At 42.6% G+C, this 72,089-nt stretch overlaps 2 protein-coding genes and 1 long non-coding RNA gene across 4 annotated transcripts; 1 reads left to right on the plus strand and 2 right to left on the minus strand.

Moving 5' to 3' along the window:
- Positions 1-27,780: 27,780 nt before the first annotated feature.
- Positions 27,781-33,578, minus strand: LOC134483208 (uncharacterized). The gene is made up of 4 exons (XM_063278479.1): positions 33,311-33,578; positions 32,117-32,276; positions 29,568-29,711; positions 27,781-28,934 (listed from the first exon to the last, which is right to left on the minus strand). Exons 1-4 carry the CDS (start codon positions 33,435-33,437, stop codon positions 28,742-28,744), a joined length of 624 nt encoding a protein of 207 aa, XP_063134549.1. The 5' UTR covers positions 33,438-33,578; the 3' UTR covers positions 27,781-28,741.
- A 25,291-nt stretch (positions 33,579-58,869) lies between these two features.
- On the minus strand, positions 58,870-63,245 carry LOC134483209 (disks large homolog 5-like). 2 transcript variants are annotated; one of them, XM_063278481.1, is made up of 5 exons: positions 63,147-63,245; positions 61,179-61,338; positions 60,566-60,709; positions 59,768-59,934; positions 58,870-59,055 (listed from the first exon to the last, which is right to left on the minus strand). In XM_063278481.1, the coding sequence occupies exons 2-5, from the start codon at positions 61,187-61,189 to the stop codon at positions 58,991-58,993; spliced, it is 387 nt and encodes a 128-aa protein (XP_063134551.1). In that variant the 5' UTR covers positions 61,190-61,338; positions 63,147-63,245; the 3' UTR covers positions 58,870-58,990. The 2 variants fall into 2 exon arrangements, with proteins under 2 accessions (XP_063134551.1, XP_063134550.1); XM_063278480.1 differs by lacking the exon at positions 63,147-63,245 and adding an exon at positions 62,369-62,498.
- LOC108353207 (uncharacterized) lies at positions 58,928-62,909 on the plus strand. Its single transcript, XR_010060080.1, has 3 exons — positions 58,928-59,515; positions 60,367-60,574; positions 62,275-62,909. It is a non-coding gene; the product is annotated as an uncharacterized LOC108353207 (long non-coding RNA).
- Positions 63,246-72,089: the final 8,844 nt, after the last annotated feature.

A 72,089-nucleotide genomic window follows, 5' to 3' on the forward strand; every position in this document is an offset into this window, starting at 1 on the left:
CTGTGATTTTAGTGAATGTGTCCATGAGCCATAGGAGTTTGCCAGTGGTTTCGTAGTGGTCTTTATATATGGATCATATCGCCTGCAAATGAGAATGCTCTGACTGCTTTCTTTCATATTGACATGCCTTTCCATCTCTCTCTTGTCATATTGTTTGGATAAGACTTCACATACTAGTTGAATTAGATGAAAAGAATGAACATCTGTGACTTATTCCTGATTTTAGTGGAAATCCATTATGATTTCCTCCAGTTAGGATGCTGTTGGCCTTGCATATTGCCTTTATAATGTTAAGGTATGTCTTCTCCATATCCCAGATTCTCCAGGACTTTTGCATTAATCACTGTGGGATTTTGCCAAAGAGATTGTCTGCCTCTACTGCAGTGATCATGTGTTTCCTGTTCTTGGTTTTCTGTGGTGAATTGTTTATTCATTTGTATTTGTTGAAACATTCTTGCACCTCTGCAGTCAAGCCAGCTTGATCACGGTACCTGACACTTTTGGTAAATGTCTGAATTTTATTTTCCAGGATATTACTGAGAAATTTTTCACTTAACTGTTCCTTCCAATCTTAGTTTCTTTTCTATGATGTGAAGAGACACCATGAGCAAGGGAACTTTTAGAAGAAAGAGTTTATTTCAGCTTACAGTTTCAAGGATCATGAGTCTATGAATATTATGCTGGGGTACACGGCAGCAGGTAGGACACCATGTTTCTAGAGAACTGGCTGAGAGCTTACATCTTATGTGCAAGTCAGAGACAGAGAAAGTGTTAACTATAGATGGTGTTGAATTTGGAAACCTCAAAGCCCAATCCCATACACTCCTCCAACAAATCCGTATCTTATAATTCTTCCCGAATATTTCCACTAACCAGCAAGAAACATTCATATATGTGAGTTTATGGGGGCCATTATCATTCAAATCACCATATTCCACTCCCAATTCCCCATAGGTTCTTAAACATATCATAATAAAAATACATTAGCTCAGCTTCCAAAACCCCTGTAGTCTTTCGGTCTCTACACAGTTTATCCACAGTGCTTTTCGACCCTCCAGGAAGTCCCTTAATTATTCCCCTATGAAATCAAAAGGCAAATTGTATACATCCAATGTGTAATGCCAAAAATATGTTATCATTGCAAAGGGAAGTTGGGAATGTGGTGAGCCAGTTCAAGGCATTAACCCAACAGGGCACACTCCAGATTCTCTACTTCTGATGCATGACAAAGGGATTAGATGGGTCCACTGCTCTGGCTTTGCTGACTGCAACATAATTCCTAAAACTATGTTGTATCGCATAGATCTGTGGTGGTTGTGTTTTCATTGTCACTCATTTCTAGGAATTTTAATTTTTCCTTATGTGTTCTCCCTTGGCCCTTTCAGTAGTGTGTTGTTTGTGTTGCTGACCTTCCACGAGAGTGTGTACTGACTGCACTTTCTATTGTGTGATACCAGTTTGATTCCTTTGTGCTCAGATAGAATGCGTGACACTACTTCTGCTTTCTTATCTTTCCTGAGGGCTCTTCTGTGTCCTAATCCGTGGTCAATTTTGGAGACAGATCCACAGGCTGATAGAAAATATATGTATAGTTCAGTGTAGTTTGTTAGGTCCATTTGACTGATGATGTCACTGAATTCTGCTCCTCCTCTTTTGTTTATTTGCATGTGATCTGCCAAGTGGTCAGAATAGACTATTAAAAACAATCACAACCACTATTATAGCTAATGGGTAATTTCAGATCTATCTGATAATTATATATTTAAATTTGTGACTGCTGTGTTTAATATGCATATATTTAGATTGTAGTATCTTTTGGTAATTGCAAAGTATGAAATGAATGTCCTTACATCTTCTGGACAGGATTGGTTTGAAATCTATTCTGTCAGCTGGATAGAGAAACTGCATAGAATTGCTATAGGGACCTGTGTCTTAGGTCTGTTTCCCTAGTATATCCTCTACATCTCTCATGATGGTGATCCTGTTTCTGGCTAAATAATGTCTGTTCACTGGGGAATTGAGTTTAGTGACATGCAAATATTATTTAAACCTATGTATTTAATTTTGTTAATTTTTGTGGGTTTTATTGGCTTCTTTTGATTGACTGTTCTAGTTTTGTTAAATTATTTCCTGTTTCCTCTGGTATTTTATCCTTCTCTTCAAACTAAAGTATTCCTTTTAGGATCCTCTATAGAGCTCCTTACTGGTTATACATATTTTGTAAATTTATTCATCATATGCCTTAATCAGCACAGTAGCTGGGCAGCTGCCTGCCCTCCATGGTATCAGATCTACTTTCCAAACAATAACGCTCAACTCTTACTGACTGTGTAGCATCTTGACTGCTCTTTGTTCCCCTTGGACAGCCCTCAGGACCAGGCTCTCCTCTCCCTTAACCATGGCTGCTGTCCTCTTCCTCTCTCCTCTCCATCACACATGTTCTTCCTTTATTCTCTGGCAGCTTCTTCCTCCTTCTTCCCTCCTCATGATCCTCTCTAGCAAAGCCCTCAAAGCTCACCTCCCCCATCTCTCTGCTGTGCAGCTGTTGGCTGGTGGCTTCTTTATAAACACAGTTAACTGGGGGCAGGGTCACGTTTTTTTTGGATTAACCAGTTTTGAGTTCTCCAAATTAGCAGTAAAATACAAGCAGAAGTAGGCCAATCCACCACAAGGATTTCTTTTGCTTTGTTTTGTTTTAATTTTTCTTTTACCTATTACTTTATTTTATTTTTGGCTATTTTTTAATCATTTGTTTTTTTATTTATGTATATTTCAAATGTTGTCCCACTTTCCACACTCCCCTCATCATATCTTACATCCCATTTCTGCTCAGCTTTGCCTATGTGACAGTGCTCCCCCACCCACACATATCCATTCCCACCTCACACCTCTAGGACCTCCTTTTGGTGGGCAACAGGCCTCAGGGTAGTCAATGGCCTCCCACCCCATGATGCCACTTAAGTCAGTCCTCTTCTACACAGTTACCTAGAACCATAGACCCATCCTTGCATATACTTTGGCTGGCAGTTTGGTCCCTAGGAGCTGTGGGACTGGTGACAGAGGATCTGGTTAGATATTAAAGACAAATGGTTGCTGCTTTCTCCTCTTTTTCTGGTTATAGGTGAAATCATGTTTGTTTGCTTCCCTTTTTTGAAATTATTGAGTTGATTAATTTCTTGGTTTTTCTTGTGTATAGTTTAGCTCATTTTCTTGGGGTTTTCCTCATATTATCCTCTGTTGTGCTCTCTTAAAGAAAAATATTGTTTAAATTTGGTTTTGTTGTGAAATATCTTGGTTTCTCTATTTATGGTGATTGAGAATTATGCTGGGTATAGGAGTCTGGGTCTGCATTACATCTGCCCAAATTTTTCTGGCTTTTGGAGTCTCTGTTGAGAAGTCTGGTGTAATTCAGATAGGTCTGAATTTATTTATTACTGGTTATTTATACCCTACCCCTTTTAAAGTTCTTTCTTTGATCTGTGTATTTAGTTTTTTAATTATTATGTGAATGGCAGAGTTTTTTCTGGTACAGTTCATTTAGCCTTCTGTAGGCCTCTTGTACAGTTATGGCATTTTCTTCCTTACCTTATGGAAGTTTTCTGCTATAATTTATTGAAGATGTTTACTGGACCTATGAACTGGAAATCTTAATTCTGTTCTATATCTATTATCCTTAGATTTGGACTTTTAATTGTGTCCTGAAATTCATGGATGTTTTGGATTCAATAAACCATACATGTTTATCTGAGATGGGTGTTTTGTGTTTTGTGGGGTGACCTCCTTGATGCCAACTCTTCCATTTAGTAGCAGGTTGGATAATGAGACATGGTTAGGAATGGTGACCTCTTGACATAAACTATATGAAAACAGGGAGGTTAATTTTATGTGTGTCAAGTATCAGTAGTCTCCTGGGTGGTTTTGGTTCCCAGTTGGCCATGTGCAACAGTTTCAAAAGCCCAGGATTGATGTTCCTTGGGTTTCCTATGATGATGCACTCAGATATGACAAATATCAACAGAATCCTCGTCAAAGAACTTAATTTATATAATAGACCGAAAATTACTAATTATGTTACAAAATATTTGATCACACTGTGATCTCCAAGAATGTATTATTTACTGATAAACTATTGTGTGGTATAGCATCGCCATGGCACAGACATATAACACGAGGGTTGGTTGTTTGATGTAAACATGGACTTTACTTTGGTAAGGCTAACCTACCACACACCTTTATTGCAAAGTTAAAACTGCACTTAGGTTCAGAGATGGTCAAGGAAGGACTTGAAAGGAAATGAAGATAACTAAACCAATGGAAAGTCTTTGAGTTGAAGGATTTTTAGAAAGTGTGCAGAGGGAAGAAGAATGCTCTTCTGGGAGGTCAGTGAATTAGGAAGGACAGTTGGGAGTTGACTTCTGTATCTGGCTCCTGAAACTTCATTGGTAAAAATTAATGTCTGGAATTTTGTGTTGTAAAACAACACATTGGCTCTGCAGCTTTTGGCAAGGGCCATGGACAGAGAGATCACACCAGCTGGGGACAATCTGAAAAGAAGTCAGGTTTTCTTAAGTCACCTGAGAAGTCCTCAAGGAGAGAGGAATGAATGGGTAGCACCATAATAGAAGGCTTTAGGATCTCGGATAGTGCTACTCTAGATGCCTTGAAAATAGAAGCAGAAAATGAAAAACTAAATGACTTCACAGGAATTAGCTCAATTCTGAGTATGATTATTTCATATTGGTAATTTATACTTGATTCTTTTTTTAAAAAATTAAAAAAAGAGCCTTCTGTTTTAATGCGAGGCTGTCTTAGAATCACAAAATGCTTACAACACCTACATCTAACAGTATCGGGCTAGAGATTCTACTCTTAAATGCATCACCATCGACAGCTTCCATTTAACCAGCAGGTGTCCATGCCAGGCAGACACTGAGCAGGTTGTATGTTCTGTTAATCTCCACAACAACCCAATTCAGCAGAAACACGTCCATTTTACAGGTGAAGAAACCACAGCTCAAAGCAAATGAGTATCAGGGTCCCCTCAGTCTCACTGTCTGTCACTCAGACCCACATCCTTCTCTGTAAAGGGAAGCCATGGGCCTGATGTGGGCTGTGCAAGCTGACTCTGCTGAGATGATCAATGCTATTCTTGACCCTGGAAGAATTTAAGACAAGGTGACCCACAGACTCCTGGGATAGATTCTGCCTCTGGGTTCTAGGGTGGGACACAGTATCACTTGCATGGGTCTCTACTCATCTGAGGAGTCTGCTCCCATGTGTCAGCTTCTATGGCAGTGGTTCTCAACAGTCCTACTGCTGCAACCCTTTAATACAGCTCTTCATACTGTGATGATCCCCTCCATAAAATCATTCCATTGCTACTTCATAACTAATATTGCTACTCTTATATGTCATAGCATGCTAAGTATCTGATATGCAAGGTATCTGACATACACTCTCCTAGAAGGGGTCACGACACACAGGTTGAGCAACATTACTCAATAAACTTTTTCTTTTTCTTTTATAAAGAGAGGCCTTCATCTCAGAAGGACCTGGACCAGATGCCCTGTAGTAGTGACAAGTTTTAGCAGGCCCAAGGCTGCTTGCCTTAATGACACAGACATTCCTGGCTAAAGGCACAATCTGAAATCACTGTCCCCAGGATATTTCTTACCTCACCCCCCCCCCATTACAATATCTGTCTTCTTGGACATATCTGTCCAGGAAGCCAGTCCCTGTAGTCTCTGATACAGACAGAATGCTAAAGGCAAGAATGCTTTCCCTCTGTTGGCCTACCGTCACTTCTACAGAAGTAAGTTCAAATCCCCGAGTGTAAATGTGTGTCTTTAACATAGTGTGTGAAACTTGTAATCTCATCTGTTTGCATTGGCAAAAACCTACTCTCACTTCAGATTAACAGCTGACCAACAATTATTTTCAGGAGACCACAGAGGCTGGCCAGGCCTGCAGAGTCAGATCCCCTCCCTTCCTGGGATGATCCCACCCAGGTTGGACTTCAGCTTCACTTATCAGCTGATATCAGAAAAATGTTATCTTAAGATTCTGCAGTCCACGGTCTGGACAAAAGTTGTTAAATGACTAATATGGGAGTTTTCTCCAGCTTAAAATCATTCTGGTCTCTTCTCTCCCCTGGACTGCCCTCTGTTCTCTCAGGTCTGTTGGTCCTGGAAAGACCTGGGTTCAACTCAAGGCCTGGGTTGTGGAGGAGGACTTTTTGTTGTGGAAATGAGCATGGATCAAGGATGTAGTCCTACTCTGACTGGGCAATTAAGCTGCAGAAAATCTTCTCCAATCACAGAACTAGGTCATGTGGGAGCCTACACTGTTTAAAAGGGAGAGCTGGTTGCTTTCTCCTGGAAGAAGCACTTGGGGGTTGACTGTCACTTCTGAACCTTCTGTTCTAAGTCACTTCTCAGAAGGGGCACTTTGCTCTGACTTCTCCATGGGACTCACACAGCACTGGGGCTGGAGGATCCTATGGTGTTGCAGCTCTGAGCTGGGTGGGGTAGCTCACACTATCTTGAAGAAGCCTGTTTTCACAGCTGATCTGGATCTGAGGAACAGGTGCTTTTAAAGAAGCATGTGAAAGTATCTCCTGCAGGGGAGCTCACAATGCAGGGAAAGTCACACAGAACAGGGAAAAGTGGCTTCCCAACTTCCACTGGGCAAGAACCAGGGAGGGTATTGGATGGATGATCAGAGAGTTTGAGAAAGGCCTGCATCTCCCTGAATGTCCTCCCTCAATCATAAGTCCCCCTACTGCCCCAGGGGCACACCTGAGGCTCAGCAAAGACTGCCACCTACTGGGGTCCCTCAAACTAAGCAGTGAGGGTAGAACTGTGCAAAACACATCTGGGGATGGGGAGACATAAGTGTCAGCTGGGCCTGTCCTCACTGCCTTTAGACTCTAATGGCAGGGCCGGTGCAGGGAATGGCTACTCCAGATCTCAAATGTCTTGGGCTGAAGAAGTAGGAGATGTCAGGGTCAGGGGCCGGGGCCGGGGCCAGGGCTGGGGACAGGTCAGGGTCAGGGTCAGGGTCAGGGTCAGGCAGAGTCAGGCAGAAAAAATTCAAGTCCCTGCCAGCAGACTGATAGGCTATGGGCATGAAGAAGTGCTGTGGTAGAGAGTGCCCTTGTTCTCTCTGGTTCGGCAAGTAACCAAGGTGGGATGGGAAAAGTTGGGGAACTCACAGACCCTTGTCCTCCAGCCTCAACTGCCAGTGCTTGGCTAGCAAGAAGCCAAAGAGACTCCAGGGATCCCCTGATTTCCGGATATCATTTTCCTCACGGTGTCCAGGTTGAAGGCTGTGCTCAGCAATGCCACAAGGCCACTGGACAAGTAGAGCAAGCACAACTGGACTAAGAGCACCCTGGGCTCACACTGGGACCCAGGTCAAATGGCCACAGAGGGGCACCAGGCAGCCTGGCTCCAGCCCCTAGCCCATGTGCTCCCAGACCACAGCAGTTCTGCTAGTCCCTCCTGCCATGAGCGACACCACCTGGCAGGCTTGCACTCTCTGTCAGGAGCTTTCCCACAAACACAGCTAGCAGCCACTTAATGACCCTCTTTATTCTTGTTAACCATAATGGCTAGTTATGAAGTCTCATTGGGAAAGTGTATTGATAAGATGAAAGCCTTAGGAGAAAACTAGAAAGACATAAAAATAAGTAAGATGCTGGAGGATGATCCTGACCCACACTGAGCAGTGGGAACACCAGAGCCCTGTAGGGATGCCTGACAACCTAACACATTGAGCACGCACAGCTCAGTAAGTTCCCTGTGAACACACATCTCCTGAGATCTCTCTATTTAATTGTATGTGATCCTGTCCACCTAACACAGCACCTCATGTAGAATAACAAAAGCCACCTGCAGGAGCTGTGGTGATGACTCACAGGGTAGAGCATCGGCTGTTCTCTCAGAGGAACCACGTGGTCCCTAACAATAATATACAACGGGGAATGGGATTCCTTCCTTTGGACTATGAGGGAAATTCACCCAGGACAGGCCACAGACAGACTGTAGAAAAAAAGACCCATTGACATAAATGATAAAACTAAGTCTAATCTACATCAATAAAAACACAGCATACTTCTGGTCAAGGACAAGAGCATCTGTCAAAACCTGTTTCCCAGCATGACATTGAAGGTCATAATCTCTGGGGTAAATATCGATGCTGTATTGCAAGAAAAGCTGAAGCACATGGTTCTCCATTAGGATGACTTCTGTATTCAATTGTGAATGTTGTCAATTTTCTGCAGCAATTTTTCTGTATATTACTCAATATGTGGTGCATAGGGTCAATAATTGCTGGGGACAACATAGATGACAGGGACTCCCAGCAGCAGGCCAGGATGGAGACATCTCAGTAGCCCACAGCAGCTCTTTGTAAAGACTGGTTGTTCCCATTTCTCCTACCCTTAGCCCTGGACAATGGCTGTATAGATTTCATTTCTGTGTGGCTGCCTTTCAGATGACCTTGGTGTGCACAATTATTCTATTATATCTGACTTTCCTACTTCCTTCTCCTTCTGCTCTGGTGAATTCTGTGAAACTAGATGTTGCTTGATGTTATGATTCTTAAACAATTGGAAATTGAGACATAGGAGCACAGCACAGCACAGCCCCGATGGCCCAGGTGCATGCTATGTGTTCTTGTTTTGGAAACAATGTAATAACTGCACAATAGATTCCAGATTAATGCTTGACTTGCAAAGAAACTTTAAAGTAATTATCAGAAAATGAATTAGAGCCAGCATTAGGACCCTAAGAAAGGAAAAAGTTATTGCATTAGGAATTAAGTTTTATATAACATTTGAGAGTGGTTCCTGGATAAGAAAGTATAGAATATATAAAATTATATACTAGTCAGAATACGGGGACTCATACAAGAGTCTTTGTGTGCAAGGAAGAGAAAGCTAGCGGAACCACTGAGTTAAGGGTTAACTTGATACTTTCTGGTCACTGCCTGGCATCTTTGCTTATGTCATTTATCATTAGAGCTTCCCAGGAAAATGCAAGTAGCTGACCTCAGAGCTTTGAGCTCTGAAGTATAATAAGTTAAAAGTTAAAGTTTAAATAATAATAAGTTTACAATTATTATTATTTTGGCCACAGGCCTGGGAATAGGGGAAGCTTGAAACTTTGGCCAACAATTGTAATTCTTATTTCTTTGTGGGATGTGGTTATTCTTTTGAATTTGATTTGGCAATGATTATACAATGTCTTTTTTCTACCTACTTTTGGATTATTAATAAAAGACTGAAGCAAGAGAAAGGCTGGAGAGGATGAGAAGAGAGAATGTGAGGAGTGTATGAAGATTGTGTGTGTGAGTGAAAGGAGAGTGCATGTGGTGTGTGTGAAATATGTGTGAGGTGTGTATGAAGAGTGTGTGTGAGAATGAAAGGGTAATAAAACAAAGGTGTACATGAGTGTGGGAGTTCGAGAAAAGAAAACCACAATAGAAAAAGCAGAGTGCACAAGAGAATGCAGTCTGTGAAGCCCCAAGCTGAGAGAGAGAGAGAAAGAGAGAGAGAGAGAGAGAGAGAGAGAGAGAGAGAGAGAGTTCAAGCCTTGAAATTGCCTGTCAGTTTGTACCCACAGAGTAGTCTGTATATTTATTAAGCACCTTCCAGATATCCCTGCCTTCAGTTGAGAACCCGGATCCTGTGTCAAGGCTAGACCCCGGCAGTAAGTTGCACCCAACTCGTGGGACTCAGAATTGGAAGAATTGTGTAAGCCCCAAACCCCTTTCCTGATGTTTTCGATCTGGAAAGGACCATATGTGAGAGCCACGGTCCCCTCGGCCAAAGAGGAGTGCTGAGAAAGAATAGGTATGAAGTGATAGTGTGATAGTTTTATAGTTTTATTATGGGCAAACTGAATCCAGTGAGGGATCTATGTATGAAAAGATTCTTCATAAGGTATTGCTTAAAAAGAGAATTCACTTTGAAAAACAGTAGCTCTCTGATTGTCTTCTCTTCATTTGTTCTGTGAGCTTTTGGTTACCTGATAAAGGGACCTTGGATGAGGCAGCATGGGAAAGCATAGGAAAGGATATAAAAACCTGGATTCTGGAACATAAGGATGAGGAAGACGAAGGACAGGTTCCAGAGAAAGCGCTTATGTTCTGGTTTGTGGTGAAACAGGCACTTTCCCAGGCTGAGATAACAGACCTGCCCAGCTCATCAGCAGGGTCTGTTTGTAGTACAAACAGTACTGTGAAGGAAGGAGTGCCTCTACTGTCCAAACAAACCGATAAGAAACAAACTGCTAAGTCATCAAAACCACCGCCTTCACAGTGTATTGTAGATATAGTAGAGACTTCCTCAGACCCTGAGGAGGACGAGGAGGGAGAGCATTTAGATCCTGGAGATGAATCTGAGAGAGGATGAGGCAGCTAAATATCGTAATCCTGACTGGGCCCTCTTACGCCTAAGAAAAGGAGTAAGAAAAGAAGCCCCCCTCAGTCCCGTATTCTGCAAGCAGTGTAGAAGGCCAGGGAACAAGGAGAACATTTGATGCTATTTCTAACAGTAAGCATGGAGATCCAGAAATGGGAACTCATCTCCTTTAAACTTGTTAAGGAATGAAAAGAAAATACTTCTAAATATGGCCCTACTTCACCTTATGTCCTCTCCCTTGTGGAAAATCTGGTAGGCATTTATTTGGCTCACTCCTGCAGACTGATTTATCCTGGCCAGGTCCTGTCTCACAGAGGGACAATTTCTCTTATTTAAAGCTAATTATGAGGATGAGGTTAGACTTCTTTTAGGTGGAAAAGTATCTCTGGGGTAATTGACTTAACTGGGGATAAGACAGTCTGGGCCACTGATCAAAGTGTCTAGGTGGATCTGTGGTCCCTTTGTCAAGAAAAGATCCAGGCAGCTACTCACCTTGTACAAGAACAACTGGATAACGGTCATATTTAACCCTCCACCAGGCCTTGGAATACACCTATCTTTGTGATTAAGAAAAAATCTGGCAAATGGAGATTGTTACAAGATGTAAGGAAGGGGAATGCAGCCATGGAGGCTAAGGGGCTCTGCAACCAGGACTGCCCTCTCCCACAGAGATTCCCGAAGGATGCTCTGCGTGTGTTATAGATTGCAAGATGTTTCTTTACTATCCCTTTGCATCCAGATGACAGGAAGCCTTTGCCTTTAGTTTACCCTCAACAAATTTACAAAGGCCTTACCAGAGGTTTCAATGGAAAGTGCTCCCACAGGGAATGAAAAATAGTCCCACTTTGTGTCAAACATTTGTGGATATGGCTTTGTCTCCCACTCGTCAACAGTTTCCTGAGTTGTTGATTTTTCATTCTATGGATGATATTTTGATTGCTCATTCTTCCCTGACTTTGCTGAATCAAGCTTTGGATAACCTTATACAAAGTGTGCGTAAGTATGGGTTAATAGTGGCTCCTGAAAATTTTCAAAAGGATCCCCCATACAATTATTTGGGGAGAATTCTTTATTCTGATCCTATTTCACATGCAGTCTTAAGATTTAGGATGGATAAGTTGAAAACCTTAAATGATTTCCAAAAACTGCTAGGAGAAATCAACTGGATTAGACCTTACGTAAAAATTTCCATTGGCCAATTAAAGCCACTTTTTGATATTTTAAAGAGAGATCATTGTCCCAAATCTCTCTGAGTGTTAACTCAAGAGGGACAAAAGGCTCTGCAGGTGTTTGAGGAGGCCATCCAGGCACAACTCACTGTCAGAATTGATTTATATGAGGCCTGTGAATGTGTTATCCTGCATACTTCCCTAACACCCACGGGGGTTATCTGGCAAGAACAAGGACCTTTAGAATGGATCCATTTGCCTGCTCCCTCCCCACGTTTTGATTCCTTATTATGATTTAGTAGCTCAGCTCATTATGGAGGGTAGAGAAGGATTAGGGGATATTGGGTAAAGATTTTGAATTGATTAGAATACCCTGCACCAACACTCAGGTTGAGTGGTTGCTAAATTTTTCTGGTTCCTTTGCATTAGCTTTTGTCTCCTTTAAGGGGCAAGTGTTATATCATCTTCCAAAAAATCCTCTGTTACATTTTCTGAATTGACAACAAGTTATATTTCCTTCTGCCTTCTCTATGGAGCCTTTAGATCAAGGAAAAATATTCTTTACCAATGGTTCTTCAAATGGAAAAGCCATTCGTTATTGTTTCTGAAACTGACACCAGGACCTCCTTTACCTCAGCTCAAAAGACAGAGTTATATGCAGTTATTGACGTTTTTTCTCATTATTCCTCGATTCATTTTAACCTCTATCCTGACTCTCAAAATGTGTATAGACTCTTCCCTGTTATTGAGATAGCTGTGATCAACACAGACAAAACAACAATTAATACCTTATTACAAAAATTATAACAATTGGTGCGTCAACGCTTGATTCCTTGTTTTGTGGGACATACTCGGGCTCACAATAGTCTTCCTGGACCTTTAGTCACAGGAAACTCATATGCAAATTTATTGACTCAGGGTTCGCTTTTAGATGATGTTAGTAGAGCAATCGCCTCCCATGGTATTCACCACCAAAATGCTCAGGCACTGAGATATCAATTTTCTTTGACTAGAGAGGCAGCTCGTCAGATTGTAAAACATTGTTCTGCTTGTCCTACAAAACTTCCAGCTTCTCTGCCTGGAGTTAACCCTCAAGGACTCAAGCCTGGAATCCTACGGCAGATGGATGTAATTCATGTTTCATGTTTTGGAAATTTTTCCTTTGTTCAAGTTACGGTTGATACCTTTCTGGAGTTATTTTGGCCACAGCCAGGACGGGAGAAGCATTCAAGGATGTACAGCAGCATTTGTTTGCTTCTTTTGCATTTCTTGCCATCCTGCTGCATCTGAAAACTGATAATGGTCCTGCTTATCAATCTAAAGCCTTTGCAAACTTTTGTATTAAATTTGTTATCAGACACACTACAGGCATTCCATATGATCCTCAAGGGCAGGCAATTATTGAGAGATCTAACCAAATATTAAAGACACAAATGGCTAAGGTACAGGGAGGAGAATTAAAATATGTCTCCCCCACTCACTTATTATCATGCTCTTTTTGTAAGTAATTATTTGAATAACCAGATGTACATCTCTCCTGAGAGACACAGCCAGAATACAGCAAATACACAGGCGAATACCAGCAGCAAACCACTGACCTGAGAATGGGACCCCGTTTGAAGGAATCAGAGAAAGGACTGAAAGAGCTTGAAGGGGCTTGAGACCCCATATGAACAACAGTGTCAACCAACCAGAGCTTCCAGGGACTAAGCCACTACCCAAAGACTATACATGGACTGACCCTGGGCTCCAACCGCATAGGTAGCAATGAATAGCCTAGTAAGAGCACCAGTGGGAGGGAAGCCCTTGGTCCTGTCAAGGTTGGAGCGCCAGTGAACTGGATTCCTCGGGGGAGGGCGGTAATGGGGGGAGGATGGGGAGGGGAACACCCATATAGAAGGGTAGGGGCAGGGGTTAGGGGAATGTTGGCCTGGAAATGAGAATGGGAATAACCTTTGAAATGTAAATGAGAAATACCCAATTTAATTTAGATGGAAGAAAAAGAAGAAAAGGGAAAAAAAGATTCTCAAGGTAGATCTGCAACAGCGCCATTGCGATCCTAGGGAACATCACCATCCGTTAGATTTGCAGAAAGCTGTTTCATCTATGTGGAAGGGACCAGATGTTCTTCTCTCCTCCGCAAGGGGGCATGCATGTGTCTTTCCACAGGATGCCGAGTCACCAGTCTGGATTCCGGGACCGCCTCATCAGATCATACAATCCCAGGGCAGAAAAGCAGAAAGTCTCCCCTCAACAACCGACAGCGAAAGATGAGAGCGGAGCGTGCCTCACTCCTGATGACGCCAGACAGCTCTGAGCAGCGCCTCACTTCTGCTTTCACCAGGCTTCAGCTGCATGGTCGCTCATCTACCACGCTGTTGCCAACTTGGGATCAGCTTCAAGAATTGGTCTCTGCTGCAAGAGATAGCGTGCTTCCTCTCCGCCTCCCAGTTACTCCCTCCAATCTTCTCCTGCTATGCTTTCACTTCTCTTCACCCAGGTAATTATTTTTCTCTATGCTGCTGCCCAAGACTCCTACTGGGCTTATTTACCTGATCCTCCCTTGTTTCATGTGGCCCCTTGGGAATTTGGCCTTGTCAAGGTGAGGAGAAAGTAGTTCTTATTTCAAAGAACGAACTTTGACTTGCTACAACTATTCTGGAATCGCTGACTCCCTTCCCACATGCTTTACTGTTAAAAATGACATTAAAGGGTGTTTCTCTTTAGAGGAGAGAGAGTTAATTTCAGAGTCTCCAACTCCTCGAAAATATGCTTGTAGTGACGATTCCACCAGTCAGCGAGACATTCAGTTTCTAAAATTATTTTTACCTTTTAAAGGAGGCTTTCATTATTCTCCTCCATCTTCTTCAGGTCCTTTGCCTTCCCTTTTGTTTGCTTGTTAGAATGGCGAGGAGCTGATCTCTGTTTGGGAGAATATTGCTATTAATGGCTACCCTAAATGGTGGTCTTGCGGTTTTCTCTCCAAAGCTGCGTACTTTACTCCCTTTAGCCCTACAGCTCAAACTTTTAAACTTTTAGATTGGTCTGTTAGTAGTCCAGAACATGATTATCTATGCAATTGAAACAGTATAGGTTTACCAAAGGAGATGCTTCCTTACCGACCTCCCCTGCTAATGCCTGGTTCGCCCCTGGATGGGCTTCCCCTACCTTTCCCCCAATTTTTAATTCCCACTTGCTTCCTGTTCAGCCTGATCTATAGCGTCTTTTGGCTGCTCCTCATAAAGTAACCCTTATTAGACCTCGTTCTGAGGTTAAGAGAGTTTCTGCTTCCGTTTTAGCCTGTGTGGCTGCTCCTTTCTCCTTTCTTTCCTCTGAAGAGCATGGCGGTTTTTCCCTTGTCAGGATGGTCATGGTGTTTATCATGTTACTTGCATAAATTGTCAATTATCTAATTGTCTTACTGTTACAAGGAAAAATGTTTTTGTCATAGTACGACAACCTCCTTATGTACTTTTGCCTGTCTATGTTAATGGGACATGGTTTTTTGATCCTGGCATAGAGGCCATTCATCATGCCTCCTCTGTACTTCGTAGAGGTAGGCGTTTTGTGGTTGCCTTAATTCTGGGTCTTACTGCTCTGATTGGTGCAATGTCTCCTTTTGCCTTATCTACTACTTCTTTGGTTAGAGAGGTCCACACTGCTCATCTAAGTTATCTAAGAATGTTAGTATTGCTTTATTGATTCAAGGAAAGATACATGGAGGGTTTGAAGACAGGGCGAATGCTCTAGAAGAGGCAGTTCTTTATATGGGACAAGAAATTCAAAATATTAAGGTTAGATTATTAGTACAGTCATTCTTTGTTTAGAAGGAGTGTGTTACTCCCCTGCCTTATAATGAGCCAGTCCCGCATGCCCATAGCTTATACAATGTCTGCTGGAGTGCGGAACACCCTGCCCTGCCCTGCCCCGCCCTGCCCTGCCCTGCCCAAAGAGCAAGGGTTAGCCCTGCTCCTGCCAGTCCCGCGAGCCCATAGCTTATACACTGTCTGCTGGAGTGCGGCTTTGCTCTGCCCTGCCCTGCCGTGGTTTGCATTGCCCTGTGGGCTCTCACTTCTTTGGCCAAAGACTTTTGAGATCTGGGCTCACCAAGCCCTGCACTAGGCAACACCTAGAAGCCAGAGCCAAATGAACAGATGCCAGGCTTGGCCCTGGGGACTGGTGTCTCCCCCTCCCCTGAAGTGTTTTCCCCAGTTCACCACTCCAGGTTTACTTTGCAGGGACCCCAGTAGGTGGCAGGCTTTGCTGATCCTCACCTGTGAGCCTGGGATAGTGGTGGGATGTAGAGTTGCTGGAAGACTTTCAGGGAGATGCAGGCCTTTCATAAACTCCTCAACCATCCTGTGCCCTCGCTGGTTCGCTCGCCCCGTGGAAGTTGGGAAGCCACTTTTCCCTGTCCTGTGTGACTTTCCCTGCATAGTGAGCTCTCCTGCAGGAGATACTTTCACATGCTTCTTTAAAAGCACCTGTTCCTCAGATCTAGATCAGCTGTGAAAACAGGCTTCTTCAAGTCAGGGTGAGAGCTACCCCTCCCAGCTCAGAGCTGCAACACCATAGGAGCCTCCAGCCCCAGTGCTGGATGGGTCCCATGGAGGAGTTAGAGCAAAGTGCCCCTTCTGCGAAGTGACTCAGAACAGAAGGTTCAGAAGTGACAGTCAACCCCCAAGTGCTTCTTCCAGGAGAAAGCAACCAGCTCTCCCTTTTAAACAGTTGTTGCCTCACATATGACCCAGCTGTATGACTGGAGAAGATTTCCTGGAGTTTAGTTGCCCAGAGTGTAAGCATTTCATGATTCTAAGACAGCCTCAAATTAAAACCGAAGACTCTTATTTTAAAACTTTTAAAAAATGAATCAAGTATAAAATACCAACATGAAATAATCATAATCAGAATTGAGCTAATTCCTGTGAAGTCATTTAGTTTTTCATTTTCTGCTTCTATTTTCAAGGCATCTAGAGTAGCACTATCTGAGATCCTAAGGCCTTCTATTATGGTGCTACCCATTCATTCCTCTCTCCTTGAGGACTTCTCAGGTGACTTAAGAAAACCTGATTTCTTTTCAGATTGTCCCCAGCTGGTGTGATCTCTCTGTCGATGGCCCTTGCCAAAAGCTGCAAAGGCAATGCATTGTTTTACAACACAAAATTCCAGACATTAATTTACCAATAAAGTCTCAGGAGTCAGATGCTGTATTTAAGTAAAGCTCCCAACTGTCCTTCCTAATTCACTGTTCCCCCAGAAGAAGAGCATTGTAGCTCTCTCTGCACACTTTCTTAAAAATCCTACAACTGAAAGACTTTCCATTGCCCTACTTATCTTCATTTCCTATCAAGTTGTGCCTTGAGTTGCTCTAGACCTAAGTGCCCTTTAGCTTTGCAGTAAAGGTGTGAGGTAGGTGAGCTGAACAGTAATAAAGTCCATGTTCACAGTAAACAAAGAGCTCTTGCATTAAATGTCTGTGCCCTGGCGATGCTATACCACACAATAGTTTTTCATTAAATAATACATTCATGAAGATCACAGTGTGATCAAAAATTTTGCTAGTTAGAAGAAATCAGAGAAGGTCTAAAAACATAAGGTTATTGCCTGGAGCACAATTCTCCCCCTTTTCCTACTGTCAGATATACACTGTATTTAAAGAAGCAATGATAGTGAAGTACATTGATGCCCTGTCTAAACTCAGAAAAGGTGGACCCTCCATGACTCCTGATGGGGTTTTTATATCAATGTAACATAACAAATGCACTGTAAAAGTAAAGACCAGAAGTTCACAGTATAATAGCATTTGCCTTACCATATCCTCCCAGTGGGGATGGAGAATCTAATGTTCTGAAATCTTGACTTTAAGGAATTGTGATATTCGTGGAAATTCAATTCCTTTTCAGATGCTCCAGTTGTTGTGGCCCATTGCTAGAATGGTCAGCGTAAGCCTCCAGCCCCCCTGACAGGAAGCTCAATATATACTGCTCAGAACTTACTCCACATTCCCCAGAAGTGCTGTCTTTGTCCATCATTACTTTCAGACGAAAGGCCAGACTCCTTCACTCTAGTCTCTCCACAATCGACGTTCCCCCTCCCAAAACGCTTGCTAAGACGGGAAAACATGTCTTAGGGTGTAACCACCAGACTCAGACTGAGAGAAACTAGGGCCCTGGTTGTCACTACAACACTGGTGACATCACAGAGGATGCCAGAACTCTCTAGGAGACAATAGAATGTCCAAGAAGGGACAGCTGATGTCATGGGGAGCAGACTTTGCCTCCTGCTAATGTTCTCCCTGTACTGAGCATAAGCAGAGGTGCCCTTTCCAGGAGTCTTTCCCAGGGCACAGCCACTGAGCATCTCCTGCTTCCAAAGCCAAATTTTCCTCAAGGCTTGATTATAAAAAACCTTAGTAATTCCTATGCACCTAAATGAATGTTTCCTTCCATATCTTACACAAAAATGTCTCATCATAACTCAAATTGTCCTCATTCACCAATGTTAGCCATTAAAACTTCCTGAGATTTCATACCAGCTTGAATATGCAGTCAAAAGTTCTCTTGTCTCATTATGTTCTGGTGCTTTAAATCACATCAAGAAATAGTCTGCATGGTAGGTTACAACATGGGTGTGTGTTAGGGGAACACTCATGAAGTCATGTGCTTAACAATCCACAATTGCCAGAATATTCCTTAGGAGAAAGAGTTGAAATCTTTATGGTGCTAGGAAAAGTGTGGAGACCAGTTGGCAGAGGAAAGTGCAATATTGGAGCCACCAGTGAAGGGAACCTCATGCTAATCAGAACTGACTGCCATATAACACTTCCTACAATCTTCATATGAGAAGCTTGAGATTTTTGACTGACTTTTTCTTTTTCTTTCTTATGTTTTGCTATATAAGTTGAGAGAAAGAGATAGGGCTCATGCTGCTTGTGGGGTTCTTGTCTCTGCACCAATGTCGCCAAAGGAGCACTGCTCACAGGCCTGAGTAAGATATACCATGAGCTTCTATCAGAAAAATAAAATAGTCAAGAGATATAGGGGGTGCACATAAACGTCTAAAATGAGGCTATAAACATGATTAAGTGGATAGAGCAAGGTCCCAGCACCTGTACACTGGGAAATGGCCACCCCACCAAACACAAAAGCATCTATCATAGTAAAAAATGAATACTTTATAGAATGCACACACTAACACTGATTGATCTCCTCCTTAGTTCAAATTTTGGGGGCAAATTCATGGCCCTAACTATCTTTCTCTCAACTTATATAGCAAAAAATAATTAAGAAAGAGAAAAGAAAAAGTCAAAACAAAAAGCTCAAGCTTCTCATATGAGGATTGCAGGAAGTGTTATATGGGAGTCAGTTTTGATTAGACCATTTTAGATAGAACAGTGCATAGTGACCCTTAATGTGCTGGGCCCTATATAAAGATTTTTGCAATACTGGAATTTTACCAAACCTCATCCAGAACATACAGAAGAGGCAAGGATGTGATCACCATGTCCTTGCTCTCTATCAGGGTATTTTTCTGCGTCCTTGATTGTCAAGCATATAACAGCAACAATCTGAAATAGCTGGTAGACACTGAGAATCGTGGCTGAAACTATAGTTGTGGGTTACACACCTCAACTGTCAAAGGCCAATGCTGTACTCACAGTCCTTGGAGGACACTCTTGTAAGCCTATGTATTGAAAAGTGGAAAGAGGTTTATCTGAGCTTAAAGTGCATCTGGCCAGCTAGGTAGAGGGCAACTTGTGATACTTGAGACCCGTCTAAAACCAGCACAGAAACCCACACTTCTTTCCAAGCATCATCTACGAATTCTCGATTATTTACCATTCTCTCCCTACCAGTTTTTCAGTTTTGAATGGTAGAAAAAAACTGGAACTGATCTTTCTATTCTAAGGACATTGATCTCTATTTCCTTAGGTCCACATTAAGAGTGCATACAAATGGATATCACCATCTGAACATCTTAGTATTATCTACTCTGTATACGTAGCATAATACTGTGCCTATGACAGTCTCAAGATTCCTTGAGTGTTGTTGCCCCATCAAGAAGTGTGAAGAACTGAGGCCAATCCTCAGGGATCCTTTCGAGGGATTAGAAGAAAGCCATCAGAGATACTCCACTTCTTTGTCCTTAGATTAAATCAAGTTGACACAATGTGAACCTGGTGGGCTATTTAACCATGCATCTTTCTCCCAATCCCTCTTTTCTGAGTTCAGTCCATGGCAGAATTCGTTCCCCACCATCCTAGATATTTCTTGGTATATTTCCACTAGAGCCAGGTTTCTTTCTTTTCTTTTTTAATTGGAATTAGTTGTAGTCAATCAACTGCTGCCGCATGTAAGAAATGATTAGTATCTATTGTAACTTACCACACTGTATTTGTGTATACAAGTACGTTATTGGCAATCCAGCATTATTGAGGAATTGGAAACCAGCGCTTTGGCCTTGCCTTTCTGTGCCTAGTCCTGGCTCACAGGCAGCAGGGGGCAGACCTTGAGTTCCTCTTCAGGGACAGAGTGATGTTGAAAGGGCTCTGAGCAGGCAGAGCAACACAGTTGAGGCAGCTCCTTTCAGTTATCAAACACATCATCTCCTTCCCATCTTAAGGGCTACTGCTGAGGTCTTGCCCCCATAGCTACCTTAACAGCAGCGAATTTGTTACACAGCAGCCACTCTTTCCTATTGTGCTGTAATATGCCTCCACATCATGGATGCCAAGAAACAAACTAACAAAAGAAAAACAAAAAAAACCTGACACTGAACTGTGTGGTGCTGGTCACATACCCTGTTTTGTTCTCTATGTTATGAGGTTTGTTATTATTAACAAATTCCCCAACTATAAGCTTCACATAGGACCCATGAGATTCAAGGAAAATAGGAACAATTATGAGGAAAATGGCCTGAGTCAGGGACATAGACAGCAGCATCCAGCACTTGGGCGTGAGCCCACGTGGGTCTTGCAATGAGCTGGCCCTCAATGTCCAGGACACAGTTGTGAGCTGTTGTTCTGGTTGAACTGTATTGGTGTGTGCATTCAATGAACTACACCTATTTAAATGAATTCAGTGTTGGTGTGGTTTGAATCCAGACCCCTTGACACCAAAGCTTCCCTTTGGCAGCATTTAGGAGAAGAAGCTAAGGTCAGGAGAGGTGACATCTTGCCATAAGTTATGTGACAAGAGGGATGGTGAAATGATCCCTTGTGATAAGAATCAAGGTTTCCTCTGTGGCACTTAGGTCTATACTGGCCCTGTGCAACAGCTTCAAGAACCCATTTCTGATTTCCCTTGGGATTCCCTTGATGATGCACTCAGTCAGGATTGGAAACAACCAAAATGGTAGTCAAAGTGCTTCATTTAAAAAATGTAGGGAACACTGCAAACTCATGTTTCAGGATATTTGATTACATTGTAAGCCCCAAGATTTGTTATTTACTTAAAAAAATGTACGTCTGGTGGTGTAGGTCAGCACTAACACAGACATTTACCTCTAGAGCTTGGTGGTTTTTATTGATAGAGAAATTGCATAGAATCGCCATAAGGACCTGTGTCTTAGGTCTGTTTCCCTAGTATATCCTCTATATCTATCATGATGGTGATCATGTTTCTGGCTAAATGTATGTGTGTTTACTGGGGAAATGAGTTTAGTGACGTGCAAATATTATTTAAACCTATGTATTAAATGTTGTCATTTTGTTAATTTTTGTGGTTTTTATTGGATTCTTTTGATTGACTGTCGTAGTTTTATTAAATCATTTCCTGTTTTCTCTAATAGTTTATGCTTCCCGTCAAGCTAAAGTATTCCTTTTAGGATCCTCTACAGAGCTGTCTTACTGGTTATACATATTGTGTTAAATTTATTTTTAGTGTGCATTAGTCAGCACAGTAGCTGGGCAGCTGCCTGCCCTCCATGGTATCAGATCTACTTTCCAAACACTAACGCTCAACTCTTACTGACTGTGTAGCATCTTGGCTGCTCTTTGTTCCCCTTGGACAGCCCTCAGGACCAGGCTCTCCTCTCCCTTAACCATGGCTTCTGTCCTCTTCCTCTCTCCTCTCCATCACACACGTTCTTCCTTTATTCTCTGGCAGCTTCTTCCTCCTTCTTCCCTCCTCAAGATTCTCTCTAGCAAAGCCCTCAAGGCTCACCTCCCCCATCTCTCTGCTCTGCGGCTGTTGGCTGTTGGCTTCTTTATAATCACAGTTAACTGGCAGCAGGGTCAGCGTTTGTGGGTTAACCAGTCTTGAGTTCTACAAATTAGCATTAAATAAAAGCAGAATTAGACTAATACACTACAGGGATTTCTTTAGTTTTGTTTTGGTGTAAGTTTTCTTTTATCTTTTCACTTTCTACTTTATTTTAGGCTATTTTTTTATTAATTGGTTATTTTATTTATTTATATTTCAAATGTTTTCCTGCTTTCCAGACTGCCCTCATCAAATCTTAAATCCCATTTCTGCTCAGCTTTGCCCATATCACAGTGCTCCCCCACCCACACATATCCATTCCCACCTCACAACTCCAGGATCTCCTTTTGGTGGGGCAACAGGCCTCTGTGTAGTCAATGGCCTCTCCCCACATGGATGCCTCTTAAGTCACTCCTCTTCTACACAGTTACCTAGAACCATAGACCCATCCTTGTATACACTTTTGCTGGCAGTTTTGTCCCTAGGAACTGGGGGATTGGTGACAGAGGGTCTGGTTAGATATTAAAGACCAATGGTTGCTGCTGTGTCTTCTTTTTCTGGTTGTAGGTGAAATTATGTTTGGGTGCTTCTCTTCTTATTTTTGAAATTATTGTGAGGTGATTAATTTCTTGTTTTTTCTTGGGTATAGTTTAGCTCATTGTCTTGGAGTTTTCCTCCTATTATCCTCGGTTATGCTTCTGAGTTTAAATTTGTATTTGTCATAAAATATCTTGGTTTCTCCATTCATGGTGATTGCGAATTATGCTGCGTATAAGAACCTGGGTCTGCATTACATCTGTCCAGGATTTTTTGGCTCTTTCAGTCTCCGTTGAGCAGTCTGGTGTAATTCAGATAGGTCTGAATTCATTTCTTACTAGATATTTATACCTTACCCTGTATAATATTCTTTCTTTTATCTGTGTATTTAGTGTTTTAATTATTATGTGAATGGTGAAATTTTTCTGGTTAAATTAATTTGCGTTCTGTAGGCTTCCTGTACCTTTATGGCCTTTAATTTCTTTACCTTATGGAAGTTTTCTGCTATGATATGTTGAAGATGTTTACTGGACCTATGAACTGGAAATCTCAATTCTCTTCTATATCTCTTATCCTTGTGTTTGGACTTTTAATTGTGTCCTGAAATCCACGGATGTTTGGATTCTATAAACCATACATGTTTATCTGAGATGAGCTTAATTTTGTGCTTTGTTGGTGACCTCCTTTACCCCAACTCTTCCATTTAGTAGCATGTTGGATAATGAGACATGGTCAGCAATGGTGACTTCTTGCCATAAATTATATGAAAATAGGGAGGTGACTTTATGTGCGTCAAGTATCAGTAGTCTTCTGGGTAGTTTTGGTCCCCGGTTGGCTGTATGCAACAGTTTCAAAAGCCCAGGATTGATGTTCTTTGGGATTCCCATGGTGATGCACACAGACATGACAGAAAAAGGCCAGAATACACAGGATAGTACTTGACTTATGTAATAGAGAGAACATTACTAAGTTATGTTACAAAATATTTGATCACACTCTGATCTTCATGAATGTATTATTTCATGAAAAACTATGTGTGGTATAGCATCGCCAGGGCACAGACATTTAATGCAAGAGCTCTTTGTTTACTGTGAACATGGACTTTATTACTGTTCAGCTCACCTACCTCACACCTTTACTGCAAAGCTAAAGGGCACTTAGGTCTAGAGCAGATCAAGGCACAACTTGATAGGAAATGAAGATGACTAGGGCAATGGAAAGTCTTTCAGTGGTAGGATTTTTAAGAAAGCGTGCAGAGGGAGCTACAATGCTCTTCTTCTGGGGGAACAGTGAATTAGGAAGGACGGTTGGGAGCTTTACTTGAATTCAGCATCTGACTCCTGAGACTTCATTGGTAAAATTGATGTCTGGAAATTTGTGTTGTAAAACAACACATTGGCTCTGCAGCTTTTGGCAAGGCCCATGAACTGAGAGATCACACCAGCTCGGAACAATCTGAAAGGAAATCAGGTTTTCTTAAGTCACCTGAGAAGTCCTCAAGGAGAGAGGAATGAATGGGTAGCACCATAAGAGAAGGCTTTAGGATTTCGTATAGTGCTACTCTATATGCCTTGAAAATAGAAGCAGAAAATGAAAAACTAAATGACTTCACAGGAATTAGCTCAATTCTGAGTATGATTATTTCATATTGGTAATTTATACTGGATTCATTTTTTAAAAATTTAACATAAGAGCCTTCTGTTTTAATACTAGGCTGTCTTAGCATCACAAAATCCTTACAAACCCTGCCTGGCGCCCGGCATCTAACACTACTGGGCTAGATATTCTACTTTTACCTTCGTCACCATCAACAGCTTCCATTTAACCAGTGTCCATGCCAGGCAGACACTGAGCAGGTTGTATGTTCTGTTAATCTCCACTACAACCCAATTCAGCAGAAACACCTCCAATTTACACCTGAAGAAACCACAGCTCAAAGCAAATGAGTATCAGGGTCCCCTCAGTCTCACTGGCTGTCACTTAGACCCACATCCTTCTCTGTACAGGGAAGCCATGGGCCTGATGTGAGCTGTGCAAGCTGACTCCCCTGAGATGATCAATGCTATTCTTGACCCTGGAAGAATTTAAGACAAGGTGACCCACAGACTCCTGGGGTAGATTCTGCCTCTGGGTTCTAGGGTGTGACATGGTATTCCTTGCCATGGGTCTCTACTCACATGAGGAGTCTGCTCCCATGTGTCAACTTCTATGGCAGTGGTTCAAATCCCTCCTAATGATGTAACCCTTTAATGCAGCTCTTCATGCTGTGGTGACTCCCATCACAAAATTATTCCATTGCTACTTCATAACTAATATTGCTACTCTTATAAGTTATAATGTGCAAGGTATCTTATATACAATCTTTTTGAGTGGTTGCTCCCCACAGGTTGAGAAACATTGCTTTATATACTTTTTTTTTGAGAAGCCTTCATCTGAGGAGGACCTGATGCAGGTGTGAGAGCAGAGACACCCTGAAGTAGTGACAAGTTAGCAGGCCCAAGGCTGCTTGCCTTAATGGCAACAGAGATTCCTGGCTGAAGGCACAATCTGAAATCACTGTCCCCAGGACATTTCTTTCTTTTTTTTCTAAGTTTATTTAATACTTAATAATAATTCTTTGGTTTCCGGGCAAACATCCCCCTCCCCCCTCCCCTTCCTTATGGGTGTTCCCCTCCCAACCCTCCCCCATTGCCGCCCTCCCCCCAACCTGTTTTCACAGCTGAGCTAGATCTGAGGAACAGGTGCTTTTAAAGAAGCATGTGACAGTATCTCCTGCAGGAGAGCTCACTATGCAGGGAAAGTCACACAGGACAGGGAAAAGTGGCTTCCCAACTTCCCCAGGGCACTCAAACCAGGGAGGATTGTTGAATTTATTCATTGTCTATTGTTATATCCCCCTTTTCATTTCTAATTTTGTCAGTTTTGGTATTGTCTCTCTGGTGTGCAGTTTGTTTCAGGAACAGGTTGTGTGTCTGGTGGATATTCTCAACAACAACAAAAAAAAAGAAATGAAAAAGGAAACAAAAAAAAAGCAAGCAAACAAACCAACAAAGAAACAAAAACCCTACAAACAGCTCGTGGTTCCCTTGACTCTTTGTATTTTTCTCCTTGTTTGTAATTGATTGATTTGATTTGAGCCTTGAATTAATTTCCTGCCATCAAATCCTACCACACACTCTATAAGATGAGGCTTTGCCTCACCTTGGTAAGAGCAACATGTAATAAATGAAGCTTATGCTGTTCTCTGTAGTGGGGATGACATCACAATCTCACTGCAAACCATGCACAGCGCGGTTTAGGCTGTATTAAAGTAGCCCACGATTTCAGTGCTCCCTGCGTGCCATGAGACAGTAGTAACATGAGTCTGCCTGCACCTGGACAGTTTTCACTAGGGACTACACACACACACACACACACACACACACACACACACACACACAAACACACACCGCCTTTACTGACATGGTGCACATTCTTTACACACCAAAAATAAAGTGAGCATATATGAAACACATCAATAATGGAATCAATGGAGGGAGTTGTGGGGAAGCTGGGGCTTAGAGTTACTTAAAGGCCCTATGCAGGCTCAACTTTTGTTGGAGGAGAAACTTCAAGTGCAATGTGGTTCTTTATTTTCTTTCTCTCTAAGGAACACAGGGTTAGGGTAGGACCTACAGATTTGAGCATGTCGGGTAAGTACAGGGACACTGAATTAAATCCTAGGGATGGAACACAATGAATCTTCTACAAGATTACAGAGCAGCCTGGATGAAGATTCTCAGGTGAAAATGTGGACATCTCAAGGCAGGCACTGGACAATGGCTGTCAGTCTTGACTGAAGACTGGAAATGGTTTGCTATCTCATAGGAAAAGAAGGCCCCTCTGTCTACACTGTACTCTAAGGACAGTTTATTAGGTTAGGCATGACATGAACTATTGTCTCATGTCACAGATGTCAGTACAAAGTATCCAAGGTGTTGTATGCCAAAGGTAGCATTAACAGAACAAAGCACACAGTGTCATGAAGACATAAATCATGAGTTTGTGTAGCAAGACCCAGGCCTCTTCCAGGTTCTTAGATAGTAACTGAGAACCTCAAATACGGTAGTGATGTGATAGTGTGGGGTGAATCTAGTTACAACTACTTTCTATCATGTCACAGAGGACACTTTTTGTGTCATGGTCAGCTTAAAATGAATGACTAGACCTAAGCATGAGAATAACCAAATACTACATTGCTTCTCTAGCTGCTGAGCTTTTAAAAGCCCTGGGGTGACAGCAAGCTTTTGTGGACATTCTGGATTATTCCTTCTGTACTTTAACTCTCTGAGTCACCTCCACTCTCAGTAAGTTAGTTCAATTCCATGAATTCGAAATCAGTCACTGGAAAAAATACATTCTCAATACGATCTCAGATTGGCCATGGAAAAAGGGTACCTTGAACTGTCCCACCTAGGTTCTGGGCTTGCACAGGCCTGCTCTCCAGAAGAAAGCTGTGTTCACAGCTGCAGGCTACATTCACTATGGATGCTCTTGAGGTTCCTCCCTAAATGGCTCAGATTAAAATAATTTTCTTGCTAACAATCAAAAAACTGATTATGCCAAGCTGGCCTAGAAGAAGCTAGCTTCTTTTCTGTATTTTATCAGTTGTGCACAATACATATGGTCATCATTGATAACAGTTGAAAGATCTGCTCTAATATGGAAACTAAGTGATGCTGGAGGATGATCCTGACCCACAATGAGCAGTGGGAACACCAGAGCCCTGTACGGATGCCTGGCAACCTAACACGTTGAGCAGGCACGGCTCAGTAAGTTCCCTGTGAACACACATCTCCTGAGATCTCTCTATTTAATTGGAGGTGATGCTGTCCACCTAATACAGGACCTCATGTGGAATAACAGAAGCCACCTGCAGGAGCTGTGGTGATGACTCACAGGATAGAGCATCTGCTGCTCTCTTAGAAGAACCACATGGACCCTAACAATTGGGTAAAGCATGTCAGTGATTATATCATAAAGTGTGTGCTGAGAAAAAGCCACATTATCCACACAAAAGACACTGTCACACTGAGTACCCCATGGTGACTCTGAATTCACTTATTAGCCCAGGCTCCATGGAACATGCAGAGATCCATCTCTAGCTGTCAGTTCTAAGCCCTCAGGAGGGGACAGAACCCTTGAATAAGAATGATGGTCTTAACAGTCAAGAGATAGAAATCAATATTTATTCATATTGAATACATTTTTACAACAAAACAGGATTAAAATGAATGAATAAAAATATTTAAAAATATTTGAAAGTAAAAATAGTAACAAGAACATATAAATATGAAACAACAAAAAGAAAACTTCAATTAAAATCATAACAAAAATATTTCTAAACAGCATATTCTTAACGAACATGTAGAAGCACAGATGTATTGCTGTTTCTCCTCTAGCACACATAATGAAAGGCGGTCCCCCAAGTTGTCTCTCAAGTGATGTTTTCTGAAGAAGAAAGTGAGTAAGACCTCAATCAGTCAGGCTGGCTTAGTGTTATATAAATTTAGGGTCTCTAAGAAATGACAAATTAACTCTGAGGAAGAATACTCATCCAAAAAATGTTGTTACCGTTCAGGATGTTTGTCATCAGGGACTCGTGAGAAAGCAACTTATTCTTCAGGAAGCTCTCTTACTGCTGTGTGTCCAATTCCAGCTCTCTTGCACTTTCTGAGACCTGGGAGAGGAAGGCAGTTTTTCAGACACTGATTTGGTGTTGAAAAGCAAGCCAGCTGTCAGAATGCTGCCTTCTACCACCTCAGTTCTATTGGACAGTCAACATGGACCTTTTAACTGATATCATTGTTGCTAACTCTGTGGGCAGGGAAAATCTCCAGAAACCCTCACAGTAATGTGGGCTGCCAATATGGGACCCAGACTTATACCAGTGCAAACCAAGAACAGGGCAATGGAAGGGACCTCATTGGGTTGCAGGAAGAAAGGAGATGTCCATATGTCACCAAGGTTAAAGCCAATGACAAGTACTAATTTGACATTTGCACTTGGTTCTTATCCCGGAAAGGTGCTTCCTACACAAGAAGTCACATGACCACTTGTCATTTCTCAAGAACCAAGAACATGTTCAAAACTCTACATAGCATCCAATCTATCACGTGCATGTGCAATAATGTGATATGTTATTGATCTGTCACCATTTCTATAATGCAGCTTCAAAAGTGGCAGCAAAATATACTTGCAAAATAATTCAGTTTCTGAAAAGTGGTTGACTTCCCAGAATACTTGTGCATAGGCAGAGAAATGAAAAATTCCATTACATGAGGTGGTTGGCAGGTTGTGTGTGTAAATTAGAAAGGTGGTAGGAGAGAGCAAAGATGTATCAAATTGGCAAATTTTATCAGATATTGTTAAGCTAACAGCTGCCCCTCCGTACCTGATGATGCTGGGTCTGGAGGTTGCTGGTCTTTATCTTTCTTGTTGAAGTCAACCAAATATTTCTGGTTCATTGCACACTCAAGATGTCCCTCCTTGCTCTCCTGCTTCAGTGGGAGCAACTTCTTCCTACATGTGTTCTCCATCAGGAGCTGGCTGAGCAGGTTTCTGGAAATACAGTCTGCATAGTAAGATCATGCTGCCCCTTTCTCCCATTCCTACTCCCAAGTCCCACTAACTCTACCAGGTCCCAGATACCCATGAAGACTTAATAAAATACATCTCGATACACATAATGCTGCTGCACAAACCACAAAGAGTTAATTCGGGGAAGAATAAATTGTTTGCTTGGCCTGAGTACCAATTAGTGTCCACATCTCTCAAAAAGAACATGGATCTATAACTATCCATGAAAGCCCAATGCATGGGGCCAACATCAATTAGTAGTTGGCAAACACCCGCAAAAGAGGTCAGTAGAACCAAGAGAAGGTCATGCTAACCCTGTGGTCCACGCACTGAGTGTTGTAAAACCTGGTATGACCCCAGAGGCCCAGGTCAGCCTAATAACGTTCTGCTGACGTCAATCAGTGCTGTTCTATCTAGAGCCTTCTGCAGATGCCTAGACAATCCTGGGATGAGTAACAGTCTTTTATGGAACTGAAAACTGAGTCCTGATGACCCTGGCACACTGATGTGTAAACAGCACAAGAGATAGAACCAGAGCTGAAGACCGTCCAATCCAGAACAAAGAAATCAGAAATAGCCATTCCACAGGTGACAGCCTTTCTGACCAGGACTTACCTAGAGAAGGTAATCTCCTTCTTCAGCTTACGGTTGTTCTCATGGATCTCAGTGTTCTCCATCTCTAAGTTGTGCAGAATTGACATGACCGCCTCCTCCATTCTCTCCAGGTCTTCATAATATGGATTTGGCCTGAAGTGTGGCCTGGCCCCAAATGATAGAATCCAATGAACATCAGCATTTAGGAAGATATGAACTCAGGGTGGGTCCTGTACTACACCAGTCCTGGAAGGACACCTTCTGAATTCTACATATTGGACCTTCTTCAGCTTCAGAAACATGTTTTTCTGCGTCCAGCACACCAGAATCTCGGCATCCAGATGGAGGGTTCCCTGGCTCCCTTTATTCAATCAAGAGGAAATCTGCAGTCCAGCCAGTTGAGCTATCAAGAGCCTAGGCCACACCTCTCCATGCTCCCCCACCCCCAATGCACCCAGAATCCTGTGATTTACTTTTTCCTGTCCTGATAACAGACCATATATCATCCCAAAATTATAATCTGCACAACGAATACAAATATACAGGCAAACGTGGCCACATAAGCAAAGAACTGTGCTGTTGACCTTGGGGCTCCCAGAACAAAGCATTCACATCACCATGAAAGTGTTACAGGTAAATACTTAGGCCAAGAGGATGTGTAGAAAGAGGAACACTCCTCCATTGTTGGTGGGATTGCAGACTGGTAAAACCATTCTGGAAATCAGTCTGGAGGTTCCTCAGAAAATTGGACATTGAACTGCCTGAGGATCCAGCCATACCTCTCTTGGGCATATACCCAAAAGATGCCTCAACATATAAAAGAGACACGTGCTCCACTATGTTCATCGCAGCCTTATTTATAATAGCCAGAAACTGGAAAGAACCCAGATGCCCTTCAACAGAGGAATGGATACAGAAAATGTGGTACATCTACACAATGTAATATTACTCAGCTATCAAAAACAACGAGTTTATGAAATTCGTAGGCAAATGGTTGGAACTGGAAAATATCATCCTGAGTGAGCTAACCCACTCACAGAAAGACATACATGGTATGCACTCATTGATAAGTGGCTATTAGCCCAAATGCTTGAATTACCCTAGATCCCTAGAACAAAGGAAACTCAAGACGGATGATCAAAATGTGAATGCTTCACTCCTTCTTTAAATGAGGAAAAAGAATACCCTTGGCAGGGAAGGGAGAGGCAAAGATTAAAACAGAGACTGAAGGAACACCCATTCAGAGCCTGCCCCACAGGTGCCCCATACATATACAGCCACCCAATTAGACAAGATGGATGAAGCAAATAAGTGCAGACCGACAGGAGCCGGATGTAGATCGCTCCTGAGAGACACAGCCAGAATACAGCAAATACAGAGGCGAATGCCAGCAGCAAACCACTGAACTGAGAATAGGTCCCCCGTTGAAGGAATCAGAGAAAGAACTGGAAGAGCTTGAAGGTGCTCGAGACCCCAAAAGTACAACAATGTCAAGCAACCAGAGCTTCCAGGGACTAAGCCACTACCTAAAGACTATACATGGACTGACCCTGGACTCTGTCCCCATAGGTAGCAATGAATATCCTAGTAAGAGCACCAGTGGAAGGGGAAGCCCTTGGTCCTGCTAAGACTGAACCCCCAGTGAACTAGACTATGCGGGGAGGGTGGCAATGGGGGGAGGTTTGGGAGGGGAACACCCATAAGGAAGGGGAGGGGGGAGGGTGATGTTTGTCCGGAAACCGGGAAAGGGAATAACACTTGAAATGTATATAAGAAATACTCAAGTTAATAAAAAAAAAAAAAAAGAAAAAAAAAAGAAAGAAAAAGAATATTTTTGAGTAGAATAAAAAAAAAAAATACTTAGGCCAAGACATAGACTCCTATATTCCGGGTGTGGAGGGAAATATAAACATATAACAGTTGTGCATATGCATTTGGATGTATGCACACACAGACTCACAGACTGAGACACACCCACAAAACAAAGAGAACTGTAAACAGAGTCAGAGAAAGAGAAAAGCAAATATGGAAACAGAGAGCACTGTGAGAACCAGGAGAAAATCAAGCACCATTGCTGTGTCCGAGGGGCTCCCACAGACACACAGACAATAACAAACAGGCCTGAGCCTGACAACTTCTAGTCAAGCATTGAGATGAACTGTTTGGGACCAGGCCCCTCAGGTTGCTGCCTGGATCTTCCAGCACTCAGTCCCTGCCTAGCAAGTACAGAGACTCACCATAAACTCACTGCAATTACAATCTTGCAAAGCCACCAGCTGTCAAGGGCTTTGCAAATGCACACTAGACACTCACTCTCCCTGACTTTATCCCCGAATTCTTCATTCAGACCACAAGTTCTGCTTTTCAATAAATGGAAGCAGATGAGTCCATTTTCCATCTCGCTCCTCAGGAAGGGTCAAGGTTCTGAATCTCCTCTATATGGGAGGTGAGGTTTAGCACAGGGTGGTTAGGGAGGCACAGCTTTCTAGAACCCAAAACCTTAATAGGATAAGATGAAGGTGACCTTGCAGACCCAGGAATGAAACAAGAGCATTTGGAGCGATTCATACATGTTCTTCATGGATCTCTCTGTCAGAAACCTCAGGCGATCTCTCAGGTCATTTCTCTCCTCGGTAATGAGCTGCAGCTCTTTAATCAGCCTCTCCTTTTCCTTCTTGGCCTGATTCTCGCTTAGTTCAGTGCCAGGGGATGATGTTTCTCTCCCAGTGTCTGTAGGTAGAAGAACACAAGTGAACCTGCATGGGGAGAATGCATAGAGTGTACATAGACCACAGTTAGGCCTAAACAGGAGAACAAGCCTGGAACCCAGTGTCACTGCTAGGCGATTGGTCTATCCTTAAGAGGCGTCCTCAGTGGATCTCAGTTCTCCCACTACTCTATAGAGACCAAGAGATGTAAGCAGCCAGGTGTTCCCTATGCCAGAAATCACGTGCTTACATGTACCATGGAGATGGCTTCTCCAGGATTATCATAAACTGAACAGGGTACAGCTTTATTTCAGGACCCTCACCCCTGTGGTTTCAGAACTCAGATGATAAATTCACCATCCACTAAACTTGACTGATTGGAGACACTCAGATGTCCTACCCTGATACTCTAGGCCAACAACTTTGGATTTAAAACACATTTCCAGGAAGGACATGTTCAATAGACTTATCAATTCCCCTATATGAAATAACAAATGCCCCAGAAGTTCCAATAGGTTACAGGCTGAATCTTGGTCCACATGTTCCAAACATTTTTGGTATTTTAGAAAAATGTTTGTAACACACAACCTCTAATATATAAAGCTAATGATGACCCTGCCAGTTAGAAGAAATCAGAGGTCGTCTAAGAACATAAGCTTATTGCCTGGAGCACAATTTTCTCCCTGTTACTATTGTCAGATATCCACTGTATTTAAAGAAGCAATGAGAGTGAAATACATTGCTGCCCTGTCTAAACTCAGAAAAGGTGGACCCTCCATGACTCCTGATCGTGTTATTATATCAATGTAACCTAACAAATTCACTGTAAAAGTAAAGGCCAGAAATTCACAGGATAATAGCATTGGCCTTACCATATACTCCCTGTGGGGTTGGGGAAACTAAAGTTCTGAAATCCTGACTTTCAGGAATTGTGATATTCATGAAAATTCAATTCCTTTTCAGATGCTCCAGTTGTTGTGGCCCATTGCTAGAAAGGTCAGCTTAAGCCTGCAGCCCCCCTGACAGGGAGCTCAAAATATATTGCCCAGAACTTACTAAACATTCCCCAGAAGTGCTGTCTTTCTCCATCATTACTTTGAGACGAAAGGCCAAACTCCTTCACTTTAGTCTCTCCACAATCGACGTTCCCCCTCCCAAAACGCTTGCGAAGACGGGAAAACATGTCTTAGCTTGTAACTGCCAGACTCAGACTGAGAGAAACTAGGGCACTGGTTGTCACTGATGTCTGGTGACATCACAGAGGATGCCAGAACTCTCTAGGAGACAATAGAATGTCCAAGAAGGGACAGCTGATGTCATGGGGAGCAGACTTTGCCTCCCTGCTAATGTTCTCCCTGTACTGAGCATAAGCTGAGGTGCCCTTTCCAGGAGACTTTCCTGGGGAGAGCCACTGAACATCTCCTGCTTCCAAAGCCAAATTTTCTTCAAGGCTTGATTATAAAAAAACCTTAGTAATTCCTATGCATCTAAATGAATGTTTCCTTCTATATCTTGCCCCAAAATGTCTCATCCTAACTCAAATTGTCCTCATTCACCAATGTTAGCCATTAAAACTTCCTGAGATTTCATACTAGCTTGAATATGCAGTCAAAAGTTCTCCTGTCTCATTATGTACAGGTGCTTTATATCACATCAAGAAATAGTCTGCATGGTAGGTTACAACATGGGTGTGTGTTAGGGGAACACTCATGAAGTCATGTGCTTAGCAATCGACAATTGCCAGAAAATTCCTTAGGAGAAAGAGTTGAAGTCTTTAAATGCTAGGAAAAGTGTGGAGACCAGTTGGCAGAGGAAAGTGCAATATTGGAGCCAGCAGTGAAGGGAACCTCATGCTGGTGGTGGGGTTCTCCTCTCTGTACCAATGTCGCCAAAGGAGCACTGCTCACAGGCCTGAGTAAGATATACCATGAGCTTCTATCAAAAAAATAAAATAGTCAAGAGATATAGGGGGTGCACAGAAAGGTCTAAAATGAGGCTATAAACATCATTAAGTGGATAGAGCAAGGTCCCAGCACCTGTACACTGGGAAATGGCCACCACACCAAACACAAAAGCATCTATCATAGTGAAAAATGAATACTTTACAGAATGCACACACTAACATTGATTGATAATATCCATAGTTCAAATTTTGGGGGCAAATTCATGGCCCTAACTATCTTTCTCTCAACTTATATAGCAAAAAATAAGAGAGACAGAGAAAAGAAAAAGTCAAAACAAAACCCCAAGTTTCTCATATGAGGACTGCAGGAAGTGTTATATGGTAGTCAGTTCTGATTAGACATTTTAGATAGAACAGTACACAGTGACCCTTGATGAGATGGGCCCTATATAAAGCTTTTTGCAATATTGGAATTTTAACAAACCTCATCCAGAACGTACAGAAGAGGTAAGGATGTGATCACCATGTCCTTGCTCTCTATCAGTTTTTTTTTCTGTGTCCCCGATTGTCAGGCATAGAACAGCAACAATCTGAAATAGCTGGTAGACATGGGAAAACGTGGCTAAAACTATAGTTGTGGGTTACACACCTCAACTGTCAAAGGCTAATGCTGTCCTCACAGTCCTTGGAAGCCACTCTTGTAAGCCTATCTATTGGAAAGTGGAAGGAGGTTTATCTGAGCTCAAAGTGAACCTGGCCATCCAGGGAGAGGGCAACATGGGATACTTGAGACCCTGTCTAAAACCAGCACAGAAACCCACCCTGCATTCAAAGCATCATCCACCAATTCTCGATTATCTACCATTCTCTCCCTACCAGTCGTTCAGTTTGGAATGGTAGAAAAAAAAAAAAAACTGGGACTGATCTTTCCATTCTAAGGACCTTGATCTCTCTTTCCTTAGGTTCACCTTAAGAGTGCATACAAATGGATATCATCATCTGAACATCGTAGTATTATCTACTTTGTATATGTAGCATAATACTGTGCCTATGACAATCTCAAGCTTCCTTGAGTGTTGTTGCCCCATCAAGAAGTGTGATGTACTGAGGCCAATCCCTAGGGATCCTTTCAAGGGATTAGAAGGAAGCCATCAGAGATACTCCACTTCTTTGTCATTAGATTAAATCAAGTTGACACAATGTGAACCTGGTGGGCTATTTGACCATGCATCTTTCTCACAACCCCACCTTTCTGAGTTCAGTCCATGGCAGAATTCATTGCCCACCATCGTAGATATTTCTTTGTATATTTCCACAAGAGCCAGGATTCTTTTCTTTTTTTAAAATAGAATTAGTTTTAGTCAATCAACTGTTGTCCTATGTAAGAAATGATTAGTATATATTGTAACTTACCACACTGTATTTGTGTATACAAGTACATTATTGGAAATCCAGCATTACTGAGGAATTGGAAACCAGTGCTGTGGCCTTGCCTTTCTGTGCCTAGTCCTGGCTCACAGGCAGCAGGGGGCAGACCTTGAGGTCCTCTTCAGGGACAGAGTGATGGTGAATGGGCACTGAGCAGGCAGAGAAACACAGCGGAGGCAGCTCCTTTCAGGTATCAAACACATCATCTCCTTTCCATCTTAAGGGCTGTTGCTGAGGTCTTGCCCCCGTACCTACCTTAATAGCAGCAAATTTGTTACACAGCAGCCAGCTCTTTCCTATTGTTCTGTAATACGCCTCCACATCATGGATGCCAACAAACAAACTAATAAAAAACAAAAAAACCTATTGAACTGTGTGGTGCTGGTCACATACCCTGTTATATTCTGTATGTTACGAGGTTTGTTAATCTTAACAAGTTCCCCAACTATGAGCTTCACATAGGACCCATTAGATTCAAGGAAAATAGGAACAATTATGTGTAAAATGACCCGAGTCAGGGCCCATAGACAGCAGCATTTCCAGCACTTGTGCTTTAGCCCATGTGGATTTTGCAATGAGCTGGGCCTAGCAATGTCCAGTACACAGTTGTGAGCTGTTGCTCTGGTTGAAATGTATTGGTGTGTGCATTCAATAAACTACACCTATTTAAATGAATTCAGTGTTCCTGTGGTCTGAGTCCAGACCTCTTGACACCAAATCTTCCCTTCAGCAGCACTTAGGAAAAGAAGCTAAGGTTAGGAAAGGTGACATCTTGTCATAAATTATGTGACAAGAGGGATGGAGAAATGATCCCTTGTGTTAAGAATCAAGGTGTCCTCTGTAATATTCAGGTCTATACTGGCCCTGTGCATCAGCTTCAAGGACCCATTTCTGATTTTCTTTGGGGTTCCCGTGATGATGCACTCAGACATGATTGGAAAGAACCAAAACGGTGGTCAGACTTGATTTATAAAATGCAGGCAACATTGCAAACTTATGTTGCAGGATATTTGATTCATATTATCAGCCCCAAGATAGTGTTATTTACTTTAAAAAATTACCTCTGACAGTTCAGTTCAGCACTAGCACCGATATTTTACCCTAGAGCTTTTTTTGGTTGTTTGTTTGTTTTTTGTTTTTGTTTCTGGATGAACAAGTACATTCTTATTTTGTGGCCCAGCCCTAGCTCTTACTCCTTTGCACAGTCACAGAGAGACCTCAAACATATACTCAGCCAAAGGCAGGGGAATGTAGAAAAGAGCCTAAGGCAATACCACACAATGACATTGAAAGTGGGTGGCCAAAAGGTGTTATAAAATTCACCTCACTTCAGTGAGTGATGACATACCAACCTGGTGGCCTACGATTCTGGAATATTAATCAGAATCCTTTCGTCATATTAGATCTTAATAGAAACAAGGAAGCAGTCCTTTCCTGAAGTATATATTCATCATACGTAAAGAAGATATTACATCCATATACAACTCAGAATAGAATTATCCCCCAAGACCGGAAAGATCTGGCAACATTAATATTAGAAGCTTCTCCTGTGTTACAGTGGTAAGCACAGAAGAAAGAGGAAGATACGGCTGAACACAAAAGCATCAGGCCAGAGCACTGTTTCCCAGGATGAGTTGCTAGGTGAAGGTAAATAAACCTTACTAAGTTTAATACAGTATTACATACACTGTTGTAAGTAACTGGAGCCGAGGCTATCCCCAAAGGTTTGCCTGTCTGTGAAATCTGATACCCTAACTCAGGTGTCTTCCCTGGCCTCAGTGGGAGAAGGTGCACCAGCCCTACAAAAACTTGATGTGTCTTGGTGGAGGCACACTCTGAGGGATATTCCTCTACTCTCTCAGAGGAGATGGTGTGAGGACATTGGGGAGGAACTATGGGAGAGAAGTAACAAGAGAAAGGACAGCAATTGGGATGCAAAGTGAATTTAAGCCTGTCAGTCACTGCTCTATTGCTGTGAAGAGACACCTTAACTAAGGTAACTAATAAAAGAATCAGGGTGTGCCCATGTCTCCAGGTAGATATGTAGCAGAGAACTAGCTTATCTGGGATCACTGGGACGGGAGAACCTTGTTTCTGAGGAAGCTTCATGAACCAAGATATTGGAACTTAGGCCTCTGAGGTGGGAGTGAATTGGCGGGTGGAGGAGCAATCTCATAGGGAGAGGGTGTGGGGGGACAGAAGACGGGGTCATGTAGAGGAACATGGAGTGGGAGATAAATTGGAAATGTAGATAAAATAATGAAAGAAAACTAAAAAACATGAGACTATGAGTACCATTCTAATTCAAGCCTCAAATAATAAAAACATAAATGCGAGAGTCGCCTGGTCCTGTTCATGTCATCCTGAATCTTAAAATCTTTTTTCCTCCAAATTCCGTGCCACATGAGGTGCACTGACCTGTCAGCTGCCTGCTTGGATGACAACTGCAGCAGCTTCCCTATGCACATGCTTTGTAGGAGCACGAAATCTATTGAGCTCCCTTTTCCAAGTTGGAACTTTAATTGGTAAGAGTCTTGCCTTGAGGACACCTTCCACTTCTCTCCAGCACAGAGGCAGGAGGCTTATCGTTAATAACATTCATCTCCTTAACTATGTCACCCTCCTCTTCAGCACATGACTTTGCTGTGACATTAAACTTCTTAGTGATCTTTTCCACTCTAAGCTGCACATGGTTTTCATGTGTTTGCCCTGTGTGTTGTTCCTTCTCCTGCAGTCTTGAGGAACAGTGACCAAAAGTAACCAAACCACAGGCTCAAAGCCATGTTAATACTGTATTGTGTACTATTTTCACAGAGCTGCCTGAGATGTAAATGGGACATGGAGAATTCGAACATAGTTTGAATCTTAGGCCTTTCACTGGGCAGTCCCTCATCTTCTCTAAAAATTAACCCCATTTTTCTACCATTGAGACCCACCTGCTGCTTAGATCTTTACCCCTCTGCCGTGGTCTGTTCCATATCTCTTCCTGCCCATGTCTATTCTGAATCTCCTGCTTCAGCTTGCCTCTGCCTATGTCCCTCTCTATGCCCGGAAGTTCTGCCCACATACTTCCTGACGCAGCTCTTGGCCATCAGATCTTTATTACATCCAATCGGCAGTGAGACAACACCTGATACATCTCTTAGCTTCTGTTGAGCTGGTGAGAAGGACAAACATCCACAAAATAGCAAAGCTGATGATGGGACATAGAAATGACAAGAGAAATCCTGCCAGCACTTAGCTCACTGCCAGTACAGAACTAACAATTGAAAGTTGACACACCTTAGTACAAAGGGAGGTCACCTCAGCATTTCCCCTTTTACTCCAAGAAATACCTTTAATTTAACATTAATAAGCTAGATAAAATAAGAAAACTTATGAGATGCATCAGGTAAGAATTACTGTCACAATATTCTGTCCATTCGTATTTTGCAAAATTGGAGAAGGTACTTCATTATCTAAATTATATTAGTCTAAAATTTTGTACCTAAATCATTTTCTATCACTTTTTAAGCTTTGTATCCCTTATCTATCATAACTTGCATTTATTAACCATAATAAGGCTTCTGAGACCAAATGTACTTTCATTAATTCCAAACAATTTAAGCGTTTATGTCTTTCATCCTTAAAATTTGACACATTTTTTGCATACAAATTTTCTTTTTCTTTTTCTTTATTCAGCTTCCACATGAAGATTATTTTTGCTCTGATTTAGAGCAGGATGCAAGGGTGAAGTGCAGACCTGAGGGAAGGGCAGATGAATGGAGTTGAGCTGCAGGATGTGAGGTTCACAGAGAATAAATAAGAAGTTAAAAAAAATAAGAAATAAGCACAGTGGGGATGAAGCTGTGAATGCTTGGCATGGGGAGGTTTGGCAGTGGACTGGGCATTTTAGGGGTGGTGTGGGATTGGCGTGGGTTCTGGAGTAGTAAGGATGGTGTCTGTTCTTGTCTTTTGGGGAAACTCCTCGGTCTTCTCCCATCCCTCCTCCACCTCTACCCCCACCTCCAACCGCCATAACTGCCTCCTACCACAGCAGCGGCTTCTGGGCATCGGCCTCTTTCTGCTCAAGCTCTTCTATGTGCTCGGGGGTGGTACAAGCTTTTATTTTTTTTGTTTTTTTTTTTTTTTGTTTTTTTTTTCGGAGCTGGGGACCGAACCCAGGGCCTTGCGCTTCCTAGGCAAGCGCTCTACCACTGAGCTAAATCCCCAACCCCCGGTACAAGCTTTTAAAAGTCCCAGGCAGTGGGCAGACCACCCACACTCTCCTGGCATCCCCATCCTCTCTCAGGACTTATGGTGCCAGAGCGGTTATCACAGGAGTTTTGATACTGCTGTGGAGTGTCCATAGAGCCCTGCTTTCTGAGCCTCCCATGTCCACCCTGTTCCTGTCCAGGTTCCTGGCTGTCACATTTCTGCACGATGGTGAACAAGTTTGTTTTTCTGATTCTCATAACAAGAAAAGGTTAAGACTAAACTATCTAACCTTCAACCCCATCCAAGATCTGAGGAGGAGAAATATTGCCTGAAAAAAAGGAAATTCAGAGCAAACAGCTTCCAAACCTAAGAAATAACAGAAATGGTTGGCTACCCTGGGAGTCAGTCAGCAAATATTCCTGTGTCACTGTGGCATCCACCTTCAACTCACTGGGCCAGGAGCTCTGACAACAATCCTTTGAAGCAGGTCACTTGAAGGACTATCCTATTTTTTTTTCCAAAAACTGGGACACAGACTTCCCCATGAGCAACTTCTGCACAGTCTGGACAGCTTTCTGGCAGCAGTAGAGGTAAGTAGGTAGTATTTCACCCAATGGTTCCTTAGAGCCCATCATCTTTTTCAGAATAGATTGGGGACACTACCAGGAGTTGAGGTCTCTCCCACTGTGAAAAGCCTTTAACATCTGAAATGGCAGATTCTTCAGATCTCTAAAGGATTTGAGAACCACCTTTGTATGTAATGTCTATCTCAGTGGACAAATGTGGCTTTTTTTCCCAAGGGATTTACTTCCTACTTAACTTTAAAAACATACACAGGAAGTTAAATAAAGCTTATTTCTGTACCTAACTAAAGCAGTACCTAACATGACTGGAAGACTGATTATTTATAGTTGGAAAGTACTAGCTTGAATTCCTTAATTATCCACGGCAGTGTGCAGTAGTAATTTTATAAAATTAGAATTTTACACCACATTGTGAATAAGTTGCATATACTTATATCTTAAAAATGAATTGAATCATTTATGCAAGTACAATTTTAAATTCTATCATCATTCAAAAATCCATGCCATCCTAAAATATTTGAGACTTGGTATTGCTTTCTAGTATAAATAGAGATACAGTGATCTATGATTTTGTCATTTTAGTCCCTTCTCCTGATTTCCCACAACATTAGACAGAGAATTGAGGAGAGAAAGAGAAAGGAAGAAAGACACCCCTGATTCGAATCTGCTTTACTGTTTCCTCCCTGACCATGGCCAGTAAGAACTTGCAACCAACCCCCTAACTGACAATAATCATCTACAGCCCACGGCAGACAAATAACCACCCACCCACCCTTCCTCTTGAGAATGAGGGGGTCATGTTCCTTTAAGTTGCTTCCCAATGTATGTGGGGTGACAACATGTTTTGGGGACCTTACAACAATTGGGACATTTTCCAAATCCTGGGAGATCTTGCAGTTTCCTATGCGTCCAGACCCTGAATGTGGCGGGATTAACTGAAGTCCTGGCTACATTAACAATGAAAAATACAAACATACATTCTTACCATATGAGGAAGGTCACCGGATATCTACCCCTTGAAGTTTGCTCAAAACAATTAGTCAATTAGCTTTTTATTTATCTTCAGGTCACTTCTTAATAAACAGGCAGTAAAGAGACAGATTGTTTGCCAAAATTATATCAATTGCTTCTAAGCCAGTCACCAATTGAGTTCCTGCCATCCTTTGAAGTTTCATCAGAGAGGCTCTATTTTGCACAGACTCACAATACTTATGTCTCCCATGTGGCAAACTAAAAGAACTGTTAAGATCTCCTTAAATAATTCAACAGTTTTCCCAATCCAAAGTCTCCCACCCTCCTCCAAAAAATCAAGAGATTCCTCACAAACATCTCCACTCACTTCGGTACCAGTTTATATATCAGTCACATTTCTGTTACTGCAGAAAAATACTATGACCAAGAACAACTCAAGGAATACAGTTCTTCACATTGTGGTAACCAGCCCCAACTACCAAATTATTTCATTGCTAAGTCATAAATGTAAGGTGGCTACTGTTTTGAATTGTAATGTAAATAGCATGTATAAAGTATGTCTCATATGTGGTTGTTCCCTGAAGGGCTTGCAACCCACAGGTTGAAAACTGCACTTGTGAGTGGTGGTGGGAGGGGTGGTTGTGAGTTTTTTGTTTTGTTTGTTTGTTTTCCTTTTTCTCAAAACCCAAATGCTGATAAGAACATAGGCCAATATCAGGCTCTTCAATTTTATTCCATTAGGCACTGTGTCTGCTCTCATGATATTAACATGCTGGTTTTTCTTTTTTACTATTCCCCAAAATGAAGGTGAAATCATTAAAGGTGAAGCCTCCCGCAGTGCTTTACTGTCTTATTAGTTAGCAGTGTCTGACTGCCCTGCTCAGTTGTGCTTTCATGTGAGTTCTGAGATTTTTTTTCATTCCCATGAAGATCTGTAATGGGATTATAATGGGATGGATTTAAACCTGTAGATGACTCTGGTAGGATACAATATAATAATATAAATCATACTGATACATGAAAATGAGAGGCCTCTTCATTTTCTGGTTTCTTCAGTTTTTTTTATTTTTCCTAATGATTTCATTTTAACAAGTCTTTACTTCCTTAGATATTACAAGATTTTTATTCTGAATGGGTTTGTTTTCTTGGCTTCTTTCGTCATATTTATTGTTGGTATACAGGAGTTCTATTGATTTTACTGTGATTTTAGTGAATGTGTCCATGAGCCATAGGAGTTTGCTAGTGGTTTCGTGGTCTTTATATATGGATCATATCTCCGGCAAATGAGAATACTCTGACTGCTTTCTTTCGTATTAACATGCCTTTCCATCTCTCTATTGTCATATTGTTTGGATAAGACTTCACATACTAGTTGAATTAGATGAAAAGAATGAACATCTGTGACTTATTCCTGATTTTAGTGGAAATCCATTATGATTTCCTCCAGTTAGGATGCTGTTGGCCTTGCATATCACCTTTATAATGTTAAGGTATGTCTTCTCCATATCCCGGATTCTCCAGGACTTTTGCATTAATCACTGTGGGATTTTGCCAAAGAGATTGTCTGCCTCTACTGCAGTGATCATGTGTTTCCTGTTCTTGGTTTTCTGTGGTGAATTGTTTATTCATTTGTATTTGTTGAAACATTCTTGCACCTCTGCAGTCAAGCCAGCTTGATCACGGTACCTGACACTTTTGGTAAATGTCTGAATTTTATTTTCCAGGATATTATTGAGAAATTTTTCACTTAACTGTTCCTTCCAATCTTAGTTTCTTTTCTATGCTGTGAAGAGACACCATGAGCAAGGGAACTTATAGAAGTAAGAGTTTATTTCAGCTTACAGTTTCAAGGATCATGAGTCTATGAATATTATGCTGGGGTACACGGCAGGAGGTAGGACACCATGTTTCTAGAGAACTGGCTGAGAGCTTACATCATATGTGCAAGTCAGAGACAGAGAAAGCTAGTGTTAACTATAGATGGTGTTGAATTTGGAAACCTCAAAGCCCAATCCCATACACTCCTCCAACAAATCCGTATCTTATAATTCTTCCCGAATATTTCCACTAACCAGCAACAAACATTTATATATGTGAGTTTATGGGGGCCATTATCATTCAAATCACCATATTCCACTCCCAATTCCCCATAGGTTCTTAAACATATCATAATAAAAATACATTAGCTCAGCTTCCAAAACCCCTGTAGTCTTTCAGTCTCTACACAGTTTATCCACAGTGCTTTTCGACCCTCCAGGAAGTCCCTTAATTATTCCCCTATGAAATCAAAAGGCAAATTGCATACATCCAATGTGTAATGCCAAAAATATGTTATCATTGCAAAGGGAAATTGGGAATGTGGTGAGCCAGTTCAAGGCATTAACCCAACAGGGCACAGTCCACATTCTCTACTTCTGATGCATGACAAAGGGATTAGATGGATCCACTGCTCTGGCTTTGCTGACTGCAACATAATTCCTAAAACTATGTTGTATCGCATAGATCTGTGGTGGTTGTGTTTTCATTGTCACTCATTTCTAGGAATTTTAATTTTTCCTTATGTGTTCTCCCTTGGCCCTTTCAGTAGTGTGTTGTTTGTGCTGCTGACCTTCCACGAGAGTGTGTACTGACTGCACTTTCTATTGTGTGATACCAGTTTGATTCCTTTGTGCTTAGATAGAATGCATGACACTACTTCAGCTTTCTTATCTTTCCTGAGGGCTCTTCTGTGTCCTAATCCGTGGTCAATTTTGGAGACAGATCCACAGGCTGATAGAAAATATATGTATAGTTCAGTGTAGTTTGTTAGGTCCATTTGACTGATGATGTCACTGAATTCTGCTCCTCCTCTTTTGTTTATTTGCATGTGATCTGCCAAGTGGTCAGAATAGACTATTAAAAACAATCACAACCACTATTATAGCTAATGGGTAATTTCACATCTATCTGATAATTATATATTTAAATTTGTGACTGCTGTGTTTAATATGTATATATTTAGAATTGTAGTATCTTTTGGTAATTGCAAAGTATGAAATGAATGTCCTTACATCTTCAGGACAGGATTGGTTTGAAATCTATTCTGTCAGCTGGATAGAGAAACTGCATAGAATTGCTATAGGGACCTGTGTCTTAGGTCTGTTTCCCTAGTATATCCTCTACATCTCTCATGATGGTGATCCTGTTTCTGGCTAAATAATGTCTGTTCACTGGGGAATTGAGTTTAGTAACGTGCAAATATTATTTAAACCTATGTATTTAATTTTGTTAATTTTTGTGGGTTTTATTGGCTTCTTTTGATTGACTGTTCTAGTTTTGTTAAATTATTTCCTGTTTCCTCTGGTATTTTATCCTTCTCTTCAAACTAAAGTATTCCTTTTAGGATCCTCTATAGAGCTCCTTACTGGTTATACATATTTTGTAAATTTATTCATCATATGCCTTAATCAGCACAGTAGCTGGGCAGCTGCCTGCCCTCCATGGTATCAGATCTACTTTCCAAACAATAACGCTCAACTCTTACTGACTGTGTAGCATCTTGGCTGCTCTTTGTTGCACTTGGACAGCCCTCAGGACCAGGCTCTCCTCTCCCTTAACCATGGCTGCTGTCCTCTTCCTCTCTCCTCTCCATCACACATGTTCTTCCTTTATTCTCTGTCAGCTTCTTCCTCCTTCTTCCCTCCTCATGATCCTCTCTAGCAAAGCCCTCAAAGCTCCCCCCACCCCCCACATCTCTCTGCTGTGCAGCTGTTAGCTGTTGGCTTCTTTATAATCACAGTTAACTGGGAGCAGGGTCAGTTTTTGGAGGTTAACCAGTCTTGAGTTCTACATATTAGCATTAAAATACAAGCAGAATTAGGCCAATCCACTACAAGGATTTCTTTTGTTTTGTTTTGGTGTAAGTTTTCTTTTACCTTTTCACTTTTTATTTTATTTTTGGCTATTTTTTATTAATTGGTTATTTTATTTATTTACATTTCAACTGTTGTCCTGCTTTCCACACTCCCCTCATCATATCTTACATCACATTTCTGCTCAGCTTTGCCTATATGACAGTGTTCCCCCACCTACATATATCCATTCCCACCTCACAACTCCAGCATCTACTTTTGGTGGGCAACAGGCCTCAGCGTAGTCAATGGCCTCCCACCACATAGGTGCCACTTAAATCAGTCCCCTTCTACACAGTTACCTAGAACCATAGACCCTGTATATACTTTGGCTGGCAGTTTATTCCCTAGGAGCTGGGGGATTGGTGACAGAGGGTCTGGTTAGATATTAAAGACCAATAGTTGCTGCTTTCTCTTCTTTTTCTGGTTATGGGTGAAATGGTGATTGTGTGCTTCATTTTTTGAAATTATTGAGAGATGATTTATTTCTTGGTTTTTCTTGGGTATAGTTTAGCTCATTGTCTTGGAGTTTCCCTACTACAATCCTCTGTTGTGCTTTCTTAGAGAAAAATATTGTTTAAATTTGGTTTTGTCATGAAATATTTTGGTTTCTCCATTTATGGTGATTGAGAATTATGCTGGGTATAGGATCCTTGGTCCGCATTACATCTGCCCAAGATTTTCTGGCTTTTGGAGTCTCTGTTGAGAAGTCTGGTGTAATTCATATAGGTCTGAACTTATTTGTTACTGGTTATTTATACCTTACCCCTTCTAATGATCTTTCTTTGATCTGTGCATTCAGTGTTTTAATTATTATGTTAATGGAGGAATTGTTTCTGGTATGATTAAATTGGCATATTGTAGGCTTGTTGTACCCTCATGGTCTTTTCTTTCTTTACCTTATGGATGTTTTCTGCTATGATTTACTGAATATGCTTACTGGACCTGTAAACTGGAAATCTAAATTCTCTTCTATTCTATTATCCTTAGGTTTGGACTTTTAATTCTGTCCTGAAATTCATGGATGTTTTGTATTCAATAAACCATACATGGTTATCTGAGGTGGGTATTTTGTGATTTGTGGGGTGATCTCCTTGACCCCAACTCTTACATCTAGTACCACGTTTTATAATGAAACAAGGTCAAGAATGGTGACCTCTTGCCATAAACTATATGAAAAAGGCAGGTGAATTAATGTGTGTCAAGTATCAGTAGATTCCTGGGTGGTTTTTGCTCCGGGTTGGCCATATGCAACAGTTTCAAAAGCCCAAGTTTGATGTTCCTTGGGATTCCCAAGATGATGCACTCAGACCTGACAGACAACACCCAGAATCCTCGTCAAAGAAATTGATTTATAAAATCGAGGGAACGTTACTAAGTCATGTTACAAAATATTTGATCACACTGTGATCTCCAAGAATGTATTATTTACTGAAAAAGTAGTGTGTGGTATAGCAGGGCCATGGCACAGACATTTAAAGCAAGAGTTGTTTATTCATGTAAACATGGACTTAATTACGGTATGGCTCACCTACCACACACATTTATGGCAAAGGTAAAAAGTGCACTTAGGTCCAGCAGATCAAGACACAACGTGAAAGGAAATCTAGATAACTAAACCAATGGAAAGTTTTTGAGTTAAAGGATTTTTAAGAAAGTGTTCAGAGGGAACAGGACTGCTCTTCTTCTGGGAGGTCAGTGAATCAGGAAAGACAGTTGGGAGCTTTACTTGACTTCAGCATCTGACTCCTGAAACTTCATTGGTAAAATTAATGTCTGGAATTTTGGATTGTAAAACAACAGGTTGGCCCTGCAGCTTTGGGCAAGGCCCATGGACAAAGAGATCGCACCTGATGGGAACAATCTTAAAAGCCATCTGATTCTGGTAAGTCACCTGAGAAGTCCTCAAGGAGAGAGGAATGAATGGGTAGCACCATAATAGAAGGCTTTAGGATCTCGGATAGTGCTACTCTAGATGCCTTGGAAATAGAAGCAGAAAATGTAAAGCTAAATGACTTCACAGGAATTAGCTCATTTCTGATTATGATTTTTTCATATTGGTATTTTATATTTATTCTTTTTTTAAAATTTAAAGCAAGAGCCTTAGGTTGTAAGGTGAGGCGGTCTTATAATCAGAAAATGCTTAGAACACTTGTATGGCGCCCCACAACTAACACTATCTGGCTAGAAATTCTACTTTTAATTTCGTCGTCATTGACAGCTTCCATTTAACCAGCAGGGTCCATGCCAGGCAGACACTGAGCAGGTTGTATGTTCTGTTAATCTCCACAACAACCCAATTCAGCAGAAACACGTCCGTTTTACAGGTGAAGAAACCACAGCTCAAAGCAAATGAGTATCAGGGTCCCCTCAGTCTCACTGGCTGTCACTCAGACCCACATCCTTCTCTGTAAAGGGAAGCCATGGGCCTGATGTGGCTGTGCAAGCTGACTCTGCTGAGATGATCAATGCTATTCTTGACCCTGGGAGAATTTAAGACAAGGTGACCCACAGACTCCTGGGATAGATTCTGCCTCTGGTTCCTAAGGTAGGACACAGTATCCCTTGTCGTGGTTCTCTACTCAGCTGAGGAGTCAGCTCCCATGTGTCAGCTTCTATGGCAGTGGTTCTCAACAGTCCTACTGCTGCAACCCTTTAATACAGCTCTTCATACTGTGATGATCCCCTCCATAAAATTATTTCATTGCTACTTCATAAATAATATTGCTACTCTTATGAGTCATAATGTACAAGGTATCTGATATGCAATCTCTGTGAAGCAGTTGCCACCCACAGGTTGAGAAATATTGCTCTATAAACTTTTTTTTTTTAATGAAAGGCTTTCACCTCAGAAGTGCCTGGAGCAGTTGTAAGAGCCCTGAAATACTGGCAAGTTTTGGCAGGCCCAAGACTGCTTGCCTTAATGACAACAGAGATTCCTGGCTAAAGGCACAATCTGAAATCACTGTCCCCAGGTCATTTCTTGCCTAAGTTTTCCCTCATTACAATGTCTGTCTGCTTGGACATGTCTGTCCAGGAAGCCAGTCCATGTAGTCTCTGATACAGACAGAATGCTAAAGGCAAGAATTCTTTCCCTCTGTTGGCCCACAGTCATTTCTATAGAAGTAAGTTCAAATCCCCTGTGGATAAATGTGTGTCTCTCACACGGTGTGTGAGACTTGAAATGTCAACCGTTTGAGTTGACAAAAAACAAGTTTCACTTCAGATTTACAACTGACTAAAAATTATTTTTGGGAGAATGCAGAGGGTGGCCAGGCCTGCAGAGTCAGATCCCCTCCCTGCCTGGGATGATCCCACCCGAATGGCTGAGAAACACCGAAAGAAATGCTCAACATCTTTAGTCACAAGGGAAATGCAAATCAAAACAACCCTGAGATTTCACCTCACACCAGTGAGAATGGCTAAGATCAAAAACTCAGGTGACAGCAAATGCTGGCGAGGATGTAGAGAAAGAGGAACACTCCTCTTTTGTTGGTGGGATTGCAGACTGGTACAACCATTCTGGAAATCAGTTGGAGGTTTCTCAGAAAATTGGACATTGAACTACCTGAGGACTGAGCTATACCTCTCTTGGGCATATACCCAAAAGATGCCCCAACATATAAAAAAGACACGTGCTCCACTATGTTCATAGCAGCCTTATTTATAATAGCCAGAAGGTGGAAAAAACCCAACAGAGGAATGGATACAGAAAATGTGGTACATCTACACAATGGAATATTACTCGGCTATCAAAAACAATGAGTTTATGAAATTCATAGGCAAATGCATAGAACTGGAAAATATCATCCAGAGTGAGGTAACCCAATCACAGAAAAACACACATGGTATGCATTCATTGATAAGTGGCTATTAGCCCAAATGCTTGAATTACCCTAGATGCACAGAACACATGAAAATCAAGAAGGATGACCAAAAAGCAAATGCTTCACCCCTTCTTTAAAAGAGGAACAAGAATACCCTTGGCAGGGAATAGAGAGGCAAAGATTAAAACAGAGGCAGAAGGAACACCCATTCAGAGCCTGCCCCACATGTGGCCCATACATATACAGCCATCCAATTAGATAAGATGGATGAAGCAAAGAAGTGCAGGCTGACAGGAACTGGATGTAGATCTCTCCTGAGAGACACAGCCAGAATACAGCAAATACAGAGGCGAATGCCATCATTAAACCACTGAACTGAGAACGGTACCCCCGTTGAAGGAATCTTAGAAAGGACTGAAAGAGCACAAGGGGGTTAAGACCGCATATGAACAACAATTCCAACCAACCAGAGCTTCCAGGGACTAAGCCACTACCCAAAGACTGTACATGGACTGACCCTGGACTCTGACCTCATAGGTAGCAATGAATATCCTAGTAAGAGCACCAGTGGAAGGGGAAGCCCTTGGTCCTGCCAAGACTGAACCCCCAGTGAACGTGATTGTTGGGGGGAGGGTGGTAATGGAGGGAGGATGGGGAGGGGAACAGCCATATAGAAGAGGGGGGGTTAGGAGGATGTTGGCCCGGAAACCGGGAAAGAGAATACAATCAAAATGTAAATAAGAAATACTCAAGTTAATAAAGAAAAAAAAAAAAAGAATGTAGCCCCACTCTGACTGGCCAACTAAGCTCCAGAAAATCTTCCCCAATCACAAAACTGGGCCATGTGGGAGCCTAAACTGTTTAAAGGGGAGAGCTGAGTGCTTTCTCCTGGAAGAAATACTTGGGGGTTGACTGTCACTTGTGAACCTTCTGTGTTAAGTCACTTCTCAGAAGGGAAGCTATCCTCTAACTCGTCCATGGGACCCACCCAGCACTGGGGCCTGAGGATCCTATGGTGTTGCAGCTCTGAGCTGGGAGGGGTAGCTCTCACCCTGGCATGGAGAAGCCTGTTTTCACAGCTGATCTAGATCTGAGGAACAGGGGCTTTTAACGAAGCATGTGAGAGCTTCTCCTGCAGGAGAGCCCAGTCTGCAGGGAAAGTCACACAGGACAGCGAAAAGTGACTTCGCAACAAACACAGGGAATGGGAACCAGGGAGGGCACTGGATGGATGGTTGGAGAGTTTGAGAAAGCCTGCATCTCCCTGAAAGACTTCCCACAACCATAAGTCCCACCACTGTCCCCTTCTCACAGGGGAGGCTCAGCAAAGCCTGCCACCTGCTGGGATCCCTGCAAACTAAAACCAGAGTGGAGAACTGAGGAAAGCACTTTGGTGGAGGGGGAGACACAAGTCTCCAGGGCCAGGTCAGCCTTCTGTCCCTTTGGTTCTCCTCACTTCACAGAGGTGCCTATTGAAAGGTGAGGCAAGCCGGGATCTCAACAGTCTTTGGGCAAAGAAGTGAGAGCCCACAGGCAGAGCAAGGCAAAGCAGAGCCAGGCAGAGCAAAGTGAAGCCCTGCCAGTCAGCAAATAGGCCTTGCCCATGTGGGACTGGTGGCAGCAGTGCTTGCCCTTGCTCTCCTGGTGGTGCAGAACACCTGCCTGGATGTGGGGAAACTCACAGTGGCTTGTCCTCCAGCTGCAACTGCCAGTGCTTGGGGAGGGGGAAGTTGAAGATGCTCCCATGATCCTCCGATTTCCGGCCCACTTTGTCCACGGTTGTCCATGTTCAAGGCTGTGGTCAGCCCCGCCAGAAGCCCCGAGGACAGGTAGAGCAAGCACAACTGGCCAGCAACCACCATGGGCATCTGCGGTGGGACCCAGGCCAAGTAGCCACAGAGGCGCACCAGGCAGCCAGGCACCAGCCCCAAGCCTGTGCATACTGAGGCCAATGACACTCCACTAGTCCCTCCCACCATGCACATCCCACCCCTGGCAGGCAAGATCTCTCTGTCCAGGGCTTCCCCCAGACCTCCAACTACCAACAGCTCAATGAGCCCTTACTTAATTCTTGTTAACCATAATGGCTTGTCATAAAAGGTCATTGGGAAAGTCAATGATGAGATGAAAGCCTTAAAAGAAAACTAGAGAGACTTACGGAAATGAAGAAGAAAGCTCTCTTCCCAGTAGGAGCCTGGCAGTCCCAAGCTCAGGGCACCTCATGTCCAGTCTTGAACCCAGCATGCATTGTTGTGGAGAACCTGCCTGCTTAAGGACCTGGCTTCCCACTCATTCTCCTGAGATGATGACTTTAATTCTTTTAATTTTTACTGGTTATTTTCTTCATTTCCATTTTATGTGTTATCCCCTTTTCCAGTTTCCTTTCTCCACGAAGCAGAGTCCAGCTCACAAGCCTGAGCAGCTGCAGCCATAGTGCACCATGGGGGATCCTGGGGCAGACTGTTTCATCACCAAGATCCTGTGGACCCACAGGGGCTGCATGACCTTAAAGGAACTGCAGAGTAGGATCAGGCTCCAGAGGCAGAGCTCTATGAGCTGCTGGGCAAGACTGCTTATTCCTATTGGAGACTGGAGATCGGGCAGGGATCACGCTGTAGGTGGCGGCTACTACTGAAGCCTGTGGCTTCAATCTCAAGTGCATCCAGGGACCATGCTACAGATTGCCCAAGCCTCTGCAAGCTCAAACTTCTAGGACAGAGTCATTATGCAAAATCCCAGAGAAACCTCTGCAAATATCCACACCAAGTTTTTAGGAACAGAGCTTCCAGGTCCTGAAGAATCATGAGCTTTCTGGGCATAACCAAGAGGAGCCGGCCTTCTTCCTGGTACAGGGGAATGCTTTTCTCCTGCAAAAGTTACTACAAAGGAGACAGCCACAAACAGATCTGCTTGAAGCCACAGCCATGCAAGAGAGTCCAAGTCTGTGAGCACTTCACCCAGGCCAACTGCCGTTACCTCAACTGTCTCAGGTCTCATGACCTGATGGACAGGAAGGTGCTGACCTCCGTGACTGCGCACGGGCTGAGTTCTGATGGGGTCCAGAACATCCAGGACATCTGCAACAACAAACACATTAGGAGGAGACCCACTGGCATGAGAGCTCCCCATGAACATCATAGCAGCAGGGCACACAGAGACAGAAGCAAAAGCAGAGACTGATTCCTTCCAAACAGCCTAGGATTTCTCTCCCATGTCTCATTTTGGCATCTGGTTCACCTTGTCCAGATGTCACCAGCTGTAAGGATTCCCTGGAGGACTTGTCTACAGCTGTCACTCAGGAGGTCAAGAACCTGGGGACCCAGGACTCTGCACAGCTTTCCTTGGTCTCATCTAAGGCTGCTGGTGTCTGAGGACCCAGTCACATGAGAGCAAGCCAGGGGTTTTCTGAGAATGGAGATCTGGATGCTTCTTTTCTAGAAATCCTACTGATTCTTTGTAAGCTCCTGCCTCCTCTGCTGGCTTTCTTCTTGCTGCAGCAAAAAGAGATGAATCCATGTCCATGAGAACAGGCATGCCTTCTGGACACCGCATGGAGGTCAAGGGAAAGAATGAGGCTCCAGACATCGATTACATCCCATTTTAAATGGTTCTATTGATGGGGTGACAATGGAAGAAGCAACAGACTCAGGAATTCTAGGTAAAAGGAGAAACTCAGGGAAGGAGTTTGGCAATGTTCCTTCTCTTTCAATTCAGTGGAATAATTGAAGCACTATTGTTATTGGGTCTTCATTAAAAGTCTGGTAGAAAGGATGCATTAAAGCCATGTGGCCCTGATTATTATTATTTTTAATTTTTGGAGTGGCAGCCTTTAATGACTGTATCTATTTTCTTATGGGAATTATTCATTACCTTCCCAGATCTGTATTTAACTTGGTATTTGTTATCTGTTAGAAAAATCACCAGTATCAAATAGATTTTTCACTTTTCTCTAGTAAAGGCCTCTGAAGTAAGCCCTAATGATTGTTGAATTCACTCAGTGTCCTTTGTTATATCCCCCTTTTCATTTCTGATTTGGTACTTTAGATAACGGCTCTGTGGTTTGTCTGTCTTGTGGATCTTCTCAAAAAAAAAAAAAAAAAAGCCAGCTCTTGCTTTGCTTGGCTCTTTGTATCATTCTCTTTGTTTGTAATTGATTGATTTTAGTTCTGAGTTTATTTCCTGCCATCAAATCCTACCAGACTCTCTATGGGATGAGGCTTTGCCTCACCTTGGTAACAGCAGCATGTGATACATGAAGCTTTTGCTGCTCTCTGTAGTGGGGATGACGTCACAATTTCACTGAAAACCATGCACAGCCTCGTTTTAGACTGTATTAAAGTAGCGCACGATTTCAGTGCTCCCTGCAAGGTGCCATGAGACAGTAGTAACATGAGTCTGCCTGCACCTCGACAGTTTTCACTAGGGACTTCTGAGTGATTTTATGAAAATTTATAGTGAGTTCATGCATGAACATGCACAAACACAAACGCACACACACACTTTACCTACATGGTGCACATTCTTTCCACACAAAGAAGAAAGTGAGTATTAATGAAAACACACCAATAAAGGAATCGATGGACGGGGTTGTGGGGAAGCTGGGGCTTAGAGTTACTTAAAGGCCCTGTGCAGGCTCTCCTTCTGTTGGAGGCTAAACTTCAAGTGCAATGGGGTTCTTTATTTTCTTTCTGTATAGCACACAGAGCTAGGGTGGAAACTAGGTTTTGAGCATATTTGGCAAGTACAGTCACACTGAATTAATTCCTAGGGCTGGAACCCTATTAATGTTCTACAGAATTATAGGGCAGGCTGGATGAAGACTCTCAGCTGACAATGTGGACATCTCAAGACAGGCACTGGACAATGGCTGACAGACTTGTATGAAGACTGGAAATGTTTTGCTATCTCACAGGAAAAGAAGGCCCCTCCCACTACACTGTACTCTAAGGACAGCTTATTCAGGTAAGGGATGACATGAACTATTGTCTCATGTCACAGATGTCAGCACAAAATATCCTAGGTATTGTATGCCAATGGTAGCATTAACAGAACAAATCACACAGTGTTGTGAAGATATAGAATATGACTATATGTAGCAAGAACCAGGCCCCTTCTAGTTTCTAAGATCATACCTGAGAACCTCAAATATAGTAATAATGTGATAATGTGGTATAAGTCTAGTTACAACTAGTTTCTATTGTGACACAGATGACTCTTTTTGTGTCATGGTCAGCTTATAATGAATGACTAGACCTAAGCATGAGAATAACCAAATACTACATTGCTTCTCTAGCTGCTGAGCTTTTAAAAGCCCTGGTGTGACAGCAAGCTTTTGTGGACATCTGGATTATTCCTTCTGTACTTTAACTCTCTAAGTCAACCCCACTCTGAGTAAGTCAGTTCCATTCCATAAGTTGGAAATCAGTCAACTGGAAAAAAAAAATACTTTCTCAATACAAACACAGATTGGCCATGGAAAAAGGGCAGCTTGAACTGTCCCACCTAGGTCCTGGGCTTGCACAGGCCTGCTCTCCAAAAGAAACCTGTGTTCACAGCTGCAGGCTGCATTCACTATGGATGCTCTTGAGGTTCCTCCCTAAACTGCTTAGATTAAGATAATTTTGTTGCCATCTATCAAAAGAATTCATTATGCCAAACTGGCCTTTCTTCTGAACCTTCTGTTCTGTGGGCAGGGCAAAATCTCCAGCAACCCTCACAGCAATGTGGGCTGCCAATCTGGGACTCAGAATTATACCAGTGCACACCAAGAACAGGGCAACTGGAAGAGACCTCATTGGGTTGTAGGAACCTTCTGTTCTGAGTCACTTCTCAGAAGGGGCGCTTTGCTCTAACTCCTCCATGAGACCCAACCAGTACTGGGGCTGGAGGCTCCTTAGGTGTGGCAGCTCTGAGCTGGGAGGGGGAGCTAGCACACTGACAGGGAGAAGCCTGTTTTCACAACTGATCTGGATCTGAGGAGCAGGTGCTTTTAAAGAAGCATGTGAGAGTACCTCCTGCAGGAGAGCTCACTCTGCAGGGAAAGTCACACAGGACAGGGAAAAGTGGCTTCCCAACTTCCACAGGTCCTGTGACCCCAGGGAGGGCACCAGATGGTCCAAGAGTTTGAGAAAAGCCTGCATTTGCCTGAAAGACTTCCCTCAACCATAAGTCCCACCCCTGTCCCAGACTCACACCTGAGGATCAGCAAAGCCTGCCACCTGCTGGGGTCCCCACAAACTGAACCCAGAATGGAGAACTGCGGGAAAGCACTTCGGGAGAGGGGGGAGACACAAGTCTCTGGGGCCAGGCCTGGGGTCTGTCCCTTAGGCTCTCCTCACCTCCATTAGCCTCCTAGTGCAGAGCACTGCAAGCCGGGATCTCAAAAGTCTTGGGCTGAAGAAGTGGGAGAAGGTAGCAGCAGTGGCGGTGGGGTCGACAGGGGAGTTGAAGACGGAATGGTAGCAACGCAAGCAGCGACGGCTAGGGCGGAGGCCGGGGGGGGGGGGGCGAAGGAGAGGACGGTGTGGGGGGGTCGGGGCGGGGGCAGGGTAGGGGCGAGGGCAGGCTGGGGGCGGGGGTTGGGACGGGTCTGAGTCGAGGGCGGTGGTGGGACTGGGAGGGGGGATGGGTCGGAGGCGTTGTCGAGTGCGGGTGTGAGGCAGGGGCAGGAGCAGGGGCAAGCAGAGCAAAACCCAGCCCTGTCAGCTGGCGGATATGCTCTGGGGCGGGACAGACTCGCCCTGCAGCTCTATTGATGGGGTGACAATGGAAGAAGCAACAGACTCAGGAATTCTAGGTAAAAAGAGAAACTCAGAGAAGGGGTTTGACAATGTTCCTTCTATTTCAAATCAGAGGAATAATTGAAGCACTATTGTTATTAGGTCGTCATTAAACTTCTGGTAGAAAGGCTGCATTAAAGCCTAGTGGCCCTCATATATATTTTTTAATTTTTGTAGTGGCATCGTTTAAATACTATCTATTTTCTTATGAGAATAATCTTATGAGTTAAATCCCACATTTGGATTTAACTTGGTATTTGTTATCTGTGTAGAAAAATTACCAATATCAAATAGATTTTTCACTTTTCTGTAGTAAAGGACTCTGAAGAAGCCCTAATGATTGTTGAATTCACTCACATGTCTATTGCTTCATCCCCCTTTTCATTTCTGATTTGATAATTTAGGTATTGACACTGTGGTGTGTACTTCGTTTCAGAAAGGGGTTGTTTCTCTTATGGATCTCCTCAAAAAACAGCTCTTGCTTCCTATGACTCTTTGTATTATCCTCTTCGTTTGTAATTGAATGATTTTAGTACTAAGTTTATTTCCTGCCATCAAATCATACCAGACTCTCTGTAGGATAAGGCTTTGCCTCATCTTGGTAACAGCAGCATGTGATAAATGAAGCTTTTGCTGCTCTCTCGTGGTGATGACGTCACAATCTCTGTGTAAACCATCCACAGCCTGTTTTTAGGCTGTATTATAGTAGACCACCATTTCAGTGTTACCTGCCAGATGCCGTGGGACACTAGTAACACACGTCTGCATGCACCTCGACAGTTTTCATTACAGTCTTCTAAGTCATTTTATGAAAATTGATAGTGAGTTCATGGATGAACATACACAAACACCTGCACAGAAACACAAACAAACACAAACTCTCTCTCTCTCTCTCTCTCTCTCTCTCTCTCTCTCACACACACACACACACACACACACACACACACACACACACACTTTACTGACATGGTACACATTCTTTGCACACCAAAAATAAAGTGAGCAGTAATGAAAAGACACCAATAATGGAGTCGATGGAGGGAGTTATGCAGAAGCTGGGACTTAGAGTTACTTAAAGGCCCTATGCAGGCTCTCCTTTTGTTGGAGGAGAAATTGCAAGTGCAATGTGGTTCGTTATTTTCTTTCTCTAAAGCACACAGGCTATGGTGGAATGTAGGGCTTTGACCATGTTTGGAAAGTACAATCACACTGAATTAAATCCTAGGGCTGGAACCCTATTAATCTTCTACAAAATTACAGAGCAGGCTGGATGAATACTCCCAGGAGACAATGTGGACATCTCAAGACAGGCACTGGACAATGGCTGAAGACTTGTCTGAAGACTGGAAATATTTTGAAAATTCAGAGAGAAAAAAAAGGCCCCTCTGAATACACCGTACTCTAAGGACAGTTTATGCAGGTTAGGCATGGCATGAACTATTGTCTCATGTCACAGATGTCAGCACAAAGTATCCAAGGTATTGTATGCCAATGGTAGCATCAACAGAACAAGGCACACAGTGTCATGAAGACATAAATTATGAGGTTGTGTAGCAAGACCCAGGCCTCCTCCAGGGTCTTAGATAGTAACTGAGAACCTCAAATACGGTAGTGATGTGATAGTGTGGGGGTGAATCTAGTTACAACTAGCTTCTATTGTGACACAGATGACTCTTTTTGTGTCATGGTCAGCTTATAATGAGAAGAAGACCTAAGCATGAGAATAACCAAATACTACATTGCTTCTCTAGCTGCTGAGCTTTTAAAAGCCCTGGTGTGACAGCCAGCATTTGTGGACATTCTGGATTGGTCCTTTTGTACTTTAACTCTCTGAGTCACCTCCACTCTCAGTAATTTAGTTCAATTCCATAAATTGGAAATCAGTCACCTGGAAAAAATACATTCTCAATATGATCCCAGATTGGCCATGGAAAAAGGGTAGCTTGAACTGTCCCACCTAGGTTCTGGGCTTTCACAGGCCTGCTCTCCAACAGAAACCTGTGTTCACAGCTGCAGGCTGCATTCACTATGGATGCTCTTGAGGTTCTTCCCTAAACTGCTTAGATTAAAATAATTTTCATGCTAACTATCAAAAAACTCATTATGCCAATCTGGCCAACAGGAAGCTAATTTCTATTCTGTATTTTGTCAGATGTGCAAAATACATATGGTCATCATTGATAATAGGTGAAAGATCTGCTCTAATATGGACACTAAGTGGTGCTGGAGGATGATCCTGACCCACAATGAGGAGTGGGAACACCAGAGCCCTGTAGGGATGGCTGGCAAGCTAACACATTGAGCATGCACAGCTCAGTAAATTTCCTGTGAATACACATCTCCTGAGATCTCTCTATTTGATTGGAGGTGATCCTGTCCACCTAATACAGTACTTGATGTGGAAGGACAAAAGGACCTGCAGGAGCTGTGGTGATGACTCACAGGATAGAGCATCTGCTGCTCTCTCAGAAGAACCACATGGACCCTAACAATTGGGTAAAGCATGTCAGTGATTACTTCATAAAGTGTGTGTCTGAGAAACAGCCACATTATCCACACAAAAGACACTGTCACACTGGGTACCCCTTGGTGACTTTGAATTCACTTATTAGCCCAGGATCCATGGAACATGCAGAGATCCATCTGTAGCTGTCAGTTCTAAATCCACAGGAGGGGACAGAACCCTTGAGTAAGAATGATGGTCTTAAGAGTCAAGAGATAGAATTCAATTTTTATTCATAAGGAATTCATTTTTACAACAAAACAGGATTAAAACAAATAAATTAAAATATTTAAAAATATTTGAAAAGATAAAAACAGTAACAAGAACATATAAATATGAAACAACAAAAAGAAAATTTCAATTAAAATCATAACAAAAATATTTCTAAACGGCACATTCTTAATGAACATTTAGAAGCACAGATGTATTGCTGTTTCTCCTCTTGCACACATAATGAAAGGAGGTCCCCCAAGTTGTCTCTCAAGTGCTGTTTTCTGAGAAGAAAGTAAGACCTCAGTCAGTCAGGCTGGCTTAGTGTTATATAAATTTAGGGTCTCTAAGCAATGACAAATTAACTCTGAGGAAGAATACTCATCCAAAAAAATTTGTTACCATTCAGGATGTTTGTCATCAGGGACTCCTGAGAAAGCAACTTATTCTTCAGGAAGCTCTCTTACTGCTGTGTGTCCAATTCCAGCTCTCTTGCACTTTCTGAGACCTGGGAGAGGAAGGCAGTTTTTCAGACACTGATTTGGTGGTGAAATGCAAGGCAGCTGTCGGAAGGCTGCCTTCTACCATCTCAGTTCTATTGGACAGTCAACATGGACCTTTTAACTGATATCATTGTTGCTAACTCTTTGGGAAGGGCAAAATCTCCAGAGAGCCTCAAAGTAATGTGGGCTGCCAATATGGGACCCAGACTTATACCAGTGCAAACCAAGAACAGGGCAATGGAAGGAACCTCATTGGGTTGCAGGAAGAAAGTAGATGTCCATATGTCACCAAGGTTAAAACCAATGACAAGTTCTAATTTGACATTTGCACTTTGTTCTTATCCCGCAAAGGTGCTTCCTACACAAGAAGTCACATGACCACAGAGTGTCATTTGTCAAAGAACCAAGAACTTGTTCAAAACTCTACAGAGCATCCAATCTATCACGTGGATATGCAATAATGAGGTATGTTATTAATCTGTCACCATTTCTATACTGCAGCTTCAAAAAAATATACTTGCAAAATAATTCAGTTTCTGAAAAGTGGTTGGCTTCCCAGAATACTTGTGCATAGGCAGCGCAATGAACAATTCCATTACATGAGGTGGTTGGGTGGTTGTGAGTGTAAATTAGAAAGGTGGTAGGAGAGAGCAAAGATGTATCAAATTGGCAAACTTTATCAGATATTTTTAAGCTAACACAGCTGCTCAACCCTACCAGATGATGCTGGGTCTGGACGTTGTTGGTCTTTATCTTTCTTGTTGAAGTCAACCAAATATTTCTGGTTCAGTGCACAGTCAAGATGTACCTCCTTGCTCTCCTGCTTCAGTGGGAACAACTTCTTCCTACATGTGTTGTCCATCAGGAGCTGGCTGAGCAGGTTTCTGGAAATACAGTCTGCATAGTAAGATCATGCTGCCCCTTTCTCCCATTCCCACTCCCGAGTGCCACTAACTCCACCAGGACCCAGATACCCATGAAGACTTAATAGAATTCATTTCGATACATATAAGGCTGCTGCACAAACCACAAAGAGTAAATTCCGGGAAGAATAAATTATTTAATTGGCCCGAGCACCAATTAGTGTCCACATCTCTCAAAAAGAACATGGATCTACAACTATCCATGAAAGCCCAATGCATGGGGGCAACATCAATTAGTAGTGGGCCAACACCCTCAAAGGTCAGTAGAACCAAGAGAAGGTCATGATTACCATGTGGTCCACACACTGAGTTTTGTAAAACCTGGTATGACACCGTAGGTCCAGGTCAGCCTAATAACCTTGTCCTGACTTCAATCAGTGCTGTTCTATCTAGAGCCTTCTGAAGATGCCTAGACAATCCTGGGATGAATAACAGTCTTTTATGGAACTGAAAACTGAGTCCTAATGACCCTGGCACACTGATGTGTAAACAGCACAAGAGATAGAACCAGAGCTGAAGACCATGCAATCCAGAACAAAGAAAGTCAGAAATGGCCATTCCAGAAGTGATATCCTTTCTGACCAGGACTTACCTAGAGAAGGTAATCTCCTTCTTCAGCTTATGGTTGTTCTCATGGAACTCAGTGTTCTCCATCTCTAAGTTGTGCAGAATTGACATGACCGCCTCCTCCATTCTCTCCAGGTCTTCATAATATGGATTTGGCCTGAAGTGTGGCCTGGCCCGAAATGATAGAATACAATGAACATAGGCATTTAGGAATATATGAACTCAGGGTGGGTCATATATTACCCCAGGCTGCTGCCTGGATCTTCCAGCACTGAGTCCCCTGCCTAGCAAGTACAGAGACTCACCATAAACTCACTGCAATTACAATCTTGCAAAGCCACCAGCTGTCAAGGTCTTTGCAAATGCACACTAGACACTCACTCTCCGTGACTTTATCCCCGAATTCTTCATTCAGGCCACAAGATCTGCTTTTCAATAAATGGAAGCAGATGAGTCCATTTTCCATCTCGCTCCTCAGGAAGGGTCAAGGTTCTGAATCTCCTCTATATGGGAGGTGAGGTTTAGCACAGGGTGGTTAGGGAGGCACAGCTTTCTAGAACCCAAAACCTTAATAGGATAAGATGAAGGTGACCTTGCAGACCCAGGAATGAAACAAGAGCATTTGGAGCAATTCATACCTGTTCTTCATGGATCTCTCTGTCAGAAACCTCAGGCGATCTCTCAGGTCATTTCTCTCCTCGGTAATGAGCTGCAGCTCTTTAATCAGCCTCTCCTTTTCCTTCTTGGCCTGCTTCTCGCTTAGGGCAGTGCCAGGGGATGATGTTTCTCTCCCAGCGTCTGTAGGTAGAAGAACACAAGGGAACCTGCATGGGGAGAATGCATAGAGTGTACATAGACCACAGTTAGGCCTAAACAGGAGAACAAGCCTGGAACTCAGTGTCACTGCTAGGCGATTGGTCTATGCTTAAGAGGCGTCCTCAGTGGATCTCAGTTCTCCCACTACTCTATAGAGACTAAGAGATGTAAGCAGCCAGGTGTTCCCTATTCCGGACATCAGGTGCTTACATGGACCACGGAGATGGCTTCTCCAGGATTATCATCAGCTGAACAGGGTACAGCTTGGTTTCAGGACCCTCACCCCTGTGGGTTCGAACTCAGATGATAAATACACCATCCACAAGACTTGAGTGATTGGAGACACTCAGATGTCCTACCCTGATACTCTAGGCCAACAACTTTGGATAAAAACACATTTGCATGGAGGACATGGTCAATAGACTTATCAGTTCCCCTATTTGAAATACCAAATGCCCGAGAAGTTCCAATAGGTTACAGGATGAATCTTGGTCCACATGTTCCAAATACTTTTGGTATTTTAGAAACACGTTTGTAACACACATCTCTAATATATAAAGCTAACGATGATCCTGCCAGTTAGAAGAAATCAGAGGAGGTCTAGAACATAAGGTTATTGCCTGGAGCACAATTCTCTCCCTGTTCCTACTGTCAGATATCCACTGTATTTAAAGAAGCAATGATAGTGAAGTACATTGCTGCCCTGTCTGAACTCAGAACAGGTGGACCCTCCATGACTCCTGATGGTGTTTTTATATCAATGTAACATACCAAATGAAGTGAAAAGTGAAGGCCAGAAGTTCACAGTATAATAGCATTGGCCTTACCACATCCTCCCTGTGGGGTTGGGGAAACTAAAGTTCTGAAATCCTGACTTTCAGGAATTGTGATATTCATGGAAATTCAATTCCTTTTCAGATGCTCCAGTTGCTGTGGCCCATTGCTAGAAAGGTCAGCATAAGCCTGCAGCCCCCCCTGGCAGGAAGCTCAAAATACACTGCCCAGAACTTACTCAACATTCCCCAGAAGTGCTGTCTTTGTCCATCATTACTTTGAGACGAAAGGCCAGACTTCTTCACTCTAGTCTCTCCACAATCGACGTTCACCCTCCCAAAACGCTTGCGAAGACGGGAAAACATGTCTTAGCTTGTAACCGCCAGACTCAGACTGAGAGAAACTAGGGCACTGGTTGTCACTACAACACTGGTGACATCACAGAGGATGCCAGAACTCTCTAGGAGACAATAGAATGTCCAAGAAGGGACAGCTGATGTCATGGGGCGCAGACTTTGCCTCCTGCTAATGTTCTCCCTGTACTGAGCATAAGCAGAGGTGCCCTTTCCAGGAGACTTTCCTGGGGCAGAGCCACTGAGCATCTCCTGCTTCCAAAGCCAAATTTTCCTCAAGGCTTGATTATAAAAACCTTAGTAATTCTTATGTATCTAAATGAATGATTCCTTCCATATCTTGCCCCAAAATGTCTCATCCTAACTCAAATTGTCCACATTCACCAATGTTAGCCATTAAAACTTCCTGAGATTTCATACCAGCTTGAATATGCAGTCAAAAGTTCTCTTGTCTCATTCTGTACAGGTGCTTTATTTCACATCAAGAAATAGTCTGCATGGTAGGTTACAACATGGGTGTGTGTTAGGGGAACACTCATGAAGTCATGTGCTTAGCAATCGACAATTGCCAGAAAATTCCTTAGTTGAAAGAGTTGAAGTCTTTATGGTGCTAGGAACAGTGTGGAGACCAGTTGGCAGTGGAAAGTGCAATATTGGACTCACCAATGAAGGGAACCTCATGCTGCTTGTGGGTGTCTCATCTCTGCGCCAATGTCGCCAAAGGAGCACTGCTGACAGGCCTTCTATCAGAAGCTGAGCTTCTATCAGAAAAATAAAATAGTCAAGAGATATAGGGGGTGCAGATAAAGGTGTAGGACGAGGCTATACATATCACTACGTGGATAGAGCAAGGACCCAGCACTTGTGCTCTGGGTCATGGGCTTCCCCACAAACACAAAAGCATCTGTCACAGTAAAAAAATGGATACTGTATTGAGTGCACACACTAACACTGATTGATCAGATCCATACCCCAGATTTTGGGGGCAGATCCATGGCCCCAAATATCTTCCTCTCAACTTATACAGCAAAAAATAAGAAAGAAAGAAAAAAGTCAAAACAAAAAGCTCATGCTTCTCATATGAGGATTGCAGGAAGTGTGATCTGGTGGTCAGTTCTGATTAGGCCATTTTAGATAGAACAGTGCACAGTGATGCTTAATGTGATGGGTCCTATATAAAGCTTTCTGCAATATTGGAATTTTAACAAGCCTCATCCAGAACATACAAAACAGGAAAGGATGTGATCACCATGTCCTTGCTCTCTATCAGGTTATTTTTCTGTGTCCGTGATTGTCAGGCATAGACAGCAACAATCTGAAATAGCTGGTAGACATGGAACAAAGTGGCTAAAACTGTAGTTGTGGGTTACACACCTCAACTGTCAAAGGCTAATGCTGTCCTCACAGTCCCTGGAGGCCACTCTTGTAAGACTGTCTACTGGAAAGTAGAAGCAGGTTTATCTGAGCTCAAAGTGAACCTGGCCAGCTAGGAAGAGGGCAACATGGGATAGTTGAGACCCTGTCTAAACCAGCACAGAAACCCACACTTCCTTCAAAGCATCATCTATGAATTCTTGATTATCTACCATTCTCTCCCTACCAGTCTTTCAGACTGGAATTGTAGAAAAGAACTGGAAATGATCTTCCTATTCTGAAGACCTTGATCTCTCTTTCCTTAGGTGCACATTAAGAACTCATGCAAATGGGTATGACCATCTGAACATCTTAGTATCATCTACTCAGTATATCCAGCATAATACAGTGCCTATGGCAATCTCAAGCTTCCTTGAGTTTTGCTGACCCAGCAAGAAGTATGAAGTACTGAGGTCAAACCCCAGTGATCCTTTCAAGGGTTTAGAAGAAAGCCATCAGAGAAACTCCAATTCTTTGTCCTTAGATTAAATCAAGCTGATACAATGTGAACCTGGTGGGCTATTTAACCATGCATCTTTCTGCCAACCCCACCTTTCTGAGTTCAGTCCATGTGAACCTGCATGCGGAGAATGCATAGAGTGTACATAGACCACAGTGAGGCCTAAACAACAAGCCTGGAATCCAGTGTCACTGCAAGGAGTTTGGTCTTCGCTTAAGAGACCTCCTCAGTGGGTTTCAGTTCTCCCTCTACTCTATAGAGACCAAGAGATGTAAGCAGCCAGCTGTTCCCTATGCCTGCTGACCCACGCAATAAATGCAGTAAATTTTAATTTCTGTTCAATTGTTCAGTAACTTACATACACTTGCATATTGCTGTGGAAGTGATGGGGTTTCGTGATCAGCATTGCATTTAACAATGCATAACCAATCATCCCTCCTAGAATGATTCTGTATATAGAGAAAAAAAATTCATTAGAATGGCTTATAGGCTGTGGTACAGCTAATTCAACAAGGAATGGAAGGTCTAAAACGCAGTAGTTACCCCTGTTGAAGCCAATCCCCCTAGCATAGCTGTAGCCATTTTGTTCCATGCCGGCTAGATAGTTCATATTCTTGCTGTAATATGTCGCATATCATTGTTGTCTGAAAATAATTTAACTCACAGCAGGGTCAGGAATGATCACATAACTTGTGTATGTTTTTTTTATCGGTTATTTTGTTTATTTGGATTTCAAATGTTAACCCCTTTCCAGTTTCCCCTACAATAACCCTGCATTCCACCCCCTTCCCCAGCCTCCTCGAGGGTGCTCCCCCACCCACCCATTCCTGAACCACTGGGAGGAAGTTGTTTATGTTGTGAGGTTTCTTAATCTTAAATTTCATAATTATAAGCTTCATGTACGACCAAAAAATTAAAGGTCAATATGAGGGCTGCAGAGATGGCTCCATGGTTAAGAGCACTGACTGCTCTTCCAGAGGTCCTGAGTTCAAATCCCAGCAACCACGTGGTGGCTCACAACCATCTGTAATGAGACCTGATGCCCTCTTCTGGTGTGTCTGCAGACAGCTACAGTGTACTTATATATAAATAAATAAATCATTAAACAGATAAAAAGTCAGTATGAACCTTTGTTGTCTAAAATGGCTTGAGTCAGGGCTGACAACCAGACAGCCCTTCCAGCACCTGCCTATGAGATCACAGTTTTAGGCTTTATAAAGTGACATAGAAAAATGTCCAGGGTCCTAGCCTGACAAATTCTCAGCTACGTCTCTGATGATCAGTCTTAGGGTGGGCATTCAAAAAACCATCCCTCTCTAAGTGAGGTCAGAGTTTGTGTGGTTTATGGGACAACTCCTGGACCCCAACGGTTTTGTCCATAAGGCTGGATATTTCAGCTGGTCTTCAGTACATGCAGGAATCCTGAAGAAGTAGGCGAATTAATAAAGCAAACTTCCTTCTTCCATGTCCTTGATATGAGCCAGCAGAAGGTGTGGTCCAAACAACAACCAACGGATTGGGTAAAGATCTTTACCAATCCTACAACAGATAGAGGGCTTATATCCAAAATATACAAAGAACTCAAGAAGTTAGACCGCAGGGAGACAAATAACCCTATTTAAAAAATGTGGCTCAGAGCTAAACAAAGAATTCACAGCTGAGGAATGCCGAATGGCTGAGAAACACCAAAAGAAATGCTCAACATCTTTAGTCACAAGGGAAATGCAAATCAAAACAACCCTTAGATTTCACCTCACACCAGTCAGAATGGCTAAGATCAAAAACTCAGGTGACAGCAAATGCTGAAGAGGATGTAGAGAAAGAGGAACACTCCTCCATTGTTGGTGTGATTGCAGACTGGTACAACCATTCTGGAAATCAGTCTGGAGATTCCTCAGAAAATTGGATATTGAACTACCTGAGGATCCAGCTATACCTCTCTTGGGCATATACCCAAAAGATGCCCCAACATATAACAAAGACACATGCTCCACTATGTTCATAGCAGCCTTATTTATAATAGCCAGAAGCTAGAAAGAACCCGGATGCCCTTAAAGAGAGGAATGGATACAGAAAATGTGGTACGTCTACACAATGTATATTAATCAGCTATCAAAAACAATGACTTTATGAAATTCATAGGCAAATGGATGGAACTGGAAAATATCATCCTGTGTGAGGTAACCCAATCACAGAAAAACACACATGGTATGCACTCATTGATAAGTGGATATTAGCCCAAATGCTTGAATTACCCTAGATGCACAGAACACATGAAAATCAAGAAGGATGACCAAAATGCAGATGCTTCACTCCTTCTTTAAAAGGGGAACAAGAATACCCTTGGCAGGGAATAGGGAGGCAAAGTTTAGAACAGAGGCAGAAGGAACACCCATTCAGAGTCTGCCCCACATGTGGCCCATACCTATACAGATATTAGGTAAGATGGATGAAGCAAAGAAGTGTAAGCCGACAGGTACTGGATGTAGATCTCTCCTGAGAGACACAGCCAGAATACAGCAAATACGTAGCCGAATGCCATCATTAAACCACTGAACTGAGAACTGGGCCCCCGTTTATGTAATCAGAGAAAGGACTGGAAGAGCTTGAAGGAGGTTGAGACCCCATATGAACAAGAATTCCAACCAACCAGAGCTTCCAGGGACTAAGCCACTACCCAAAGAGTATACATGGACTGACGGTGGACTCCAACTGCATACGTAGCAATGAATAGCCTAGTAAGAACACCAGTGGAAAGGGAAACCCTTGGTCCTGCCAAGACTGAACCCCCAGTGAACATGATTGTTGGGGGGAGGGCGCTTATCGGGGAAGGATGGGGAGGGGATCACCCAAATAGAAGGGGAGGGGAAAGGGTTGAGGGATGTTGGCCTGGAAATCGGGAAGGGGAATAACAATCGAAATGTAAATAAGAAATACTCAAGTTAATAAAGATGAAAAAAATAAAAAGAAAAAAGAAGGTGTGGTCCAGATTAGATTTGGGCCTTTCCATCTCAAAAGATCTGAATTAAAGATTTATCTTCTGATCTCCAAGATTTGGATTACAAGTAGGTCTTCTTGCTTCAGAAAATTTAATTAAGAAAAAAAAATCCAATGGTGCTAATGCCTTTAGCCTCAGCATCCAGGAGGTAGAGGCAGGTGGATCTCTGAGTTCAAGGCCAGCCTGGTCTACAATATGAATTCCAGGACAGCCAGAGCTACACAGGGAAACCCTGTCTCAAAAAAAAAAAAGAAGAGGAGGAGGACCAAGAGGAGGGGGTTGAAAAGAGGAAAACAGAAATAAGGAAGGAGAGAGAGAGAGAGAGAGAGAGAGAGAGAGAGAGAGAGAGAGAGAGAGAGAGAGAGAGATCCCCCTCACAGGGCGTCAAGCCATTTGGCATTAGTTAATTCCAGGTACACTCAAGTTGACAACCAAGAACAGCAATCACATTACCCGTGGTTGTGATCTCACCCTGGTAGGCTCCTGAGTAGGAGGCTGAAGCCGGAGAATTGCCATAAGTCTGATGCCAGCATGAACTACACACGTGTTCCAAGCCAAGCCAATCTCAGCTACAGTTTGAGATTCTGTCTGAAAAATATGAAAGAGAAAGAAAACATAATTTCCTAGAGCAGTGTTTCTCAACCTTCCTATGGCCTCAACCCTTTAGAACAGTTCCTCAAGCTGTGGTGACCCCAACTACAAATTATTTTGTCGCTACTTCACAACTGTAAATTTGCTACTGTAATGAATCTTTATTGTAGTGTAAACTATCTGATAGGAGACCCCGTGTGGGTCACGACCCTCAGGCTGAGGGCCTTTGCCCTAGAGGTGGTCTTGGCCTAGGTTATATAGTTCATATTATAATGGGCTCTCTCAGCGTTTGAAGGTCAAGTATATTCACTTGTAACATCAAAACTTAAAAATTCAGTTGAGCTGCTGGCTGGTACGGTCTGACATCCCCCAGAATACCTTTGCCATTTTGTTCCATGCCTGCCAGCCATTTAATATTGTTGCTGTAACACGCCTGCTGTCACTGACGAGGAGAAGGGACTTGGCTCAAGGACATGCTGACCACACACCTTGTTTTGTTCTGAATGTTCTGTATGCGGTTTACTAATCTTGAGAAATTTTATACCTGAAGGAGTGGTTCCCTGAAGTGGACACAGGTGAAAGGCTAAGGCAGATGTGTGAAGGAATGTTTCACTGAGGCAGATGCAGGTAAAAGGATGTTCTGCTAAAGCACGCATGTGAAAGGACACGTGATGAAGGGTTCTGCACTAAGGACACACATGCATTGGTCTGCCTTGCATTCTGTAGTTGAGCTGCATTTGTTGGGACTTCATAGAACCACAGCAAAAACCCTTGTGGTGGGCTGTGTGGTTTCTCGCTGTTTCCTTGGGCTCGGGCTGATGGGCAGAGTGATGTCAGCTGAGACAGACACATGTGCTGACGCAGGACACACGCTGATGCCAGGCCCATGGAGGACACGGGATATTGAGAGGGAGTTTGGATAGAGTTATGCTTGCGTAGCTTGTTGGTCTGGGGTCTCTGCTGATCTCTGCTCGCCTGAGAGCTGCTCTTACTGACTATGTAGCATCTTGGCTGCTCTTTGTTGCACTTGGACAGCCCTCAGGACCAGGCTCTCCTCTCCCTTAACCATGGCTGCTGTCCTCTTCCTCTCTCCTCTCCATCACACACGTTCTTCCTTTATTCTCTGGCAGCTTCTTCCTCCTTCTTCCCTCCTCATGATCCTCTCTAGCAAAGCCCTCAAAGCTCCCCTCCCCCATCTCTCTGCTGTGCAGCTGTTGGCTGTTGGCTTCTTTATAATCACAGTTAACTGGGAGCAGGGTCAGTTATTTGGGGTTAACCAGTCTTGAGTTCTACAAATTAGCATTAAAATACAAGCAGCATTAGGCCAATCCACTACAGGAGTTTTTGTTTGTTTGTTTGTTTGGTTTGGTTTAATTTTCATTTACCTTTTTACTTGTTATTTTATTTTTGGCTATTTTTTATTAATTAGTTATTTTATTTATTTACATTTCAAATATTGTCCTACTTTCCACACTCCCCTCATCAAACCTTACATCCAGTTTCTGCTCAGCTTTGCCTATGTGACAGTGCTCCTGCACCCACACATATCCATCCCCACCTCACACCTCTAGGATCTGCCTTTGGTGGGGCAACAGGACTCACCTAGAACCATAGAGCATCCTTGCATACACTTTGGCTGGCAGTTTGGCCCCTAGAAGCTTGGGGATTAGGGAAAGAGGATCTGGTCAGATATTAAAGCCAATGATTGCTGCATTCTCTTCTTTTTCTGGTTGTAGGTGAAATTATGTTTGTGTGCTTCTCTTTTTTGAAATTATTGAGAGATGATTAATTTCTTGGTTTTTCTTGAGTATAGTTTACCTCATTGTCTTGGAGTTTTCCTCCTATTATCCTCTCTTGCTCTTTCTTAGAGAAAAGTATTGTTTATATTTGGTTTTGTAGGTTTGGGGATTTAGCTCAGTGGTAGAACGCTTGCCTGGCAAGCTCAAGGCCCTGGGCTCGGTCCTCTGCTCCGGAAAAAAAAATTTGTTCATTAAATTTGGTTTTGACAAGAAATATCTTAGTTTCTCCATTTATGGTGATTGAGGATTATGCTGGATATAGGAGCCTGGGTCTGCATTACATCTGCCCAAGATTTTCTGACCTTTAGAGTCTCTGTTGAGAAGTCTGGTGTAATTCCGATACGTCTGAATTTTTTTTACTGGATATTTATACTGAAAGGACCCCAAATTTGGGGAGACTCTTGCTCCAGTCTCCTTATGGCTTGCCCCAGGAAACACGCATAGCCGATCTTGATGTAACAACAAGAGATAGCTTTATTAACAAGATCTCGGGCCGACACGTATCTCACAGAGCGGACCTCAAGCCTCTAAAGGCAGGGGTTTATAGAGGGAAAGCCAGGGGATTTCGCGCTGTTACACATGATTGGCTGATTCAAATGGTGCACAGTTACTTTTAGTGCGGAGTTACATCAGCAAAGAATACGTGTAATCTAGCATCTCAGCAATGTGTGTAGGGTGACTCATCTCACTCAGCAGGGGGATGACTCATCCTCAGGGAGTGAAGGAAGGGGAGGGGGTGGCTCCAGATGGCCAGTGTCCTTGGGGGCTGATAGCCAGGTCGGTGAACCCTATCTCAAATTCTCTCATGCATGTCAGCACTTTGTTTGTGACTGACTTTTTGAAATTTAGCTCTTCAATACCTTACCCCTTTTAATGTTCTTTCTTTGATCTGTGCATTTAGTGTTTTAATTATTGTGTGAATGGAGGAATTCTTTCTGGTATAATTAATTTGATGTTCTGTAAGCTTGTTGTACCTATATGGTCTTTTCTTTCTTTACTTTATGGAAGTTTTCTGCTATGATTTGTTGATGGTGTTTACTGGACCTATGAACTAGAAATCTTAATTCTCTTCACTATCTATTATCCTTAGGTTTCGACATTTAATTGTGTCCTGAAATTCATTGATGTTTAGATTCAATGAACCATACATGTTTATCTGAGATGGGTGTTTTGTGCTTTGTGGGTGACCTCCTTTACCCCAACTGTTCTATTTAGTAGCACGTTGGATAATGAGACATGGTCAGCAATGGTGACCTCTTCCCATAAACTATATGAAAATAGGGAGGGGAATTGATGTGTGTCAAGTATCAGTAGTCTCCTGGGTGGTTTTGATTCCCAGTTGGCCACATGCAACAGTTTCAAAAGCCCAGGTTTGATGTTCCTTGGGATTCCCATGATGATGTACTCAGACATGACAGAAAAAGACCAGAATACACATGAGAGAACTTGATTTCTATAATAGAGAGAACATTACTAAGTTATGTTACAAAATATTAGATCACACGGTGATCTCTATGAATGTATTATTTAGTGAAAAACTAGTGTGTGGTATAGCATTGCCATGGCACAGACATTTAAAAAAAAGTTGTTTGTTTACTGCAAACATGGACTTTATTACCATATGACTCACCTACTACACACCTTCACTGCAAAGGTAAAACGTGCACTTAGGTCCAGAGGAGATCAAGGCATATCTTGAAAGGAAATGAAGATGACTAATGCAATGGAAAGTCTTTGAATTGAAGGATTTTTAAGAAAGTGTGCAGAGGGAACAAGAATGTTCTTTCTGTGGGGTCAGTGAATTAGGAAGGATAGTTGGGAGCTTTACTTGACTTCAGCATTTGATTCCTGAGACTTCATTGGTAAACTTAATGTCTGGAATTTTGTGTTGTAAAACAACACATTGGCTTTGCAGCTTTTGGGAAGGCCCATGGACAGAGAGATCACACCCGCTGGGAACCATTTGTGTGGCCATCACATTTTGGAAAGACACTTGAGAAGTCCTCAAGGAGAAAAGAATGAAAAACTAAATGTCTTCACAGGAATTACCTCAATTCTGATTATGATTTTTTCATATTAGTAATTTATACTTGATTCTTTTTTTTTTTTAATTTAAAACAAGAGCCTTCGGTTTTAATCTGAGGTGGTCGTAGAGTCACAAAATGCTTACAATACCTGTATGGCACCGGTGTCGTCTCCGTCTCCGTCCTGCAGATAGGAGAGACACCACGAAGTTCTTCTCAAAGCAGTTTATTCAGGAACCTTTCTTTCTGCATGCAAGCAGCAATCTCCTACCCCCAAGGACACTCCCTACTAAAAAACCAGTAACCACGCCCCATCAGTGC

This window comes from Rattus norvegicus, chromosome 19 (genome assembly GCF_036323735.1).
Source record: "Rattus norvegicus strain BN/NHsdMcwi chromosome 19, GRCr8, whole genome shotgun sequence".
Classification (NCBI taxonomy): domain Eukaryota; kingdom Metazoa; phylum Chordata; class Mammalia; order Rodentia; family Muridae; genus Rattus; species Rattus norvegicus.

Bases quoted from the DNA above. Each gene is read 5' to 3' on its own strand.
- LOC134483209 (XM_063278480.1), bottom strand. From the start codon at position 62,495: ATGTTTTCCCGTCTTCGCAAGCGTTTTGGGAGGGTGAACGTCGATTGT. The intron at 61,339-62,368 runs GTAAGTTCTGGG...TTCTACCTACAG, and splicing joins GCACTTCTGGGGAATGTTGA to ACGCTGGGAGAGAAACATCA. The intron at 59,056-59,767 runs GTAGGGTTGAGC...TTCCTCTCCCAG, and splicing joins TCCAGACCCAGCATCATCTG to GTCTCAGAAAGTGCAAGAGA.
- LOC134483208 (XM_063278479.1), bottom strand. From the start codon at position 33,437: ATGTTTTCCCGTCTTCGCAAGCGTTTTGGGAGGGGGAACGTCGATTGT. The intron at 32,277-33,310 runs GTAAGTTCTGGG...TTCTACCTACAG, and splicing joins GCACTTCTGGGGAATGTTTA to ACACTGGGAGAGAAACATCA. The intron at 28,935-29,567 runs GTAAGTCCTGGT...CTGTATTTCCAG, and splicing joins AAGGAGATTACCTTCTCTAG to AAACCTGCTCAGCCAGCTCC.